Source organism: Mesoplodon bidens (assembly GCF_964165515.1).
Source record: "Mesoplodon bidens genome assembly, chromosome: 10".
NCBI classification, from domain to species: Eukaryota; Metazoa; Chordata; class Mammalia; order Artiodactyla; family Ziphiidae; genus Mesoplodon; species Mesoplodon bidens.
This window is the reverse complement of record NC_138172.1, coordinates 47,961,364-48,033,236: the sequence shown is the minus strand read 5'-3', so window position 1 is coordinate 48,033,236 and position 71,873 is coordinate 47,961,364. Positions and strand designations below refer to the sequence as shown.

Below are 71,873 nucleotides of genomic sequence, written 5' to 3'. Positions count from 1 at the left end.
TGGACCTCTAGGGAATTCCTCATAGTTACTTTTTTTTTTTTAATGGAAGAAAGAAAAGCTAAGCAGAGAAGAAAGGCTAGAATAAATATACTAAAGTAAGTACTTTAGTATATGTGCTTGGTGAAAGTATGTAATTTTAATTTTTTCCACTCTTATTTTATAAATGTATTTCAATGAGCACACATTAAGTTGACAAAAATACCTCCCCCCCGTTTTTCACAATTTTGGCATCTCACACAATGGAAAGGTTCAGTGATGGAAAATTACCTGTGAGTTTGGTACTATAAAACTAGGATCTAGACTGAGATTCAACTCTGACATTAGCTGTTTGACTTTGGGAAGTCAAGTTCCTCTTTCTTTATCCCTGACTCTGGAAATGCGGAAAATATCTCCTACTTTTCTTACAAGGGTACCTTTTAGTGTTAGATGTGCTTGTTTACCTTAAGTACCTTATTAGCATTGCATGAAGCACCATTAAAAGTATCCTTTGAGTGATTCCCTGGTGGTGCAGTGGTTAAAAATCCACCTACCAGTGCAGGGGACACAGGTTCAAGCCCTGGTCCGGGAAGATCCCACATACCGCGGAGCAACTAACTAAGCCAGTGCACCACAACTACTGAGCCTGCGCTCTAGAGCCCATGAGCCACAACTACTGACCCTGCGTGCTGCAACTACTGAAGCTCGAGCGCCTAGAGCCCATGCTCCACAATAGTTGAAGCCACCGCAATGAGAAGTCCGCAAACTGCAATGAAGAGCAGCCCCTACTCTCCGCAACTAGAGAAAGCTCGCGTGCAGCAACAAAGACCCAATGCAGCCAAAAAAAAAAAAAAATAGAATCCACCTGCCAATGCAGGGGACACGGGTTTGAGCCCTGGTCTGGGAAGATCCCACATGCTGCGGAGCAACTAAGCCCGTGAGCCACAACTACTAAGCCCATGTGCCACAACTACTGAAGCCCACAAGCCTAGAGCCCGTGCTCTGCCACAAAAGAAGCCACCGCAATGAGAAGCCCATGCACTGCCACAAGCACCCAACACAGCCAAAAATAAATAAATTGTTTTTTTAAAGTATCCTTTGATTTCTTTGCTTCTTTTGAGCTCTAAGAAGCCATTCTTTGTTGTAAGTGAGGCACCCCCACCCACTTATCCCCAAGATGCTATTCTCATGTTGGCCCCACCTGCTGGCGCCTAAGAACCCAACGTCTCCTATCCTCCTTTTCCCTTAAGAGGCTCCCCTTTAGTGTTGTGCTCCTAGATTTCAAAACAAGTAAAGACACGTCCTCATCAACAGGCTTATATTCTCTATCTTATGCCCCCTCTCTATTCTCCTGTGTCTTTTCCTCATCCCACTCCACCTCAAAACACACACAAAAGTCCTGAACACGAGTTTTTACTCAGTTAGTGTTAGTGAGGCTTCCCTTTTCATGGAAACGAGAAGTCCAGAGCTTGAAGTGAAATTAGATCCAACAATGGAAGGTATCAAAATCTACATAAAGCTTTTCAGAGTACCCAAAATGTCCACTCAAATCCCAATCATTTCTTTTTTCTCTGATTAAATCTGAAATTTTTCAAGGAGAAACTGGTCTTAAATGTGTTCTCCTATTTAAATCTATATGTTATAGTTTAAATAGCCTTCTGTAGATTAAGTATGAAATCACAGCCCAATTAGAAAAATATTCTTAAGAAAAAATATATTATGAGAAACAAAAAGTTGACCTTTGTTTTCAATAACCAGATTTATAAACTTTTGCAACATCTATCACTCAAAACCAATTACTGGCAGTTAGTTATTATATACCACTCATTTTATTCTCAAGACAACCCTAGTAAGTATCCTCATTATTCTTTGGGGAGGATGGGAAAAACTGAGGCTCAGAGCGGTAAGGTCAGACACCCCTTAAGTGGCAGAGAGGCCATCAAACTTAAGACTATCTAGTTCTGAGTCTATTTTCTTAATTTTTAGGACACATTGCCTTGTGCTCAACATACAAAACATTCATCCCAGAGGAAGATTTGAGTCCTAATCTCCTAAGAATTTAGAAAAAAAAAGAAGTGTTTTCATATTGATACAAGTCTTTCCACCCTAGTTATATCCCGAGTTTTATTCCCCAGCATGAAGCCTCTGATGTCGAGCAAGTGCTGAGCTGTGCCTGAAGGATTTCCCACAGTTAGCACATTCATAAGCTTTCTCTCCAGTGTGAATTCTGTAATGTTCACTAAGGTGTGCTTGCTTGCGGAAGGTTTTTTCACACTCACTACACTTAAAAAGTTTCTCTCCAGTGTGAGTTCTCTCATGTTCAACAAGGGAAGAGTTCTGAGTGAAGGCTTTACCACATTTGGTACATGTGTAGGGCTTCTCTCCTGAGTGGATTCTCTGATGCTGCCTGAGGCACGCACTCTGATTAAAGGCTTTCCCACAGTCGTTACACTTATAAGGTCTATCTCCAGAATGACTTCTCTGATGACGAGTAAGGCATATGCTCTGACTGAAGGCTTTGCCACACTCGCTGCATTTATAGGGCTTCTCTCCAGTATGAATTCTCAGGTGTTTAACAAGGGATGGACTCTGACAAAACGCTTTGCCACATTCATCGCATTTATAGGGTTTCTCCCCAGTATGAATTCTCAGATGCTGGACAAGGACTGCTTTTGTTTGAAAGGCCTTCTCACATTCATTACATTTATAAGGTTTCTCTCCCGTATGAATCCTCAGATGTTGAGTAAGATTTGACTGTTTACGGAAACAAGTTCCACATTCAGTACATACATAGGGTTTCTCTCCTGTGTGAATCTTCTGATGCTGGGTAAGAGATGATCTCTGAGTAAAAAACTTTCCACATTCACTACACTTGGAAGGTTTCTTCTGTCTTTTAAGTCTCTGATGTTTCACTTGCAGTGAAATCTGGCTGGAACTCATGCTTTTTGTAACACGATGAAGGGGCATCTAATAGGTTCCAGTTTAAAAGAAACTGTCTCTCAAATTCAGAATACTTACAAGGTACTTTCTCAAAGATGATTATCCTTAGAGTAACACTGTTCTCCTTTGAAAGGTCTGTGTGCGTATGGTGTCCTCCCAGTCATTCCTGCAGGATTTCCCCTTCTAGTCCTTATTCAGCATGCATCTTCAACTTCTCCTCATGTGAACCCCTGATGACCAGGATCTCTGACCCTCCATGTCTTTTCAAGTCATTTAACACTGTGCCATCAGGCTTAGTTTTCTTGCCTGAAAAAAAAATTCACAAAGGAAAATGTCCTCCGTGCAGAAGAGAGGACCTGCATTGTGAAGTCCTGATTTTTATCCTCCTCTCAATAATAGAGAAAGAAGATCACAATGACCTGGGGAAAAGATTAGAATAGGTGATTGGGAGAAAGAGATTAAGTAGTGACAGGTTTTGGTAAATCTACAAACTTCCCTACTGTGATCAATTCTGAAATGCTCAAATACTAAAAACTGACCCAGGTAATTTAGGATCATCCAAAGTGATAAATGGTAGAAGAATGTGAAAGGGATAAGTACATTAGTCTTGGGTAAGTTAAGTGTTGGGGAAAATTACCGCTCACCTACAGTTTCTAGTCCTCAAAAATGGGTGAAAAGTAATTATATTTCCTTAGGTTGCCTATAATCAGTACCTTGGCAGAGCAGTGATAATTGAAGAGTTCCTCTTTCAAGATTTCAAAGGTGATCCAGGCTGTAACTTTTGCTAGGTCCATCTCACCTATCCTTCCCTATTCACTCACCTTGATAGGTGTCTCTTTGGACCTCTCTTTCTCTCCAAAACATTCAGCCCCTAGGTACAACTGGGAAGGATCTAGGTTTGAAAAGTAGAGTTCTGCTTAATGAAAGAAAATAAGATATCACTGTTTTGTTTACATAAAAATAAGACAGAGGTGGTCCTTAGGGAAGAAGCCCCCATTGGACAGTAACTTCACTATAGCATCATGATCCAGGATCTGGCCCTCACCCTTGAAGCCAAAAAATGCTTCAAAATCTGATGTGTACTAATCAAATTTACAAGGAGAATGATGTAGAAAACAGAAAGTCACTTCACTAGTTTACAATGAAAATTTTGTATGCTTAATGTCCAGCTGGTTAATATATTCTCTCCAGTATAGAAAAACTGTATGGGAACCAAACTGTTGTCATCAGGACACTCCTTAGGAAGCACAGAACTGGAGAAAGAGTGGACTACTTAGACAATCTTAACGGCCTCAAACTTTGAACCTGATGCCCTCAATAAAGGTGCACAGAATCAGAGAATGGATATTCAGGAACCGCATATCAGAGCAACCTCTTCTCTGGATGGTCTGGAGACACAAACACATTCTTATTCCCTGAGGCCTCCTTCTATTTTAGTTTTCTAATTATACAAGTTACACATGGATATATCCTCACCTTAAAATATTTAGATAATATGAAAGTATACAGGATAAGACAGTAATTTTTATAACCATCACCACCCCACTCTACCCAAATGAAACCACCCCCTTCCCAGAGATAATTTGGAGTATATTCTTTCAGTCTTTTTTCTCCATATTTTTAACACACATATAGCATTTGATTCTTTTTACATAAATAAAATCGTTGTAGAGATGCTGCTACGCAATTTAATTTTTTTTCACCAAGGAATGTGTCTCTGAGATAATTTCACGTTGGTACATACAGATCTACTGGGGCTGAGAGTCAACTGGTACACACTGGAGTATCTGCACAAATGGCTTACAGTTGGAATCTCCAAAATATACAAACAGCTCATGCAGTTCTATGTCAAAAGAAACAACCCAATCAAAAAACGGGCAGACATTTCTTCAAAGAAGGAATACAGATGGTCAAAAAGGACATGAAAAGATGCTCAACATCACTAATTATCGGAGAAATGCAAATCAAAACTACAATGAGGGGCTTCCCTGGTGGCGCAGTAATTGAGAATCTGCCTGCCAATGCAGGGGACACGGGTTCAAGCCCTCGTCTGGGAAGATCCCACATGCCGCAGGGCAACTGGGCCCGTGAGCCACAACTACTGAGCCTGCGCGTCTGGAGCTTGTGCTCCGCAACAAGAGAGGCCGCGACAGTGAGAGGCCCGCGCACCGCGATGAGGAGTGGCCCCCGCTTGCCGCTACTAGAGAAAGCCCTCAAACAGAAACGAAGACCCAACACAGCCAAAAATAAATAAATAAATAAATATTAAAAGAAAAAAAACTGTAATGAGATATAACGTCACACAGGTCAGAATGGTCATCATCAAAAAGTCTTCAAACAATAAATGCTGGAGAGGGTGTGGAGAAAAGGGAACCCTCTTGCGCTGTTGGTGAGAATGTAAATTGAGACAGCCACTATGGAGAACAGTATGGAGGTTCCTTAAAAAACTAAAAATAGAACTACTATATGATCCAGTAATCCCACTCCTGAATATATATCCGGAGAAAACAATAATTTGAAGAGATACATGCACCCCAGTGTTCACTGTAGCACTATTTACAATAGCTAAGAAGCAACCTAACTGTCCATCAACAGAGGAATGGATAAAGAAGATATGGTACATATACACAATGGAATATTACTCAGCCATAAAAGAGGACAAAATAATGTCATTTGCAGCAACATGAATGGACCTAGAGATGATCATACTAAGTGAAGTCAGACAAAGAAAGACAAATATCTTATAATATCACTCATATGTGGATATAATTTTTTAAAATGATACAAATGAACTTATTTAAAAAACAGAAACAGACTTACAGATATCGAAAACAAACTTATGGTTACTGAAGGGGTAACATGGGGAGGAGGGATAAATCAGGATATTGGGATTTACATACACACACTACTATATATATGTAAGATAGATAACCAACAAGGACCAACTGTATAGCACAGGGAACTCTACTCAATATTCTGTGATAACCTGTATGAGAAAAGAATCTGAAAAAGAATGAATACATATATATGTATAATTGAATCACTTTGCTGTACACCTGAAACTAACACAACATTGTAAATCAACTATAATCCAATAAAAAAATTTTTTAATGGTTTACAGTCAAGAGCCTGATTTGATTGGGCAGTCTTGTACCACACTGGTTGTTAATATATTGACTATTTTGTGTAAATCTATCTTTATCTGCTGTATAAATGTCCAGTATGGACATATATATACAAAAATAAACTCTAAGTGGTTTAAATAGCTAAACATAAAACCAAAACTCTAACCACACCTTTATTTCCTTTATTTTTGTCCAAAATAAAAAAGGTTTCCTTTTCTTAATCATACAAGGAAAAAAAAAAAGCTCATTCTGTAAAATAGTCAGTTAGTCCAAAAATGAAATTACTTGAAATCCTACCACCCAAAAGAAACAGTTGGTATTTTGATGAATTTTCTTCTAGGATCTCTCAATGCACATATGGGCACATATGTGTACATGTATTATGTGTACATATTAGGCTAGACTGAATTCTGCAGGACATAAATAGTCTATTATATCTATTCAAAAAGTTCCCATTACCTAAAAATCCAGTTCACCCAGTACTAGTCTTACTTAGTTTAACAGATACCCAGGCTCCACACTGCCATCTGATGGCCAATAACAATGGCAGTTGTGATTACTTAAGCTCTTGTTCCAAACGAGGCCAGAAGCCCATTGCATACCCTCTGAGGAAACAATCACCTTTGCAATGGGTCTTCCAATAATTTACTATCAGTTTCTGACCGCTACACCATTAGAGCATCATACTTAGCAGTTCAGCAAGTGGTTTCAGCGTGTTCCGCCAGATGACTGCAGTTTAAGTTCATGTGATAAGAAATTACTGAGACTTCCCTGGTGCGCAGTGGTTACGAATCCGCCTGCCAATGCAGGGGACACGGAGTCGAGCCCTGGTCCAGGAAGATCCCACATGCTGCAACTAAGCCCGTGTGCCACAACTACTGAAGCCCACATGCCTAGAGGTGGTGCTCTGCAACAAGAGAAGTCACTGCGACTAGAAGCCCGCGTGCAGCAACAAAGACCCAACGCAGCCATAAATAAATAAATAAATAAATTTATATTTAAAAAATTACTGCACACTCTGATCTATGCTATAACCAGTTACTACATAGCGTTCTTTCACAATAAGCCACTCTAAATCTGATTTGAGTAAGATGGTCCCATCTCTGGGTGGTTCTGTGTTTTCAGTCTGCACGGTCTAGGTATAGTGGTCACTGCTGGGTCCCACCTTAGGTGTGCCTACTGAGCAGCCCCATCCTGGGCTCTCTAGTTAGATTTCACTTACCCAGAGACAAGCTGTTAGGAATACAAGTGACTATGGTTTGTCTCTTGGGGACTCTTCTCATGAGGAAGAGCAGGAATTTGAGGCACAGAGGGAAGAGAAAGAGCACCCATAAATTGTCAGCCTACTTCCTTCATACTCTGGATTCAAGGGAATCCGGGAATAGCCCATCCCTAACCAAATGACTATTTTAGTTCTGAATGAATGTCCTTGTTCTCATAGGCATGTATCACCAATGACAAAAAGTCAGTGAGGGCTTCCCCGGTGGCGCAGTGGTTGAGAGTCCGCCTGCCGATGAAGGGGACATGGGTTTGGGCCCCGGTCTGGGAAGATCCCACATGACGCGGAGCGGCTGGGCCCGTGAGCCATGGCCGCTGAGCCTGCGCGTCCGGAGCCCGTGCTCCGCAACGGGAGAGGCCACAACAGTGAGAGGCCCGTGTACCTCAAAAAAAAAAAAAAAAAAAAAAGGTCAGTGAGATGTGACAATGCACAAAGAAAGAGGGCAGGTGCTCTTAAGGACCAGGCATCCTGGGGTAAAAATTCCTCCACCAGAGATAAGACTGGAGCCCAAAGGCACCCCCCCCCAAACCTAATGGAGAAGTCACTGACTTCAGAAATCAAAGACTATGGGGCTACAGAAGGCAGTGAGACAAGCAGTGGACTCAGTCAAGAGGTCTGGGTTCTAGTCTCTGCTCTGCCCCTAACTTGCTTAATGACCTGAAGCAAGTCACTGAATTTCAACTGTGACTTTTTAAATCTGTGAAATGAAAAACTAGTTATCTAAAGCTTCCTCTAGTACCAACATTTTGTGATTCTTTGACTCAAAACAGATAGAAAAGAGCAAGAACCTCAAATCAAGCCCTTCCAGTCCCTCTTTGATTGAAGCTGGTTATTAATTTCTGTGAAAAGTACTAACTGAGCAGCTACTATGTGTCCAGCAGTGAGATGCCCTCTTGTTAAGAATAGGCTGAGTCAATAGCAGGGCAACACCCCAGCACTTAGTCTCCCACAATCAGAGGCCTATCTATGAATTTCAGGAAAATAAGACTGCCTCGGTGTGAAGCAAAATCTCCAACAAAAGACAGGAGGTGTCTGTTGGAAGATGTTAAGAACCCCTCCTTAAAGGAAAGGTTTTAAGAACCCCTCTGAATAGAAAGACCACCATATCAAACGGCGGTGACCTGGTTTCCAGTCTAATCCATCCCAATCCACTAGCACCTCTTGACACTAAACAACTAATTATCTTCAAACTTCTAATTAGATTAAGTTACTCTTCTAAACAATTTTAATATTCAGGTCAAGTATGAACCACCACATTTCTTCCTTGAGGAAAAGTTTTCTTCACGCTTCCAAGGCACTTCCTCAACATTCTGGAAAAATTTCACAGGTCTACTATAGCTTCTTCCACTCTTGTGTTTAATACTCTGATTACATCCCATTCTCCTCTACCAAACTTGAAAACAAATATAGCATGGGCTCGGGGCTAGTGGTCTCTGGGTTTGAATCCCTGTGCCACCCTTTATTAACTAAGTGATATTGGGTAAGTTACTCTATCTTTCTGTACTCCATTTTTAACAAATGTTAAATGGAGCTGATAATAACTACTTCATAGGGTGATGATGTACAAATGAGTTAACACATGGAACGTATTTAGAAGAAAACTGACTGATAAGCATTCAATAAATAGTACTTGCTGTTAAATTATTGATGTCTTCGTACAGCACCTATCCTGTTGCTATTAGAGAGGAATATAAACTTAATGAAAAGAAAGAGATAACTTGCACATATACTTATTCAACCCGTACAACTCTGTGAAGTGGCAAAGCGAGGAATAGTATTCGCTTCTGGAACACAGAAAACGGAACTTAGGGGTTCGCTGGCTCAAGCACATGCAAATGCAACCCCGGCCTCCCGACTCCCAGACCAGGGCTCTGGAACAGCCTTCGCCCCTCCCTCTTCAGGGGAGCCGGCCCCGGTCCCCGGGCCTCCGGTCCAAAGGGCCCTGCTCGGCCGGAAGGAAGAGGCGCTGCGGCCGGCGGGGTTTCTCCTGGAACCAGCCGCAGCCGGGTACGGCCGACTCCGCTCACCACGCGCTCCCCACGACGCCGCCGGCCACACCTCTCCACCCTCTGTCGACTGCGCGCTCCTGGGCCCCCCGCGCAGCTCTTCCTGGGCGCTCTGGGCCGCCACGACGTCACCAGTCCGCGCCACGCCAGCAACTGCAGCTGTCTCCTCCCTAGGAGGGCAGGGGGCTTCCTCCCCGGCTCAGAAACAGTGGCAAATCCATCAGTACACCTCTTCCCAGAATAAGGAGGCTGACCGCAAGTGAGACTGGGGGACCCGCCACAGGGAGTTCTTACTCCAGGTTAAGTCACCCAGCAATTCGACCACATTGATCTTCCTAAAAACTCTTTTGCAGGTCACGGTCCTTTGGAGGTCTTCTAAAGGTTTTCCCAAAGTTTATAGAACACTCTTATACACATTCTCACCTGCCGGATAATTGGCTTCCTCAGAGGAACCGCAAACACCCTTCCGGATCTTTGTTCAACAATCAGCCAAAAGACAAGAGCTCAGATTCTCAGTGTGTGAACTTGGGCGTTACTTTACCCCTCTGTGCGCACTCCTTAATGATACCAAATTTCATAGGGTTGTGAGGATTAAATGAGGCTAATTCGTGTAAATTACCAAGAATTTCTGGTACTTGAAAAATGCTCAATAAATGTACGTCCTATCATGTTCCCCAAATCCCAGCTCCAGTCCCTCATTGACTGAATTGGCTTCCAGGACGTTTCAAGCCTTCCAGGTAGCACCCCTGCCCTCTTTTTGGGAAACTTTAGATCCTGCTTATCCTCATTAAGGAATATTTGCGCATAAGGTCTCATCCTGACAAATGTATCCCAGGGATGAAGGCATGGGCAATATGGCACCTGACCTACTTCCAGGCATTCCCACTGATCTGCAAGCTCAGGAAAATAGGGCTCTCTGCTTACCATCATATCCCTAGTGTGAGTAGGCTCTCAGTAAACAATTAAAAAATGAATGAGATGCAGCAAAGAAGTTACCTGCTCAAATTTCCAGATGGACTGTTTTCCCAAAATGGAATCCATTTAGGATGCTGAAAACAGGAGTGGAGATGCCAGACTGAAACCATCACTAACTATCTTCAGCTAAAAGGGGACCCTTTGTAGAACTGTTAGCTGACATGCCAGGGAACAATGTTGGACTTGCCTTTCCTTTTACCCAATGTCACAGTCTCAGCACTTCTTTTGAATCAGATAGCAGGTTCTTCCTCCATAGCCCTAACATCCCACATTCCACAGAGCCTAGGCCTACTCATTTCCCCCCTAACTTTTAGGCTTCAAAGAATCTCTAAATCAGCAGGCTCTGCTGGGTGGAAACTAACCCTGGAGTGGGGTACCCTAGGCAGAGCAGGTTAGAAACAGGAATCTGGGGCTTAACTGCAATTTGGGTTGAGATTTTTCAATGAGAGGTGGAAAATGGATTGGAGGAATGGACACCAAAAATATTCCACAGGGCTTCCCTGGTGGCACAGTGGTTGAGAGTCCGCCTGCCGATGCAGGGGACAGGGGACCAGGTGCCCTGGTCTGGGAAGATCCCACATGCCGTGGAGTGGCTGGGCCCATGAGCCATGGCCACTGAGCCTGTGCGTCCGGAAGCCTGTGCTCCGCAACGGGAGAGGCCACAACAGTGAGAGGCCCGCGTACCGCAAAAAAATAAAAATAAAAATAAAAATAAATTCCACAAAGCTAAAATGATCCTAGCCCTGCTCTAGACAGCAGCTGCAAGAGAGTGAAAGTAGAGCTACCCCGGGTCAAGACTAGACTTCTGCATTATGTTGAAAGATGGGGTCAAAATGTAAAATCAACTTATTTCTCACCCTCACTTACATGCAGTAAGGTCTTATTCTGCAGGCCAAAAAGCTTCTTGATCTAAAGTGAGCTTCTCCCATTCTCAGGAGTAGGGCCTAACAGACACAAGTAAAGAGGCGTCATGGAGCAGTTACAACCAGTAAAGAGAAATCTGAGGGGAAAGCAAGGACACTGGAGTTTCAGTTTTACCTGAGACTAGGTGTGTGACCTTGGGCAAGTCCAACCATCTTTCTGTTTTTCCTTATGTCGTTTTGAGGATCTCATGTGGCCTCATCCCATGTCCTTCTGAAGTCACAAATTACATTTCGGCACACTGAACAAAAGCAACACATTCTAATTTTTTATCATTCCAGAGCCCAAGGAAAGCCATAAGCTTCCATGTTGGGGTTACCAGCTCAACTGCTCTCCTGCCAGGCCAGCATCACTGCTCAGCTCCTGTCTGTCTTATTTCATGGATATTCCAGTTGACATAGCTGTGCTTCTACAGCTGCATGGATTTTCCTCTTCCTGTTGACCCTGACATCAGTATATCTAAAGCACTTTGTTAAACTACGATGGGACATTTAAATGCCTAATTTGTAACAAAGCCAAAAAAATTCTTTGCTACATATTACTTTTTCTTATGAGATCCTCTCTGTAGGATCTCATAAGAAAAAGTATCAGAGTGGGCCACACACTCTTTACCTTGGAGGAAGGTGCAGAATTCTTGCTTCTGGCAAATGCTTCATGACACATTCATGTATTCACATTTCTGCTCAGGTATACTCATGTATACCTCCTTTCTGCTGCTAACTGTGGACCTAAGTCACGACCTGCAGGTGGGCATGGAGAAATGTCTGACTTGATTTTAGTTGAGCTCAACAAATATTGAGTACCTACGAAATGCCAGAGACTGAGGATACAAAGAGGAATACATTTCACATGGCTCCTGCCCTGATGGAGCTGCCAGTTCAGTGGAAAGAGATTTGTAAACTAGCCGTTACAACCTGATACATGAAACGATGAAGTTACAAAACACAGAAATAATACAAAAATGTGAGGTCAGAAACAGCTTTGAAGAGACGTTGCCCGAGCACATTCATAAGTGACAAATGGGAGCCTCCCAGGCAAGCAGAAGCAAGGAAGGCAAATAGGTCATAGAAACAGTATGTGCAAAGGTGCCAGAGTCCAGAGATGAGGAGGAGTCACAGGAACTTGCACTATGGAACAGAACATGCAAGGAATGTCCTCTGAGAATGGCAAAGGAGGCCTGGGCCAGATGAGGAGCCTCAGATGCCCGTTGAGGCTAGCACTTTATTCAGAGAGAGAACAATAGAGCTGCCACAGTTGTGTCTTGCAAAGACCACCCAGAAGAAATGTGAAAGATGGCCTAGTGGGGCAAGAAACTGCAAGACTGGTTGGGAAAACATAAAAATCGCCTAGGAAATAAACCAGGGAGCTGGAATAAAGCAGCAGCAGTAGAGATGGCTTCCAGACTTAGGAGGTAATGTCAACAGGATATAGTGGTTGATTGGATATGACGAGGGAAGGCTGAGGAAGAGGACAATTCCTAGACTTGGGGCCAAGCTGGAGTGGCTAGGTATATGGTGGGCCAGCAACTGAGAGAAAATCAGGAGCAAATATTGGAAGGGTGAGAATATAGGATGAGAGTAAAGATGATACGTTCCTTTCCTTCCTGCTTCCCCAGGAAGTAAAAATGGTACCGGACACTCTTAACCTGAGGATTAAAAACTCCATTTAATCCATTTTCCCCATTCCATTTTAGAAAATCTTTCTAACAGCAACTTAGGCATCTTTCACCCCTAAGGTTTTCCCATTTCCTCCTCAAGAAAATTCTCCCTTTCCTCTCTAATCTCCACTCAAGACTCCAAAGATGGTAGCATATAAATATTACTCTAAGTATCAGGAAGTTCCTGAAGTTTTTGGTGGGCAAAGTTTGACTAAAATATATTAATTCAACAAATAAATATTTATTGAACATTTACTACATGCTAGCAATGAGTTTAGTGGGTTTTTTTCATTTAGAAAAAAAAATACATTGACATTTGCTCTCAATAGACTATATTTTTTTCCATGAGCATAAAATGTAAAGTTTTCATAGGGTTACTTTTGCCCATATTAATTTACTCAATTATGAATTGTCCTATGGCAGGTTTGAGAACATAATCTTTATAGCTGGAGAGGGAAAAGTATGTTATTTCTGCCACATTCCCATTATTGGTAATTAATTGCTCAAACCAATGCTTGTAAGACACTTGCTCTGGAAAAAAAAAATCGATGCTGAGTTCCAAATAACCATTCCAGAATTAACTTGCTTTAGTTTTTTAATAGTCATATTTTTAAAACTATATAAGCTTCAGAGCATAGAAACGATTTCAAATACTAGTCAAAGGCTATCCTCACTTAATCTTCCAGAGCTGAATCTCTGGGTAGCAGTTAAGAACATGAAAGAGAATGGGGAAATAAAGGTGAAACATGCTCTTCCTTTCTCTCAAAAGAATAAAATACCATCACAGTCACGGCAAACCATGTTACCTCAATTTTCAGGGATTTGAAAAAGAGGTAATTCTCTCTAGAATTCTTTCCAAATTCATCCCACGAGAGGTGTTTCCCTAGATACTCCTAATCCACAGGGAATGATAAATATCCTGGAAAAAGAGGGCCAATAAAAACAAATATCTGAGATCTAACGAATCCATGGTTAGAGCTACCAATGCCATGATTACACAAAACCTAGCCATCCCCACTACGGTGACCACTTCATCACTAATGCTTTCTCCTCTCTAAAGGCTAACAAACCAAGTCCCACTTTGTTAATCCCAGTGGGCCCCTCTCGCCTGGTCCCTGTGCACTAGTGCCCCAGCCAAACTTACAAGAGACAGGTGTACGCCCTAGTCTAGGACAGGGATATGTGGGTAGCTTGCTCAGTCACAGGCAGGCTTCCTGCTCTGAGGCTTCTTAGCACTAGCAGCCTAGCACAAACCATTTTCTCTCTGGGTAAGAGAATATTCCTCTGGGAAAGAGGTTAGGTCTTCCTCTCTGTGATCCTCTGAGCAGATCTGACTTCCTTCCCACAAACTGACATCATTCAAGAGAAGTCTCTCTTGGCATGGACATATATACACTACCAAACGTAAGGTAGATAGCTAGTGGGAAGCAGCCGCATAGCACAGGGAGATCAGCTCGGTGCTTTGTGACCGCCTGGAGGGGTGGGATGGGGAGGGTGGGAGGGAGGGAGATGCATGAGGGAAGGGATGTGGGAACAGATGTATATGTATGACTGATTCACTTTGTTATAAAGCAGAAACTAATAAAAAATAATAATATTTACGAAAAAAAAAAAGAGAAGTCTCTCTTGATCTCTTATTTCCTTCTTAGCCCCAAGTCACCCTCCAGCTTGAAAGGATCAGGAAGCTCTCCCTCACCCTGATAAAAGCCTTCTTCACCAACTTTTCTGTAGCAATCAGCCCAGCTCTTGCCACATATCCCCTTATTTGCTGAATAGATGAATGACTAAGGATTCTATTTTCACTTGTTTCTATCTCCCCTTCACGGGAACACTTCCACAGATGGGCAGCCTCCCCACGGTGGCATGGCCAGAGCGGCCTCAGGCATCTGCAGGCTACTCAGCACTACCTCAGAGTTGCTGCCACTTTCACACCAACAATCAATTTGGAAAAGCACCTCAGCCTATGACCAGTGAACACAGGTGACAAGTTGGGAAAGTGAAGCAGGGGTGTAATAAGGGAAACACAGTGCTAACTTAAATGGCACCTCCAGGTATGAGAATGCCATGGAGACAAAGGAATGGCAAAGGGCAAGGATTTCTCTGAAAAGTAGGAACTTCTTTCCTACCCTGTATTCCCAGATGCCCACCTGGAGTAGGCTCTGCATTCTCCAAGCTCCCACCTCCATTTCTCAAAACACCCTCCTGAGTGCAGTATCCAAGGCTCCTTTATCCTTTCCTCTAGGAACTCTTCCTGTCCCTCTTCCCCAGCCAGATTCCTAGTCACTGTCTCTAGAGAAACTGTCATAACCTGAATGCCAGGTTTATTCACCACTGTGAAGTTTCTGATGTCTGAAAAGGACCGAACTATGTCTGAAGAATTTTCCACATTCAAAGCACTCATAAGGCTTCTCACCAGTGTGAATCCTGTAATGTTCACTAAGGTGTGCATACTTGCGGAAGGTTTTCTCACACTCACTACACTTATAGAGCTTCTCACCAGTGTGAGTTCTATGATGTTCAGTAAGAGACGTGTTGTGAGCAAAGGCTTTCCCACATTCTTGACATTTATAGGGCTTCTCTCCAGTATGAATTCTCATATGCTGAGTGAGGCAGGTATTCTGGTTAAAGCCCTTCCCACATTCATTGCATTTATAGGGTTTTTCTCCGGTGTGGCTTCTCTGATGCCGAATAAGGCAAATGCTCTGAATGAAAGCTTTACCACACTCACTGCATTTGTAGGGTCTTTCCCCTGTATGAATTCTCTGATGCTTAGTGAGTGGGGTGCTCTGAGCAAAAGCTTTGCCACATTCCTTACACTTATAGGGTTTCTCTCCAGTATGAATTCGCTGGTGTTTAATAAGGGATGGGCTCTGACAAAACGCTTTCCCACATTCCTTACATTTATAGGGTTTCTCTCCAGTATGAATTCTCTGATGCTGAGAGAGGTTTGCCTTTGTATGGAAAGTCTTCCCACATTCATCACATTTATAGGGTTTTTCCCCAGTGTGAATTCTCTGATGCTGTGTAAGATTTGAGTGTTTGCGAAAAGAAGAGCCACATTCATTGCATAAATAAGGTTTCTCACCAGTGTGAATTCTCTGATGATGAATGAGGTGTGTGTTCTGACTGAATGCCTTCCCACATCTACTACATTTATAAGGTTTCTCTCCAGTGTGAATTCTCTGGTGTTCGGTGAGATGTGAATGATTGCGGAAGGAATTCCCACAGTCATTACATTTATACGGTTTCTCTCCAGTGTGGATTCTCTGATGCTGAGTAAGAAATGATCGACATCGAAACGTTTTCCCACATTGCTCACATCCATATGGTTTCACTCCGGTGTGAATTCTTTGATGTCGAACAAGGAATGAGCTACGACTAAAAGTTTTCCCACATTCCTCACATGTGTAGGGTCTCGTATGAGTTCTCTGATGCTGGGTAAAGGATGAACTCTGATTAAAAGTTTTTCCACATTCACTACATTTCCAAGATTTTTTCTGTGTAGAGAAGATCGGACATTTACTTTGGTCTGAAATCTCATTGGTGTATATGTTACTTGTCTCCCACTGATGTAGGCTCTCTTCTGTAGAAACCCTGAGATGTGTAACAAGGCTTGAGGTCAAAAGCAGGCTTCTCTCAAAATTATATTCTTGTCTAATCATTTCTGGAGGTGCTTCCTTGTGGATGAAAGCTATTCCCCCAAAACCTTCTTGGAAAAGGCATGGTCCAGGAACCTCTCTGGGAGGGTTTTCCTTCATGCTCTCACATACATATTTTTCTTCAAATGCAGAATCCTGGTATTCATACTCTTGGGATCTCTTTGTTGCTATCCCTGGCAAATCAATTTCAGAGCCATCCTGCTCTGGAGCAGGCTTGTTCACCCAACCTGAAAAAAACCACCACAGTGAGTATCCCTTGTGCAAGGCAGAGTGCAAGCCCCTGAACTTATAGGGACCTAACTTTGACAGGTCTCAGTAATGGCCTATGAGTAATGGCCAATAAGAGCCAGTGGGGGTAGGACTTCCCCGGTGGCACAGTGGTTAAGAATCTGCCTGCCAATGCAGGGGACACGAGTTCAAGCCCTGGTCTGGGAAGATCCCACATGCCGCATAGCAACTAAGCCCGTGTGCCACAACTACTGAGCCTGCAAGCCACAACTACTGAAGCCCGCACGCTTAGAGTCCATGCACTGCAACGAAGAGTAGCCCCTGCCTGCTGCAACTAGAAAAAGCCCGCGTGCAGCAACAAAGACCCAATGCAGCCAAAAAAAAAAGAGCAAGTGGGGCAAGTAATTCAGAGTTACAACTGGTGAAAGAGATCTGCATCAGGGTAAGGTGATCACCATTAATGAAAAATGAGTAGCTGCAGACACCAAGGAAGTGACAGAATCAGAGACCAGGGAGATAAAGGGAAAAAACCAAACAATAACAGACTAAGATTAGGGCAAGACAAGAAACATGGATGGTTTGTATTCAAAGAGTGGAGAGTGGAAGAATGTAAAAGTGCAAAATAGTGGAAATGAGATCAAGTGAGTACCAGGGAAAAGCTGGCCTCAAGAGATGCTCACTCAATAGATGTTCACTCACATTCACCCCAGCATTCTTAAAAGAGAGGGTAATTTGCTCTCCTGAGCTTCATTCAGTTTCTCTTGTAAAATTTCCAAAGCCCTCCTGTTTCTTCCACTGGTGATCCCTTGCTTACTCACCTGGACAAATCTCTCTTTCAATCTCTCTCTCTTCAGCTCCTTGCATATTCAACATCCACAAATCTTCTCTTTGCTTTGATTGTAAAAGACTTCAAGGTTGAAAAACTGGGAGCCCTGCTCATAGAGGAAAAAAAGGTGGGGGAGGGGATATCACTGTCCCAGTAAACAGAAAAATGAGATAGAGCTGTTGCCTAAGGATACTATCTGGTAACTCACACAAAAACTGTCAGGACAGCAATGTGCCTGCATCACCAAGAGTCAGGGGTGGCTTCCAGCTTTCTAGGTTAACAAACTCCATTTGTCAGCTGTCCAAGAAGTGGCAGCCAGACAGACTGACATATTAGCAAACACTCAAGTACTTGAGAAATAAATCAGAATGTTATTTATAAAGATAAAAATAACTATGAAGTGAATAGGAATATCCATGTCAATTAGTGCACTCTTTCCACTATACAATAATCTATATGAAAAGTCAATTAATATGGTCAAACGTTGTGTTGGGAAACGGCTTCATAGCAAGGCTAATGCATTAAGTCTGATCCACCCACCTCCCCTATATGTCAAGGAGCTGGATAGTAATTAGGGATTTCTATTTGATACAACCTAGAGATATGCTGATTGTCCTTTCTTCAAGATGTCTTATCAATTCAAAATCTTTTCTTCAGGCATAGCTCAGTATAAGAGTGTAGGCTGCAGTTGAAAAAACAAAAACACTTTGTGAAATAATTTTTGACTTACAAAGAGTTGCAAAAATAGTAGAGAGAGTTTCTGGTTTTTGGAAGGTCAAAATCATAACTATTCATCCAAAAATGTCTCTCCGTATAACCCTGAAGTGAGGAGTAGAATTGGAAGCATTATTTCAAGAAAAACAGAAGGCAGAGAGATGGTTTACCATAATCAAGAGCTCAGAAGGCATGGAAGAATAGGATGTCTGGTGAAGTATAGAATAAGGCTGGCCCTGGGGACTTCTCATCAAGGTCTGTGCCTCGGTGTTGAGTTTTAGCGGTTTAAGAGGATCCTATCTGGGATTTCCTGATCCTCTTCCATAGCAGGGACATAAAGTGGACCCACTGCAGAATCCTACGGAGACTCATGAAGTAGTGTGGGGTTTGGCTATAATTAGAGCTAGACAGTGGAGAAAAAGTCAGAAATGCCCCTGCCTACCCAGAGCTTACGTCACAGCTCAACAAAGACATTAACACCAGTAGTTACAAATAAGGGAATTATAAAAGGAGAAATATTGGGTCCTGTAGAATGCAGAGCAGAGGGGACCTAATCTAATCTGGGAAAGAAAGCCTCCCTGAAGAAGAGATAAATAAGAATTAGACAGGTGAAGAGGGAAAAGAAGATACCAGAGAGATGAAACAGAATATACAAAAGAAATCAAGCCCCATACTTCAGAAGAATGAAAGAGATCTAATAAGGCCAAAGTATTAGGCACTAGAAATAAGACATGAAGCCCGAGGCAAGCAAATACAACCCTGCAAACCACTTTAAGGAATTTACCCTTAAGTGAGCAAAAAGCCATAAAAAGTATTGGAAAAGGTTTGAAAAATATGTGACATGATTAGATCTTATATTAAACACACACACACAAACACAACTTATCCTTTTGCCCACAGAGCAAAGTGTGTACAAGGGGTGGAAGGTAGGAGGCAAGGTGAAGGCTGGAGGACCCCTTGGGAGGTTGTTTCAGCAGTCCAATAAGGGGACTTGGATGACTAAGAGACAAAAGCAACAGGACAGGATGACTACTGGAGCGAGATGTGAGGGAGAAGGAGAAGTTAATGACAATTTGCTGGTTTGGGGCTTGAGAGATGACAGTGACCTTTAGTGAGAGTGGTAACACTGGTTTGAGGAGGAAAAAGATACATTCAGTTTGAAATATCAGGCATACATATACGGAACAGAGGACAGAGGTGTGGGCTGAAAACGTGTATTTAGAGTTTTTGCCATAAAGAAGGTAATTGAAATTCTGGGGGTAACAGATAAAATCATCAAAAGAGTGTAGCTAGGAAACCTCAACAGGGAGTTTACACATTTATAAGGAGGTTTAACTCTGGCTTTTGATTTTAGAGATTCCTAATCCCTGAGAGAAATAAGTAAACTAATTTAATATATGATAAAAATTGGCATTTCTAATCATAAAAAAATTGATTACTCAAAATTTATGTTGGGATTGTTGCTTAAGTATCTGGAAAAAACACTTAGTGAGATTCCTACCTCACACCACATACCAAAATAAACCAAAACCCAGTAAAGGGTTAAAAAATGTATTTTTGATTTATACATCAAGGAGTAGATAGACCTGATAGATAAAAGACTTCCTATTAACGAGTAAAGAAAAAAGATGAACTGATAGAAAAATGCAAAGTACAACAAATACACCAAGAATTACAAAAGGCCAATAGACATACCAAAACAGAGAGTTTCACCTCACTGGTAATCAAAGAAATGGGAATTGAAAGAATGAAAAATCAATTTTTATATCAAGTTGGAAACTCTCTCTTTAATGCTAAAACTCAAAACTGGCAAAGGTGCAGGGAAAGAGAGCTTCTCACACACCACTGGTGGGAATGTAAACTGGTACCATCTTTCTAGAGCTAACTGGCAATATACTGGGATGGCCAAAAAGTTCGTTCGTAAGATGGTACGGAAAAACGCGAATGAACTTTTTGGCCAACCCAATATATTAGGTCTTAAAGTTGTAGGCTGAGTGGCAGTTGGGAGAGCACGATCACCATTTTGTAGGTACAGAAAGTCAGAACAAAATTCTCAATCTGTACTACATACAACACCTGCAATGGATCTCAGAAGATCCTCAGTCATCAGTATGTAATAAAAATGCCTATATTATTTAACCTAGTAATGCTACTGTTAGAACTTTTTCATAGAGAAGGAACCTCCCAGAGTGAGTGAAAAAAACCAAACTGAATTCTTTTGTTACCTGTAAAAAAAAAAAAAATCCCCTGAAATGTTGTTGGAAAACACACTTTTTCTGTTGATGGACACTGAGGCTTAGCAATTTAGCAAAATATGGTACTTCCACTTGGTGGAAATTATACAGACATCAGATAATTGAAAATGAAAATATGTGACAATGTGGAAAAATACTTACAGGCAAATGTGAAAAAAAAAACACAAGATATTAAAATTTCAAATACAATCTAACATCATATATGTATGTTAAAATATACATATGAATAAGATCAAGAAGGAAAAGTAATTACCACCATGGTGATATAAATTATGAATGATTTTCTCTTCTATTTTCCAAATTTCCTCAATTATCTATATTTTGCCTTTTTTTAAAAAAAACTTAAATCTCTCAGAATATCTATCAATTTGTTAGCCATGATCATCTTGAGGAATAAGATTATGGTAAATTTTTATTTTAAGGCCTTTCTTTTTGCAATGTTTGAAAGTTTTCCTGTAGAAATAAGTAAATAACTCTGTAATCAGAGAAAACAAGTGAAAAAAATATAATCAGAGATAAGCACAGAGATTTATGTACAAAGATCCCATTGTTACTATAACTGTAAAAAATATAGGCAAGTAAACATTGATGGCATATCAATCTGATAGATTATGAAACTATTAAGAGTTATGTTTTCAAAGAATATTCATGAGAAAATACAGTATGTTAAAACAGGAGACTACAAAACACTAAAACAAAACATATGCCCATATATACCAGTACTAAAGTAAGCATTCAATAAACAGAAACTATTATTACTACACAGATATATACAAAACACACACATAAAAAAGGACAGAGGAGGGCTTCCCTGGTGGTGCAGTGGTTGAGAGTCTTTCTGCCGATGCAAGGGACACAGGTTCGGGCCCTGGTCCGGGAAGATCCCACATGCCGCGGAGCGGCTGGGCCCGTGAGCCATGGCCACTGAGCCTGCGTGTCCGGAGCCTGTGCTCCGCAACGGGAGAGGCCACAACAGTGAAAGGCCCGCATACCGCAAAAAAAAAAAAAAGAAAAAGGACAGAGGAAAACCCACTAAAATGTCAACAACTGATCTCTAGGTCATTTAATGGGTTACTTTATTTTGTCTTTTATATCCTTTTACATATTTCATTTTTCCTGCAATAAACATGAATTACTTTTATTTTATTTATTTATTTATTTATTTATTTATTTTTTTTTGCGGTATGCGGGCCTCTCACTGTTGTGGCCTCTCCCGCTGCGGAGCACAGGCTCCGGATTTGCAGGCTCAGTGGCCATGGCTTACGGGCCTAGCCGCTCCGGCTTGTGGGATCTTCCCGGACCAGGGCACGAACCCATGTCCCCTGCATCGGCAGGTGGACTCTCAACCACTGCACCACCAGGGAAGCCCGAATTACTTTTTTTTTTTTTTTTTTTTTTTTTGTGGTATGCGGGCCTCTCACTGTTATGGCCTCTCCCGTTGCGGAGCACAGGCTCCGGACGCGCAGGCCCAGCGGCCACGGCTCACGGGCCCAGCCGCTCCGCGGCATATGGGATCCTCCCAGACCGGGGCACGAACCCGTATCCCCTGCATCGGCAGGCGGACTCTCAACCACTGCGCCACCAGGGAGGCCCCCGAATTACTTTTATAGTCAGTAAAACATTTAAAAATGAGAGATCTCACTCAGGGGTTTAAGCACCCTCCCCCCCAAAAAACTTTCTTTTTAATGCCACACCTAATGGATATGGTATTGATTTCCCTTTCAAAATAAGATCAAAGTGGCAAAGTGGACTGGGCTGGGACTCAGGAAACTTTGCTCTGCCATAGCCCACATGAGCAGGCTATTTATCTGAAAAAGGTGACAAATTAGATAATATCCACGAGTCCTTCCAGCTCCAACGTTCTGTGAAACCCCTGACTAAATAATTTTTTTTTTTTTGGCTGTGCCGCACAGCTTGTGAGATCTTAGTTCCCCGACCCCAGAGATTGAACCCAGGCCCTCAGCAGTGAAAGCTCGGAGTCCTAACCACTGGACCACCAGAGAATTCCCTAAATGAGTTAATTAATTCACGTAAAGCATTTATAAAGATATCTGCCACGTATCAGGCACTCAACAGGGGTTAGGCATTATTATGTTTGAGAAGGACAGGTTGGTGACAACCACTGTCCTCCAGTCGTGGATCATCTGAGCTGTTTGTCTACGCCAAAAGTTAGCAAACCTTGCCTTTGTAGTTTGAAAACAGAACTAGACAATATGTAAACAAGTGATCTTGGTTGTGTTTCAATAAGTTTTTTTTAACAAAAACAGGTGGTAGACCAAAATTTAGCCCATGAGCCACAGTCTGCTGTCCCCCTGGCCTCTAAGTTGCCCAGAATAGGATGTATAGGTGCTTCCACAAATACATAATGTGGAATAATCTGTTGGTGATTTTAAGATCTGAAAGGATCTATCTGAATCCAGATTTGGGGGAAACGGGTATTATGGTGAACAGACATATATATCTCCATCCTCATCTTGCTAAACTAAGAGGGATCTGGCTTCCTCCTCATGCCTTGTAAGCTTTCTCCCTGCTGCCACTTCCCTATCCCTCTAGAAGGATTCTGGGGAAGCCAGGTGGGGTTTTCCAAGAATTTGAAACTACAATTCCTTCAATAAGACCACACTTAAATGTACTCTTCTCTGAAGCCCTTCTTGATTTGCCTGTTGGCTCCAAGTAACGTATTCTTCTAGGCCTGCAGCAGCACACTGGATCTATCTCTTCTGCAGCCTTGGGTCATTCAGTAGCAATGTGTCCTTGGATAAGTTACCTATTCTCTCGTACCTCAATTTCCTCACTAAAAACTAGATAATACGTTGCTGTGAAGGCTAAATAAATTAGCACAACTGCTTAAAACAGTGCCTGGTACACGTTAAGTGCCAAATAAATGTGTTTTAAAACATTACCACAGAAATCTGCTCACATATATATCTTCCAGCACTACAGTGGCAGCGTCTTCCCATTTGGCGGGCTCTGAGGTCACTCACGCTGCAGCCCCGCCTCTAAACCCTGTGTAATATTTGGCAAGTAATGGATAGTATATTTTTGTTGTTAGACGTTAACATTTCCATACGTGCTATCACGTACATGCTATCAACTGAGCTTTAGAGAGAAAAGAAGGCAGCGACAGTCCAACTTTATAAAGATCAATAAATCGGCTCTATCATGGGTAATTATAACCCAGGTCTTGAGACTCCCTAGCTGGTGCGCTTTACACTATTTGCCTTCTGCTGTTAAGTCGGTCCCTTAAAAAATTTGAGCTGCAGGACTGGTTGGGGGAAGTAGCTGGTATCCAGACCGAGAACTCTGGCCCCAGGATTTCATTTACGAACACGGGTCCTAGGTCTTGATCATTTATCCATCACTCAATCATCATTCATTCATTCATTTATTCACTCCACCATCTTCTTAGGCGCGTCCTCTGTGCCAGGCCCTGGTGAGTGCAGTGTTGAAGCTGCAAGCCGGGCCGGGCCGCCGGGAGTTCGGAGCCGCCGTGCAGGCAGCAATCCGTGGAGAACGAGGCCCGGGAGGGCTTGCTACATAAACCTGGGCCGCCGCCACAGCCGAGACGCACCCGGAGCCGCTGCCTTCCCCTCCCTTGGGCCCCGCCCGCTCACCGTGATGCCCGGCGGCTCCCAGCGGGGTGGCGACCACGGTCCCGGAGGTACACGGAAACCCAGGGCGCAGGCTCACCCGCCCGGACCGGAAGAACAGCAGCGCGGCCGGTAGTGCGTCATCAGCGACCCCGAAGCGCAGCCCTCGCTTGCCTCTCTAGGAATTGGAAGGAGCCTCTCGATAGGGGCCTCAGAAGGCGGTCGCGGCCTGCTTTCCCTCCAAGCCCAGTGGCGTGCCTGATGTCCCATGAAAGACTGCCTTCATCCGGAACACAGTGACCACCTGATGCCTGGGGAAAACTGTAGATGGGGGCGTTAGGGTTGGAAAGAGTGCTAAGTGGGAGTCAGAATGGGCCATCTCAGGCTTCCGTGGTGGCGCAGTGGTTAAGAATCGGCCTGCCAATGCAGGGGATGTGGGTTCAAGCCCTGGTCGGGGAAGATACCACATGCCAGGGAGCAACTAAGCCCGTGCGCTAAAACTACTGAGCCTGTGCTCTAGAGCCCGCGAGCCCACAACTCCTGAGACCACGTGCCACAACTACTGAAGCCCACTTGCCTAGAGCTGGTGCTCTGCAACGAGAAGCCACCCAATGAGAAGCCCGTGCACCGCAACGAAGAGTAGCCCCCGCTCGCCGCAACGAGAGAAAAGCCCGTGCGTAGCAACAAAGACCCGAGGCAGCCAATAAAATAAATAAATTTTTTTATTAAAAAAAAAAAAAAGAATGGGCCATCTCAGCAAAGGAGTAGTACATTCCATCTGCTAAAAATAGCTCCTGATTATGAACCTTGACCTCAACACTGGGCTCTGACCAGGGAGGCCGGCCTGGTGTTTCTTCTGGGCGTGAGTAGTCTGGTGGCAGACGAGATGGGAGCTCTGGCCGAAGGCCTTCCTGCACTGGGTGCGGCAATAGGTCTTCTTGCCCGTGTGGCTCTGCGGGTGCACCAGGAGGCAAGGGCTTCAGCTGAAGGCCTTGCGGCACTCAGGGCACACGCAGGGCTTCACCCCAGTGTGCACCCTCTGGTTCAGGCTCAGGTGGGAGCTGCGCGTGAAGGCCTTCCCACACTCCCCGCACCCACATGACTTCTCCCGTGTGCATTCTCTGGTGGACCATGAGAGTGGAGCTCTGGCTGAAGGGTTTGCCACACTCAGGACACGTGGAGAGATTTTTGCTGGGGGCAAGAAGTGTTTTGTTTTTTTTTTTAACTTTCATATACCCCCTGATAAAAAAGGAACAAGATTGGAAATGCACCATGCAAGGAAGTAGAATAACACTCCCTCTGGGATAAAGATATATCAATAACTGGCCTTTCATGGGCCTTCTACTTTTTCAGAATAAAACGAAAACACACACTCATTCACAAGAGAGGTACTTGAAAAGAGGTGAAAAGAACAGAGTAAAGGCACCCATCTAACCACAAGTCTATCTGTAGCATCAGTCATATAAAGATTCTACATACATTAAATCAATATATTCCTGAATTGAATTCCCTTTGAATTAAAAATTGCCATTGAAAAAAGTTCATTAACAAGTCTCTCCTCACTTACTTGTCTGCAGGCTGTTCAGAATGCCCTGCTGTCCTGCTCCCCTCTTCTCTGGCTTCCCCAATGCACAAACCTCTGGAATCTCGCTCTGGAGTCTTAACAAAGAATTCTCCTTTCAGTTTGCTCTAGAGTCAAATCCTCCTTTTCAACTTTAGTCTCACTATCTGAGCAAGGCATAGAAGATAAAAACAAATAATATATAGCAAAAAGAAAAAGAGAATCAGCTTTATATTCTAGACAGGTAAAAGAGACTATATTGGGATTTGAGGAAACCCAATAAATGACTTCTCTCTTTAAAGTAACATGGGGGAATTCCTTGGTGGTCCAGTGGTTAGGAGTCCGTGCTTTCATTGTTGAGGGCCTGGATTTGGGGAACTAAGATCCTGCAAGCCATGGGGCATGGCCTAAATAAATAAATAAATAAAAGTAAAGAATCAATGTAGCACTGGGGCCAAGTGTGGTCTCTGGGGCCAGACTGCTGAGGTGAAATCCTGCCTCTGTCACAAGCAGTTACTTGACCTCTCTGTGCCTCAGTTTTCCTATCTGTAGAATAGGTTAATGCTAGTACCTATTTCATGATGTTTTTAGAATTAAAAAATTTAATGTCCATAAAGTGTTAGCTAGGTAAGTGTTAGCTATTAGTAAAATTCTCTGCTCAACTGACAAATAAGATATGCAAAGACCAATATATTATCTTTATTACTGAAAAGCTGATATTGTTGAATGTGGCTTATAGTTGCTGGCAAGTGAGGTTACTAACACCGAATCCCAGGATTAGACAGCATTAAGCACCCAGGGACACAGTGCTGGGCTACCATGGGTTTGCCCCTGTAACACCTGCAGCAAAGAGGGACAGGGCAGACACATGGTCTCTGTGGAAAAACTGGACCCTAAGGGTGAGGAAGGAGGAGGGCTGGCTTTCACACAGTCCACTTCTTTTCCAAAGTCATCAATCAAATCCAATCCCTTTTTGTCCTAGGGCAAGAGTGAGTGTGGGGTCAGAGAGAGGATACAAGTGTTACACCAGTGAGCTTCCTGAAACATCAGGAGTGAGGGAGTACAGTATTTAAATTCATAATTTTTCTATACACGCACCATGGTTTCAGAGTATGGGCAGAGGAAGAAAAAAAAAAAAAGGGCAGTAAAGGAAAGCTTGCATTCTGGGGAAGAGGCAGAGATGGCTCTGTCACCAGAAATGTTGTGCCCAGGGCGGGCCATGCCTGCAGATGTAAAGACTGCCAGGGCTTCCCTGGTGGCGCAGTGGTTGAGAGTCTGCCTGCCAATGCAGGGGACGCGGGTTCGTGCCCCGGTCCGGGAAGATCCCACATGCCGCGGAGCACCTGGGTCCGTAAGCCATGGCCGCTGAGCCTGCGCTCCGCAACGGGGGAGGCCACAGCAGTGAGAGGCCCGCGTACCGCAAAAAAAATAAAAATAAAAATAAAGACTGCCAAAACAGGAGGGGACACACGGGATGTCTTGGGAACTGGCCAAAGCAGCAAGTGAAGGTCAGAGAAGGGCTTGGATGTAGACTGTGGGGTCCTAGGAGTCAAGGAGCTTGAGCACATCCCCCTTGCCAGCAAGAGAGAGGCAGGACGAAAACTCCTGAGAGGGAACTGAGGGGTCCATGCAATCAAGTAGGGCAGGGGAGCAGGGAGCTACGAGGTAGGCAGGGTCAAGGGCCTGCTGTGGGCAAAGCCAGGCACTGGGATTGGCAGTGGGGCAGGGAGGTGGTGCACAGAGGTGTGGATCCCCAGCCTCACAGCCTACAAGCTTAGTCTAGGTGGGAAGAGAGAACAGAGTGGCCGACCCTCCAAATCGGTGGGGATGGACACACTCTGCCCCTTTTCGCCCCACATCTACAGGAAATAGAAAAGGAAAGAAGACCCACTGAAGGAGGTCCAGGAGAGGGAACTCAGCCTTTGCTTCCAGGAGGGCTGCAGAAGCAGGGGAGCGTCAAAACGCCAAGGAAGGGCTTCCTTGTTGGCGCAGCGGTTAAGAATCCACCTTCCAATGCAGGGGACATGGGTTTGAGCCCTGGTCCGGGAAGATTCCACATGCCGCGGAGCAACTAAGCCCGTGCACCACAACTACTGAAGCCTGCGCGCCTAGATCCCGTGCTCCACAACAAGAGAAGCCACCGCAATGAGAAGCCCGTGCACCACAATGAAGAGTAGCCCCCGCTCACCACAACTAGAGAAAGCCCCTGCGCAGCAACGGAGACCCAGTGCAACCAAAAATAAATAAATAAAATAAATTTATTTTTTAAAAAACAAACAAAAAATAACGCCAAGGAAGCTCCTTAGTGGAGCAGTCCAGTTTCCTCCCTTTGGGACTGGGAGAGCCAGGGAGGGAAGACTCAAGCCCAACACCAGGAAAGAGTGATACCTGGTCAAACTGTTTTTGAACACATTCTCGAAGAGCAAAGAACAGTTTGGAGGGTAGAGGTGGCCAGGGTCTACCTCAATCCAGCCTGAGCCCTCACTGTGGTCTTATCTCCCATTCCCTAACCCCCTTCTCGGCTTCCCTAAACTTTCTGGTCATATTCATGCTCCCTAAAAAAGATTTCTTGCCTGTTTCTTTTCTCTCGTCTTCCTCATGGCCTGGAGCACTCAGTACTTGTCCTTCTACTCACCACAACTGCCCATCCACCCAGCCACCCAGCCATCCATCATCTGGGACTGGCTCAGGTCGCACCTGCCTCAGGGAGTCTTGGTCTGCCCCTCCCCAAGCTCCCAGTGACTGCCCCCCTCCTGTCTCCTCAACCACCTCGGCTATCCATCCCCACTACTTTGACAAATGACTTCACATTTTTTTGTGAATTAGCTTTCTCTTTCCCATCTGTCCATTTTATGTTCCCAACGAGGCTATGAGTTTTTGCAGGGCCACAGCTGAATCCTACGATGCCTACAGCCTTCCTAACCTGGTGCATTGGTGCAGGTCTCCGTGAGGACACAGTGCTGGCTAGGCATAATCCCTGCCCTCAAATCTGCCAAAAGGAGGGACTTCCCTGGTGGCGCAGTGGTTAAGAATCCACCTGCCAATGCAGGGGACACAGGTTTGAGCCCTGGTCCAGGAAGATCCCACATGCCGCAGAGCAACTAAGCCCGTGTGCCACAACTACTGCTACTGAGCCTGCGCTCTAGAGCCCGCGAGCCACAACTACTGAGCCTAAGTTCCACAACTACTGAAGCCCGTGCGCCTAGAACCCGTGCTCCGCAACAAGAGAAGCCACTGCAATGAGAAGCTCGCTCACCGTAACGAAGAGTAGACCCCACTTGCCGCAACTAGAGAAAGCCCGCACGCAGCAATGAAGACCCAGCACAGCCAAAAAAACAAACAAAAAAAAGAGGCATATGCTGAAGAGTCATCTCCAGGAGGGGATGTGGGCCCCATACAGTCACAAAAGCATCCCTCCCAAAGAGTACACCTTCTCTTCTTGGACAGGGAGCTCAGCCTGACTAATGATCACAGCAATGTGACATGTCTGACAGTTCACAGCCTCATCCTGGCCCCGTCTCCTTGAAGCTCACCACCCTGTGACGCTGGCTGGGCAGGTGAGGAAATTGACTGGGAAGCTGGCTGGGCTGGTGAGGAGTCTGTGGCTTCCCAGAGATGACCCAACAAGTCAGAGGCAGAGCAGGTCCTCAAAGGACCCTCAGGGCTGCCTGGCACTCAGCACTCCGTACGAGCTGGCCACTTTGACACTGGGTTAATAAGAAAGAAATGAGCCCAGTGCATCTGGGCTAATACAGCTAAAGGTCCAGGACCCACGGGGGAACCAAGAATGGCTTATGAGAAGGCCAGAAGGTGAGTCCCACCCCTGCCCCAGCAACCCCTGGTCCTTTTCTCACCCTCTTCTAGGGCCAGCCTGTCTCCCCACCTCTCACGGCCAGCGATGGTCCACCAGGCTCCAAATGGGAGCTCTGCTCAGCCCTGCCGGTGGTGTTCCCAAGGCCAGAGCCACTGCCGGGGCTTCTCCTCTGTCAGGCTCACGGGGCTTGTCCTCACTCGCATGCATCGCATTCTCACTCAACTCTCTGATGACAAAGAAGAAACCCTGATGTGTTCCTGACTGTGACTTCCTCGGGCTGAGGGAGTGTCACCTGAAGGGGAAGTAAACACTGTTCAACACAGAGCTGGCCCATCCGGGGAGGGTCACTGGCTCTTGGAGGAGGCAGGGCCAGCTTTGGGACCAGGTCTCCTGTGAACACAGCTCACGACAGTGGGCACCCGTTGTTCCAAAGGCCCAGTGGTGCCCAGCAGGCTGGAAGGACAGGTGCTCCAGACCACCCCGGGCACTGGAAGCCACTCCAGCACCCATAGCTCTCTGGGACCAGGGCTCATCCATCCTGCTCTTGCCTCAGTCCAGACCCTGCCAGAGACTTTTACTTCCTGAGACATACCCTCATGGCTTCTTCTGACCTCAGGGGTCATAGAAGCACCTGGCTCCTTCCTCAGCACAGTGGTTCCTTGGACTCTCGTCTAAACAGATTCTACCTTTTGGGACCTGAGTTATGACTTTACATCTCCCCTCCCTGACCTGTTTCCTGTCCTCTCAACAGCCAAGGCCTCTGCAAGGCCTCTGTTTCTTAGTCTCAAGCTTCAGGTAGATTTGGTGTAACTTCCAGCAGCAGTGATGGGGGAATCCAGCCCAGTTCCAGGGGCAGGACTGAGCTTGGCTAAGGCCTTTGCGGTCCGAGTCCCTGCCCAGATGAGGGCCCACCACCACCAGGGGACAAAAAGGAACAGCTGCTCGGCGGCTCCTGCTACTGATGTCTATGGGTGAGGCAGTCAGCAGGAACTGCACCCCATGTTGAACTGCGAAAGTAAAAATGTTTTCCCAGTCAGGTAAAGCCTGGCTTCCTTTATCCATGCCTACCCTGTCCTCCAGCAGGAATATGGCAGCAACCAGGCAGCTTTTTAACGGTTACAGAGCCATTTCAAACTCCTCATTTCATCCCAGCCTCCTACCTGGAGTGGAAGAGAGGACTTACGTTCGGAGAGGTTAGGGATTTGTCCTGGGTTGGAGGTAAGTGAGGGGCAGGACCAGTCTAGAACGCTCTCTTCCCCAACAAGAGGTTTGGGAAAATAATCCCGTCCGCAGCGGCACGTCTCCTTCGTGTCCACCGGCCCGAGGCCAAGCGAAATGAACTCAGCAGGACCGGGATCCCAGGGTCTTGGAGGAAGCCGCCCTTGAGCTGGTATGAGCCCCTCCTCTTCCAACGCCCTGCCCCTCGCCCTCCCACCCTGTCCGACCCCTTTCCCCGCCCCCTTTCCCCGCCCCGGCACTCTCTCCTCCACGTCTCTGCTCTTGCCCATCCCCACCGCATATTCTCCCCGCGGGCCCGGCCCCATGCCCACTACCCCCACTCCCCACCCCCGTGGCAGCCTTCCTCCTCCCCTTAAGCTGACCTCAGGCTGCAGCCCCTCCTCCTCCACTTTCACAATACACCCCCCCACCCACCACCCGCAGCGCCAGACTGCAGCCGCGTCCTCTCTCTCCCTCGCCCGGGACTGCGGAACCCGCCCTCTCCTCCATCCCCAGCAAGCCTGGCCCACCCCGCCCCTTCCGGCTATCCCCTCTTTCTCCGGCAGCTGCCCCTCCCCTGGGCCTCCACCCCCGGCTGAGCCGGGCACGAGCCTGTCTCTCCCAGACCGCGGACCCTCGGCGACCTGAGAGCGGCTCAGTGAAACGGCCGGGGTGGGAGCACTCGGCTGCCGGCTGCTGCCCCACAGCTCCAGGAAGCAGGGAGGTGCCTCCATCTTCGTGGTGCTCCCACTCAGTTCCCCCTGCTGGACTCCGAGGAAAAGGGGAAGGCTGCGGAGCCAGGACCCAACTCGGTCCTTACTACAAAATGGATTTCAAACGGACCTATCTCAAAGACTAGGCGACATCATGGGAGAATGTATAATCTTGAAGAGGGCAAGTCTTTGATTTGACATTAAATCCTAAATATCCGAACAGCAAAAACTAAAGTAAAAGGACTAACTGTAAACTGGGGAAAATGTTTGCACCACATCTGGCAGATGAGAAGAGTAACTTCTTTACTACAGAATTGGTAGAAATAAATTGCTAGGAGGATCAACCACCCAACAGAAAAACTTGTTAAGAACATGAGCAAGCAATTCACACAAAAAAGAAATACACCTGGCTTTTAAACACAAGACACGATATTCCGTTTCACTCATAATTGAGTGCAAATGAAAACATGAGAGCATTCTTCATCTATCAGATCAGAAAAGACAAACAATAGTTCTATAGAGGATTCAGGGAAGTGGGCATTTTCATACACGTACTGTACTGGGAACTGCATTTGAAATTTCTATCAAAATATCAAAAGTACCTACCCTTTATCAATATATCCTGCAGACAAAGTCGTGCGCATACCAAGGGCAGTGTGCCGGAATATTCAGCATGGCATTGTTTGCAAAAGCAAAAGATAGAAAAGACCCTACATGGCCACCAACAGGACCCTTGCTCATGAATCATGGTACATCCATACAACAAACTGTCACACGGCAGGGAAAAGAAGAATGAGGTAGATCTTACAAGGTAACACTGAACCATCTCCAAGACACACTAAGCTTAGTGAATCCTAAGCTCGTGTGTGTGTGTGTGTGTGTGTGCGCGCGTGCGCGTTTAAGGGAGAATACAAAAGACTAAATGCATGTCTGGAAGGATCCCCCAAGGAAATTGACAACGGTTATCTCTGGGGTGCTCCTACATAGGGTACTCTGGACTGGGAGGGAGATGACTTTTTCATTGTCTGCTCTTGTACCACTGAACTTTTCACCCCAGGCAAGCCCTGTTCTTCCAATTTAACAAAGCACTTTTAGATGAGGAAAGGGGTTCATGGAGGCACACTGAGAAAGGAGCTTGGGAAAAGGGAGAACGGGCTTTGGCCTCAGTTATTCTAATCCTCTGACTACTTACTTTGAAAATGGAGGTAAGAGAACTTCCCTCCTCAGGTGAGGTCAGAATGAGGTAGGAAACATTTGGCATTTAGCACAGTGCCTAGCACACAGGAACCCCTCAACTAACAGAGCAGTTACAACCTTGCTATTGGCCCAGCAGGGGGACCTGGGTAGCCAAGTAGCCTGCTAGGACTTGGGTTTCCTCCTTCTACACGTGGCGACACAGGGCAGCCCCACAAAGAAACCAGGACCTCTCGGGCCTGGGTCAGGCCCCATCTGTCACAGGTCACGTCTTACAGGGTGTGGAGGGCTGGATTTCTGGCTTGGGAATTGGCTGCTTGATCTTCCAAGCCCCAAAGGTGGCCTGCTCATCCCCTCTGTCCCTTCTCCTCTGGCCCCTGCCGCTGCTTGGGTCAGAATCCCAGGGTCTCTCTCGGACTCTGACAAAAGCTGTCTATATGGTCTCCCGGATCCTTTCTCCCCTCACCAGCCCAGCCTCCACACTCCAGCCACAACTGCATGTCACAAACATTGGGGTTACATATATGCCCCAGCTGAATCCCTTCGCCTGGCATTAGGTCCTTGGTAACTGGCCATCTTATTTCCCCAGACCCTTATTCTGCTGTTCCCCACTACCCATTCCATACCCCACAAGGATGCCTTACCACTCCAAACAAGCCATGGTCTTTTTATTAATTTTTCCCTTCTGATCATAAAAGTAATTCAGGCTCATTGTAGAAAATGTGGACAATGCAGGAAAATTCAACCGCTGTTAATACCTGATGCACTTATTTCCTCCCAATCTTTTCTATACATGTACATTTAAGGAAACTGGGCTGTCTGTACACACCACTGAATTTTATACTTTGCCTTTTTTATTTAATATTATTGTGAACGTTTTATTGTATCACTAAATACTGTTTAAATTATGATTTTTGGTGGTTGCATAATATTCCATCACACTGTAATTTAATCATTCCACTGTTGTTAGTCATTTGGGTTGTTTCCATTTTTGTAAAATATGGACATTGATAAGTATATATACCATTGTCAAAATATTCATTTTTAGGATAGCTTTCTAAAAGTGGTACTACTGTATCAAAGGATATAACATTCTTTTTTAAATCGTTCAGCTTCCCCTAAAACAATAATGTATTAAAATGGTTTAAAATATATAAATAACAATGATGGGACAAGGGGAACAAATTTCTAGAAAATGGAAAATGGATGAAATGGTAACTGAGAAAGTTGGGTGGAGGGAGTGACGGCTTGAAACACTTGTTGAGGGCAAGATAGTGGAAGGATGCAGCTGAAGTACCTGCCGAACCCCAGCTGACTTGGGACTTGGAAACCCAAGGTGCAACGAAGGGTGAGAGGGAGAAGTGGGGCTAAAAATAAGGGCATTAACTGAAGGTATGTAATAACATTTGATACCCTTCTCTCCCACTCTAGAGAAGCACTTACATCATCCAAACCCCAGACAAAAACATCAGAGGATTTTTTGCTAAGAAAATGTAAGCACCCCAACCAAAGATCTCTGCATTCTGGCATTTAGAGGTCGCCAGGGAAACAGCTTGCTCATTACCAACCACTCTAGAGGGAAGCCTTTCACTGAGCCAATCCCACTACCCACCTTCCCACCACACAGATATATGCATGTATTTGTGTGTGTGTGTATCACTAAGAATCACAATATATTTGAGGAAAGTCTCCAAAGACAGTCAACAAAATAAAGAGAAAAAAGGACCCAGAGCAGGCGAACGAAGATGGTGAGACAATTCATGTGACAGAAGAAACTTTTCGGAAAATCCTTCTAATTACAATACTCAGATTTGACAGGTATCTCTAAAATGAGAAAAGTATGCTACAAAAAAGGAACAAACTGAAAACAAGAAAAGGCTCTTAGAAATTAACTACTGCCAAAAATAAAAAAATTCACTAGAAAGGTTGAAAAATAATCAAGGTACTCTCCCAGAAAATGGCACAAGGAAATGGAAATACTAGAGAAAGTAGTTGACGATCAATCCACAAGGTCCAACATTTGACTGACAGGAATTCCAGAAAGAGTGAGAATAGAAAAAAAAAAAATGGAAACGGAGAACTGTCACATAAATAACATGAGAAAATTTCCAAGAGCAGAAGTACCTGAGTCGCTAGATTGAAAAATCTCAGAGTACATTAGGGAATTGAGTACATCAAGGATAAACAGGAGACTTTAAAAGCTTGAAAGGGGTGGGGAAACAGATCACAAAAATGTAAATTCTATTTATTGTCAAAGAAATAAGAATCAGACTGGAATCAGGCATCTCATTAGCAACATTGGATGTTATAAGTCAGGGAAGCAATGCCTACAAACTTTGGGGGAAATTTTTCAATCTAGAATTCCAGAGCCAAACTACCAATCAACTGTGAGGGCAGAGACAGTTGTTTTAGATATATAAGCACCCAACAATTTTGCCTTCCACATACTCTTTCTTGGCAAGTGACTTGACGTGCTGCAGTGAAATGAGTGTGTAAACGAAGAAAGGAAGAAATGTGGATTTTAGGATGCAATGGAGCCCAGTGTAACAACTGGACAGTACGCAGACAGGACATGAAGGACAGGGACTTTCCCGTTGGTCCAGTGGTTAAGACTCTGTGCTTCCACGGCAGGGGGTGTGGGTTCGATCCCTGGTTGGGGAACTAAGATTCCACATCCCACATGCTGCAGGGCATGGCCAAAAAAAAAACAAAAGTTAAAAAAAAAAAAAAAAACATCAAGGACAGACTAGAGCAGAAGGCTGGAGGTCTCTGGGAGGGATATATACAGGAGAAAGGGGGACTCAGAAGAGTGTCTAATTGGACGGAGAATTTGAAAACAACTGAGGATATGTTAAAAGCAACCAGTACAAGGGAAAAAGAAAGACAACCAGAAACTTCGGTAAAAATTAAATGCTGCTCCAAAAAGGAAATATAATCACAATAAACTACTTAGGTCTGCAGTGAACAACATTAACACAGTCATAATAACATTCATGCTGTTTATTTCAACTTTCAGAACAAATCAATAAACAAAGCATAAAGACTATGGTTTCAGAACAGAATTCAAGAATTATCAGACTTGACATTGTCAGAGGCAGAGAGGTGGACAAGGGGAGGAGACAGAAGCAGGGTGCATCCCCCATTCTACAAAATGGAGAATTGAGATACTGTTTACAGTTAATACAATAAAACTAAATTTGTAGCTACAATAAATAATTTATTTTTCCTGATTATAAAATTTTTGTTCCTTATAAAAAATATGGAAATTACTTAAAAAAAAAACCTTTTAATCACCCATAATTCCATTATCCCTAGGACCTGGGGGTTTGAGCCCAGGCTCTGCAATTTACCATTTGTATGGCTCTGAACAAGTCAACCATTTATAACATTTTCTTATATTTCCTTCATGTTTATCTATATACTTTCTCATAGTATATAGTGTACATAACAACATTATGTGAGAACTGTACTATATACACAATTTTGAATCCAGACTTTTTTCACTTTTAAGCATAAAGTAAAACTCTGGATACAAATATCATGCTCTTCGATACTTCTAAATATACTTCTTGGCCATAGGGCAGTCAGAGGTTTCCCAGAGATGGGCCTGAGCCAAATCTTAAAAGAAACCAAATGTTAGGCAAAGCAGACAGGGGCTGTGGGGCGTGGTGGTGAGGTATCACAGGCACCGAGGACAGTGTGAGCAAAGGCACGAGAAGAGCAAGCACGTGCCTCCAGGCTGCAGTAAAGGTGCGTGTGAAGTGAAGTGATGAGGCTGGGAAGAGCTCAGTAAATCATGTTGAGGGATCCAGACATCTTTCCCATGAGAGACATGAAAAGGGGGTATGGTAGACCTTGTTTGCTCTGGCAACCCAGGACCTAGCACCATGTTTGCCACAAAGAGAGTGCATAATAAATATTTTTGTAATCAACGCATGATACATCGGAAGCCAGAAATGCCTCCTGGGTTTCCAGTCTGGGTGCTGCATAATGCCACCATTTGCTGAAGGAGGGAAGCCAGGAGAAGCAAGACTGAAAAGGTTATGGATCTGGGCAACATCCTCAGAGATTCTGTAGTCTGACCTCATTTTTTAAAAAGCCACCATTTTGTAGCATGTGAGGGCAATTATGTAGTGCATCCCCAGGTGTGCCTTGAGGCCCTGGAGGCTCCACGGATTGGCCTCAGCGAATTTATATGCCTCCACAAATAAGCACAGAACTGAGAGTGCAATCCGAGTTTCTCCTGAAGAGGGTCCACAACCTCCATCAGATTCTCAAAGGGGCTGTGACCCCAGAAAGGTTAGGCACACAACGGGAGAAGTGACAGAAGTGGGAGAGGGATGACCACCTACGGGAGGGAGGGGATCTAGAGCATAGAAAAAGGACTAGCTTCCTGAGCCTGGAGGAATTCACAGCCAATTGTGTTTGAGAGGGGTGTGTGTGTATGCGTGCTGATGAAGAATCTCTCCCCACAGAGCCTCCAAAGCACTTACACATGATTTCACTTCCTCATCCCTGTGCTCCACGTAACACACATCTGTTGGTCTCATTTGAGGGTAGAAACAGGCTTCTTGGCTCTACCCTTAATACCCATCACTAGGTCTGACTCTTTGTCTGAGATCTATAAGACTGATAGCTCTTGGCAACTTAAGAAAATGGGGCTTCAGAGTTCCCATCTACTTCTGGCAAGACCAGCCCAGAAAGAAGAGAGATGACCCCAAGGAAAAGGAAAACCTAAGCCAAGTCTGACAACAAAGGGTAGTCACTCCTCTCCTATCAGAAACCCTGTAGAAAAAAGTGGGAGGTAATTTATTTTGAGGGCTGGAATTTAATTGGGAGGGAAAGTTGTTATGAGTTGGGGAAGGAACTGATCTGTCTAGTAACCTACTAGGCTCACAGAATTTGTGTAGGATCGGGGGTCCTGAATCTGGGTGTCGATTTGTGGAAACCCAGACCTGGAGATGAAATATAAGCAAAAATGTAAAAAGTCATTTTGTTGAATGAGGAACAGAAAAGCATGTTACGTAGAACTTGGTTTGCTCATATAAATAAAATGTTTGGTATATTCACTTAAAATACAAATACAGGAAGTTAGGTCACAGAGTCCCAGCAGCCAAGGGTTGTTAGAGGCACAGAAGGCAATGTAGTTACTGTCCTGTTTTGCTGAAACAGAACAATGCACATCCAGATCCTTATACTGGAGTTCCCCTCCACCTTTGATGACACACATTTGTGGCCTGCAGGTTTTACTTGTCTGTAGTGGCTCATTCCCCTCCTAAGTTTTAAAAAATACTGAGGCCTAAAATGGAAAATTTTTCACGTGTCCTAGATGATTCTAACATGCAGCCAAGGTTAAAAACCACTGCTGTAAAACGGTGGGTCAGTGATTCCCAAACTTGGCTTTATATCACAATCACCTGGATAGCTCTTCTGAGCTCCTTATGAATAGAAATCTCTAGCCAGGAGATCACAATCAGTCATGACTGAGTATTCAATTACGAGGATAAATATACAACGTGTGGCTCAGTTTAACCATCTTAATGGTCACAAATCCCAGCTGATACCTTTCAGGAAAGTACACTTTTGGTCTCTTGGTGGGTCAGGGTCACGGATCTATCCCAAATCTTCAGACCTGCTTGCCCTCTCTAAGCCTCCTGATCATGCAGGGGGAAAAACCTAACTTGTTCCTAATCTCAGCGGAGACATGCGGTGTTATCTTTGGGTCTTTCCACTCCCAGACAGGGGACAGAAAGAGTCACTACCAGGGTCTGTGAGGGCATGGGCATTTTTGATTCTTACTTTTGAACTGTATTGATGTTTTTGTATTTGTGTCTATATGATTTAGAGTGAAACTGGGAGAAGTTGTCACACATGCTTTGATGAAAGACTGTGGTTAAGGGAGGAAAAGAAGAAGTTAAGAAGCTTTCTTGTGTATGCCTTCTGTATGTGACAGTGCTCTGTAAACTACAAAAAGCGATGCTAATACTTAGTCTTGTAGAAATGACACAATAAATGCGTGGACTTATGCACGAGAGGTGCCCCCAACTGCTTTCACCAGGTATAGCATTTATGATAAACACTCCTGCTTGCTGAGAGCGGGAGTGGAGACAGACCCAGAAATTAGGAGACTCAAACCCCAGCCTTAGGCTTAGATTTGCTGCTTGCTGGTCACACTGCCTAAGGCAAACCCCCAAATCTGTCACCCAGTTTCCTCACCTATATATATATATATATATATACCTTTTCTATATACCCTTTTCTCAGGCTTTCCCACAGATCTGGGTGGGGTTACAGGTGGTGAGACATGGGATAAACATAGAAGAACAGAGGGAACCTGGATTTAGGACCTGGGTCTAAATACAGGCTGTCACTTGTTACTTGGTCTTGTGTTAAATGACCTCTCTCAGGTAGAGGGGGCAAACACCTCTTTCAGTGTTACAAGGATTAAGGTAATGATCTATCTGAAAGTATGAGGTAAGTGCCGGGTATCATGACTCTACGCATGAAGGTACACAAAGAATCAAGTTCTATATAAGTACAAGGCAATATTATTACATAACTCTACCTATTGCATAGTTGTAGAATTTGTTTTTCCGGGAGTAAAGGCTCAATGGTAACAAAGGTATCTTACCTTAGCCAGTTTCTTCATCCTTCTAAGTTTGCATATTCCAATACCTTTGAACTTCTAAAAAAAACAAATGAAGACCTTAGGAATCCCACTCTGCTTCCTCCCTCTCTTTTCATTTCCCTCTTGGCTCCTCTCAGAATTAGAAGGGCTCCATTATTTCTTCTAAAGACCATCCAGAAAGTGACAGCTGAGCCCAGCTGAGCCCCTGGGCATACCTCCAGGGAAGCTTTATTCTCTGATGCCTCTACCTGGGAAGGGGGCTGCTAGCAGCGTCTCACTCAAACGGAATTGCAATGGCAGCTGGGGTTAAGTTATGGGAAGAGCTGTTGACCTCAGCAAGGGGACACAGCCCAGCTGCGTCTGTGGCTGTCTCCATCAGTCCTCAAGTGCTTGGCCATGCAGGCTGGGAAATGGTCAGAAGAGACTCTCGTCAGAGGTCCCCAGAGCTTTACCACAACAACGTTCATGAGGGAAACGAATGTTTCCTACTTCCATCCATGTTAGGAGCAGTAGATGGTTAGTAGGGTTGTTTTTTTTTTTTAATTACCTAGGGAATGGAAAACCTATAAACGTTTATAGGTGAGTTGTTGGTGAACCGCTACCCCAAGTGGTTTCCTTAATGAGTCGCTGCTTAACCCAAAATATTAGAATACAAGGTTCAAAGCTCCGGAATTCCATCAGGCAGACCTCCACCAGTAACCTGCCCATTGCCCAAGAAATTACCAGAGTTTTCAAAAACAAAGTTAAGTGAAAAATGCCTTTCCCCCAAAGGGATCTTTATCACTGAGCTCTGTATGATCCATTTCTAAGAAAGCCACATTCCACTTCAGACACCATGACCACTTGGGGCACCAAGTGAAAAACAAAATCCTTGCCTTGAGGCCTTCGTTTTTATTTTCTTTAAATTAGCCTCTGAAATGCCCCTCTTGTGTTTTGCACTGCACTCCTGAAAACTATTACTTTTAAGGACAGAGCAGGCCTCGTTTTCACCGAGGAGGAGAAAGCAGCCAAGAGGTGTCTGACTTGGAGGGGCGGGGGCAGGGGCGGGAGGTTCTCACTGGCGCCTGGAGGTCTCCCTCGTCCTCTATGTGCTCTCAACGAGATGGGTTCTGTGGTGGCGCATGAGGTGTGAGTTGGAGATGAAAGCCGCGCCGCACTTGGCGCACTCGTAGGGCTTCTCCCCGGTGTGGGTTCTCTGGTGCACGGTGAGGCTCGACCTCTGCCGGAAGGCCTTGCCACACTCGCTGCACGTGTACGGCTTCTCCCCATTATGGATCCTCTGATGAATCAGCAGGTACGAGCTGCAGGTGAAGGCCTTCCCGCACTCATTACACACATACGGAAGGTCCCCGCTGTGAATCCTCTGGTGCACGATAAGGCAAGAGAGCTGACTGAAGGCCTTCCCGCACTCGCTGCAGTCGTAAGGTTTCTCCGCGGTGTGGATTCGCTGGTGCACAATAAGGTGTGAAAAACAACTAAAGGCTTTTCCGCACTCTTTGCACTCGTATGGCTTCTCACCAGTATGGCTTCGCTGATGCACGATAAGATTTGCGCTCTGGGTGAAGGCTTTGCCACAGTCATTACAGGCGAAGGGCTTCTCCCCGGTGTGGATCCTCTGGTGGACAATGAGGTTTGAGCTCCGAGTAAATGTTTTCCCACACTCGTTACATTCATAGCATTTTTCTGTAATGTGGACTTTCTGGTGCCGGGCAAGTTGTGAGCTGTAACTGAAGGCTTTCTCGCATTCACTGCACTTAAAGGTTTTCTCTAAGGAGTGGATTTTTTGATGTACAGTCAGATTTGAACTCTGAGTGAAGGCTTTCCCACACTTTGAACAAACATACGGTTTCTGTCCAGTGTGGATTCGCTGATGCACAACAAGGTTTGCACTCTGAATGAAGGCCTTCCCACACTCATGACATTCGAAGGGTTTCTCTCCAGTGTGGATTCGCTGATGCACTACAAGGTTTGCACTCTGACTAAAACCTTTCCCACACACACTACATGTAAAAGGTTTCTGCCCAGGCTGGCTTTTCTGATTTTTAACAGAGCCAGAACCAAGGCTATATCTCTCCTCAGATTTGTGACGCTTCTGGTCTTCCTCTTCTTTGAAGTTTTCAGGTATGTGACAGTCCTTCACTGCCACTTGTCTGAAATCTTTCTTTTCCCTCTTTATTCTCTGCCTTTTTAACATGTTCCCTTTTTCACAGCCTTCTCCTAACTCAGGTCCTGGAGGGTCAACTTTCTGGATTCTTCCTGATATTATGAAAGGTTTTTCTGCTTCATCACATATCTCAGTTTTTGGAACCAATAACTGTGGGTTCTTGGTTTCAGCACCTGAAACAGCAAACAGAAAAAATATATGTCAGATTTTTTTGGCCTAGAAAAAGAATAGGATAGTCAAGTCATAACGGTCAGGAAGCGTGTGACTTCAGCTGTGAGCTGCAGGTCATGCAGTAACTGCACAGGGGAATCTAATGTCCAAAGACATCCTACTGGCACAGGCCAGGGCAACTCTCCAGCCAGTAAGATGAGTGGGTGGGACAGGGATGTTGTGAGGCACAAACCAATACTGGGCAAGGAGGACAGCCCAGTTTGGTTGCCAGGCTAAGGCCATCACAGTCATTCAGAAAGAAGGGCAATGTCAGAGAAAGGGAATGCCTGAGCGCTGGATACAGCAAAGCCCTGAATGCGACAACAACAAAAAAAACCCTGAAAGGCTAATCTTTTTCTGGTTATTTCTATTACTACTGCTCTGATTTCTCAATCTACTCCACTTCTCTCCCTGCAGTTTAAAACTGTTATTACATCTCCTTTTCTTCCTTCTTATCTTACTTTCTCCCTGTTACCTCTTTCCCCTACTGCCTCTCCACCCTTCCTTTCCTGGTTTTTATGTAAAAACATTTTTTGTTTGTGAAATATTCTGAATTTTTCTAGATGTATAAAGGACATAAAAATAAGTTATGCTTAAAAGCTTAAAAACTTGGCTTTAAATGTATAAACTTTAATAAATTCAATATTAATGAATACATACCAAACTGTAGATAAAACTCACAAACATTAACATCAAAATTTCCAAAGTACTTTCATGTATATTATACAATTTTATCATCAAGATGAAACTGTTCTCCTTCACTTGTATGGAAGCTAAAAAAGAGCAAGGCTGTTCTTACTCACTGCTATATCCCTAGCACCTATCACACTGCCAGCTCCCAGGAAGCAGGCCCCCAACGAATCTTGTATTTACTGAATGAATGCACCCCAGTTTACAGAATAGGAAATGGACGTCCAGAAGAGAAAGGATTTGCTCAAGGTCAAAGAGTTATCAGAGGTAGGGCAACAACTACACTCGTGACTCCCTCTCAATTCCTAGAGCTCAGTGATCTCGCTATTACTTTTTTTTTTTAATATTTATTTATTTGGCTGCACCGGGTCTTAGTTGTGGCATGTGGGATCTTCGCTGCAGCGTGCAGGGTCTTGAGCTGCGGTATGCAGGTGCTTAGTTGTGGCCTGTGGGATCTCGTTCCCTGACCAGGGTTTGAACCCGGGTCCCCGGCATTGGAGCTCAGAGTCTTAACCGCTGGACCACCAGGGAAGTCCCTTGCCATTACCTATTACAACAGAAATGGCTGGCAGAAAGGTGAGTCCTGGCTAGGAATAGCAGAGAAAGAAAACAGTGGTCATTCCTGGTGGATGGGGGCAGCTGCTGGAGTTAAGACTATAAATGACTGACTGATAAAGCAAGGAAACAGAAAAGAAGTGATACACAGGGGAATGCTCCAGAGACAATGGAGCAGAAAGCAGAAAGCGGGAAACAGAAGCTGCTGAGAGTTTGGGGAATTAAAGAAGAGACAAGAAAATGAAAGGTGGCAATCCTAGCCTTCCCTACAACACTGGTTTAAGAAAATGACTTGGCTTGCAAATGCCTGAGTAATTGGCTAGGGAGGAGAACAGGTTCAGGATATTCAGGCACAGCCCTATACTCATAGCATATGAGTACCAGAGGGGTCTTGGCAGTTATCCAGGGATTGCTTCCACAACACAGGACTCATGGCTACCACACTGTTGACCCACAGTTACATGTCACTCCTTCACAGGCAAGCTTCCGCCACTGCTAGCCAGACACATCCTGAGTCCCAGATTAGAGAACCAGGTGATAAGCCAGCCATCAGTAGCCTCCGTGAAGACCTAGCTTTAAACCTCATCATGGCTGACGCAAGTGCTCAAAATCCTCTAGAATCTGCACAAAGATCTTTGGAAACAGAACACCTCCAGGGCATTTCCTCAAAATATCACCACAAAAGGTGACCCTTCCTACCTTAGCCAGCTTCTCTTGCAGGCTCACCAAGCTACAGTAAACACGGAGCATATGAAGAGGACATGTGTCTACACGGGTGAATAAATATGAAACGTGCTGAACAATAAATGTGATTAAAAGGTAAATTTGGAGTTCACCTGTGTTTGTCTGGTGTCTTGAGACTGTGCAAAATAAGCCACTTCCTGTGACAAATGCATAGGCATCTTTCAGTATTCCTCTGTCCAGCTCTCCCTGACACTTTCAACACCTCAATACTCTGTTGCTGAGGTTAGGAGACGAGACCACCAGTCTCTGAAAAGATTTTGAGAAACCTCAATGGTCAGATTCTGAATTGGGGTTGAACCTCACCTAGACAGGTCATGTTCCCATGAGTCTCCAGTAGCTCCCTCTTGGCCAGAGTCTCTGGTAATGAGGAGCTGCCTGGGGTTGAAGCAGCAGACGCCTCCAGTGTTGGTTTCAGGACAACAGCCATGTCCCAGAACATGTTCTGACCCTAGAAACAAGCAGGCACAGGTGGGTTTATGAGGAGACTGTCACTGGGAGATGGTACAATTATAGCTTTGAGGTTGAGAATATAAGCACCTGTTCTTGGAGACCGTAAAATAAAAAATTTAAAAAAAGAAAGAAAAGTACCAAACATTTAAAGATAAAGAAAGGAAAAGGAAGCCAGAGTCTTCCCTAATTCCCAAGATGGGGTGGGCAGAGAAGCAAGCCTGCTACCTTCCTCCTGATCACTTTGATTTCATCTCATTGTCCACTTCAGCACCCAAACCTAACTTGCCAGTAAGAGCACAACACAAGAGAGCATATGGGGAGATTTTCCAGAGTAGACTTTCCCAAGGTCTAAAGATCAAAGAAGCAAGGTTCTAATCATATTATTACAGAGAGGCTTTGGGGAACCTCAGGCCTCATTTGGCTAGTGATGGAAAGGTGTGTGTTTGAAAACATACAGCCTCACAAACTCAAATCGTGGTCTGCAGATCAGCAGAATCACCATCACCTGGGAGCTTGTGAGACCTGCAGAATCTCAGACCACACCCCAGACCTCCTGAATCAGAATCTGAATTTTAACAAGATCCCCTCCCCCACATCCTGGTGATGCCTATGCATATTAAAGTTTGAGAAGTACAGGTTACAGTTATCAAATCCTACCTAGAATCACCTGAAGAGTTTTTTTTTTTAAATACAGAGTTCTGGGTCCCATCCCCCAGAGATACTGGTTTAATTGACATGAGGTACGGCGTGGGTATCATGATTTTATAAGAAGCTCCCCAGGTAATTGCAAACTGTAGCACAGTTTGAGAAGCACTGGGTTATAGAAAGTACCGAGTGTCACATCAATAAAATAATATAATGTTTCAATTATATTGCAAAAGACTAGAGGCCAGAGCCCTCACCAGACAACAAGACTACAGATGTGGGAGCAGAGGGATAGGGTCCCCTCTGAAATCACTTGAGATCTTTAGCTGTCTGCTGTCTCCTTCCTCCTTCCTCCTTCCTCCCAGACCATTGTTTACCTTTTCCTCCTGTTCTGATACATCGAGGCCTGTCTGAGGACACTCCCCAGGAGCCCAGACTTTGATGTTTTCAGAGTGCACTTGTTGGCTGGATGCCTGACCCACGAAGGTTTCCTCCTCTTCCTCCTCCTTTTTCACTGTCACTGGGCCCCAAGGGGCCAGGGTCATGGCCTCTCTCAATTCTGTAGTCATCCTCTCTGCTCAGCAGGGGAACTCCTATAGCTGGGGGCTGCCCAGCAGAAGTCAAGCCCCATGTAATCTTTAAGTCTCAAAAGCTTCTTCTTGAGTTTCTTCCCGGGGCCTGGATGAGTAATGTCTACTGAGAAATCAGAAAACACTGTTAGCAGTAGAGGAGAGGTCTGCCTGGATGCCACCAAGCCCACAAGCCAATGTCACCAGTGTCGAGGCAGCAGCCACGAGAGCTACAGGGTCTGCTCTACTCCTCAAGAGGATGGAAGGAGTTGTACTGTGTACAAGCGATTTATCCCCATAATAATCACATTACAAACACCTTTATATAATATTTACTGATTTCCCCCGATTATAAAGTTAATACGTTTTAATGGTAAAAACTTAAAAAATACAGAAAATGATTAAGAAAAATTACCCCTGGTTCATCTCCAAAGAGATAATCGCTGTTTATTAAAGAATTTAAGATATTTCCTTTAAGGAAAAAACCTCCAACCATACGGACAATTATGAGTTACATTTCTTAACTATGGTTTCTTTTTAAGAAAGGACATTACAATGCAAAGTTTTTCGTTTGCTTGGTTGGTTTTTTTAAATCACCAAGGACAACAGCATGAACAAAAGACTGCAACCTGAACTGTTTGCTTTTTGAACTCAATTTCTATGTTTCACAATAGTCTTAGGTAGATGTTTCAATATAAGTACATATAGCACCACCTCCTTCTACCACGGTACTCTAAGTTACAGCTACATTATAATTTACTTAAACAGCCCCTATTTATTTATTTTAAAGTGTATATTTATTTGGTTGTGCCAGGTCTTAGTTGCGGCTCGCTGATTCCTTAGTTGTGTCATGAAAACTCTTAGTTGCAGCATGCATGTGGAATCTAGTTCCCCGACCAGGGATCGAACCCGGGCCCCCTAACCACTGCGCCACCAGGGAAGTCCCCAGCCCCTATTTATTAGCCACTGCTTTAGTAAAAGGACTTTTGTTTCCAGTTTATTTTCTTAATAATTGTTAAGATTCTTTTCATGCAAATAGTTTTTTTCTGCTGCTGAGTTATTCCTTTACAATAGTGGGATTACTGATTGAAGGATTTTATGAGTGACATGTATTGCCAAATTGCTTTCTTATTTTTTTTCTATTTTATTTTTTAAAATATTTATTTATTTGGCTGCGCCGGGTCTTCATCGCAACATGCAGGATCTTTTAGTTGCAGCATGCAGGATCTAGTTCCCTGACCAGGGATCAACCCGGGCCCCCTGCATTGGGAGCGAGGAATTTTAACCACTGGACCACCAGGGAAGTTCCCCAAATTGCTTTCTAAAAGGACTGCACCAAATCATACCACCACCAACTTAACAGTACCCCTGTATCATAGCCAAGCCAACAGATTTTTTTTTTAATTTGTGAGTAAAATAACCTTACCATTTTAGTTGATTATGAAGAAACTGAAATTTTCCTATTCCCCTTTAGATGTCTTATTAGGAAAAAAAGTGCTACATTTCATTAAGTCCCTTTTTGCTGTTACTGAAGTGATCACATACTTTATCCTACATTAACGTACTGGCAAGTTAATGTATACACTGCATCTCTTCAATAATGCAATATTTTCAGTCCTGCAACATATCTTTAATTCTGGAGAATTATTCTTTCCATGACTATCTGAATTCTACCAGGGAAGAAGGCCCTTAACACTCGTTTCACCTATCTATACGCAAGATTGCCTACTTTGAGTATTGTCATCAGATTGCTGATCAAACTCTAATCGGCCTCCAGCCCTAGACAGCAGTCTCCTAACAAGGGTTTCCTTTCAATGTCCTTTCCCTAGTTCCAAACGTGGCAACGCATCTCCTCCTTCTCCAGGCCCCACGCAGCCCTGTTGCGGGGTCGACCCTGGCCCCTGGGGCGGTCCGTGTCCAACCTCCCGAGGGCTAGGCACCCCCATAAGTAGGCGAGAGCCGAGTTTCCGAGGTGGCGGGGCGCGGAGCCGCCTCCGGACAGACAGGGCTGGGATCCCCGAGGGGAGGACGGGGCTACCGGCCCCTGGGATGGCCGCTCCCTCACCACCGACGTTCGCGCCCAAGCCACGCCAACCCCGCTCACCGTGCGCGGAGAAGAAGCCCGGCCGGAGCTCGCGGGCCCTGGAGCAAAAGGCGAGCGGCCGCGACCCCTGCGCCTACCGGCGCGAGAACAATGACCGGACAGGAAGTGCCTGGGGATGGGCTTCCGGCTCCCCAAGTCGCCAGGCCAGCCTCTCTAGGAATCTCGGAGGTGCTGTCTTCTCGTTGGGTGTCCAATATCGCTACCGACCAGTGATGGGGGCAAAAGCGCTTAGAGGAAGAGTGCAGGTGGATTGGGGAACTGAGCCTCGGAGCGCGGGGCATCCCTAGGCCGGGTAAGGCCACTTAACCGAGGCGCGCACCCGACAGCCTGAAGCTACAAAGCATCCATCTGTGGAAGGCCCTGATAATTTTGCCCTAAATGTTCTGGAAATAACAAACAGTACAGAGAATGGTACAACGAATGCCTGTATCCTCCTTCTGTACTCAACAATTAACACTTTGCTATGTTTGCCTTACCTCTCTATATACTGAAGACATTTTTTTAAGTTGTAATCATCAAAACACTTCATTCCAAATACTTCAATATGCATCCTTCAGTAATAAGAATAATCTCCAAACTAACAATACCATCATTACAGGTAGGAAAATTAACAATAATTCCGTGAAACCATCTAATAACCATTTTCAAATTTCCAACTGTCCTAAAATATATATTTCATAACTTTGTTTTTCCAAATCAGTTTCACACACTGCATTTGGTACGGCTCTTCAGTTTTGCTTTTTATTTTGAATTTACAGATTCACAGAAAGTTGCAAAGATAATACCCTTCAACTAGTTTCCCCCAATGGGTACATCTTACATAGTTTAATATTAAAAAATCAGGAAATTGATATTGGTACAATGTGTGTACATTTTGTCATTTTATCATGTGTAGATTTGTGTAACCACCATCACAATCAAGATACACAACTGTTCCAACACCACCAAGGCCTCCCTAAGTGCTACCCCTCCCTCTTCCCCTGCTCCCTCCCACTATCCCCAACCTCTGGCAACCACTTATCTGTATACTTTCATCTGTATACTTTTGTCAATTTAGAATATTATATAAATCTGGCCATACATTTCAGATTGGATTTTTTTCACTCAGCGTAATTCTCTTGGAATACACTTGAGTCACTGCAGGTATCAATAGGTCATTCCATTTTATTGCAGAGTAGTAGTACACGGTATAGATATACTGCAGTTTGTTTTAACCACCAGTCACATCTTGACTATTACAAATAAAACTGATTTTAACAGTCACGTACAGGTTTTTTTGTGAACACGAGTTTTCATTTATCTGGGATAAATGCTCAGGAGTGCAAATACTGGGTATATGGCAAGTGCATGTTTGGTTTTATAGGAAACTGCCAAATTATTCCCCAGAGTGGCTGTAACATTTCTCATTCCTGGCAATGTAAAAGATTCAGTTCCTTTGCATCCTTGCCAGCATTTGGTGTTAAAACTTTTTTTAAAAAGCTGATAGCTGTGCAGATTTTTTTTTTTTTTTTGCGGTACGCGGACCTCTCACTGCCGTGGTCTCTCCCGCCGCGGAGCACAGGCTCCAGACGCGCAGGCCCAGCGGCCATGGCTCACAGGCCCAGCCGCTCCGCGGCACGTGGGGGCACGAACCCGTGTCTCCTGCATCGGCAGGCGGACTCCCAACCACTGCGCCACCAGGGAAGCCCTGTGCAGATTTTTAACTTGCATTTCCCTAATGGCTAATGATGTTGAACGTCTTTTCATTTGCCATAAATATCTGTTCATGTCTTTTGCCCGTTTTCTAATTGGATCTACTTATTACTGCTGAGTTTTGAGAATTCTTTAGTCTAGATACAAATCCTGTGTTGCATATATGATTTGCAAATATTTTCTCCCAGTCTGTAATGCTTTTTCATCCTCTTTAAAGAGTCTTTTGGAGAGAAAATTATTTTAATTTTGACGAGGTTCAACTTATTTTTTTCCTTTTATGGAGCATGCTTTTGATATGTCCAAGAATTCTTTGCTTAGTCTTAGTTCCTGCTGTGATTTTTATTTTTTGCCTAAGGCTATCCAATTGCTGCAGCATTTGTTGAAAGGCTATCTCTCCTCTACTGAATTGCTTTTGCACCTGTCAAAAATCCATTGGGCATCTGTGAGTCTATTCCTGGCTCAGTTATCTTATGGCTCTTTAGTATCTTTTAAAAACAACCCTCTCCTCCACTTTTTATACCTTTCATTATGGAAAATTTCATACATATACAAAAGCAGTACAATGAACTCTCAATATTCACCCAGCATTAACAATTATCACCCCTCCCTTTTTCATCGTATCTTTTTGAAGAATCCAGTTTTCTTTTTTGGCTGTGCCGCTTGGCTTGTGGGATCTTAGTTCCCCGACCAGAGATCAAACCTGCGCCCTCAGCAGTGAAAGCAAGGAGTCCTAATGACTGGACCGCCAGGGGATTCTCCCAATTTTCTTACACAATATCCCATGTTTTAAACTTGTTTCTCATGGTGTCTTTTATCTTGCTCCTCTGCCTCCTGTACTTCCTGTAAACTGGCAATCAGGTCTAAGAAGCTTGATAAATTCAGGTTATACTTTTGGCTTTATTGCATTACATGTGGAGAGGCACATTATGTGAGTTGTCCCAGTCTTCGCAATGTTACATTTTGTTAAACTGATTAAGAGGTAAATGCCAACTCTCTTCATTGTTAAAGTACATCTTTCCCTGTGTAATTATTACATAATCCGGGGTGATTCTTCTGTATGGACATAAAGCATCTTCATATTCATTACCTCATAACAATTTGGTGAGGTAGATATTCTTCCTTCTGTTTAACAGATAAGGAAATCGAGGCTCCAAGAAATGAAGGCATTTGTCCAAGGAAGAGTGGCAGAATCTGACTCATAGGGTCTTCAGACTTTTAACCTGGACCCCTTCCAGTTTTCACTCTTGGTCCTTTCAGTCTGAGGAACCAGCCCTCAAGGAACTTTGGGGTTGAATTAATAACACTTATTATAATCAACACACCACTTCAATGCTGCTAGTATTAGAAAACACAATCCTAATATTAAGGTATTTATACTCCAGTGACAGGACTGGAGTTCTGAGAATTACAACATAAGATTATCAAATAAAGAATATAGGAAGAAATAAATTTACAAATGTACAAAAGGGTACAGACTGAATGAATGATTGGTTCACTGGGAGTAAATGGGCCTGACCACTCAGAGGTGGATTCTGAATTGGTTTAATCAGAGCTTTGAAGGGCTTGGCTCTGTGTAAAAAAAACTTATGTAGTAAGTTGAGCGCTGGGACAGAATGTTGTTTCTTAAGTCACAAGCTATTTGTATGTCAGTAATGATGAAATGCTGATTAGAATTCAGAATGACAGGAGCAGGGATAATCAGCTCAAGGGGTGGGGTTAAGGATTTTTTCCTGTTGACAAGGAAAGCAACGTAGGACTGTCCTTCCATTTTGACACTCTACGTCCACTAGTTTTAAAATCCAAAGGTTGAAAAATAAATTGTTTTTCTTGGCATCATACTAATAGCTGGACATACTATTTAATAAGCCAATATTTTTTCCATTAAAACAAACTAATATATTATCTCCCTTAGACATTTAAAAAGCTGTTTTAAAAAGGTCTTTTTAAAGTACAAAATTCCGAAGTTAGCTATCCACCATACTTCCTCTTACTATAAAAATGAATCTTTTGAGGTGCATTAAGTCCTAATATTAATTTAATGAACAAACGTTACATTATACCATGTTCTAGATTTTGTTCTAGATCATGTTCTTTTATCCAACTTTATTGACAACTAAATTGTTTCATAAAGTACTTTCACATGATCCTTTTACTGAATGCTCACAACAATGCTATGAAGTAGGCATTATACCAATATTTGACTGACAGAGAAACTGAGACTTAGAGGATGACTTAATAACATCACAGAGCTAGTAAGAGAAAGAGCCAGGACCCAAACCTAGGTTTTCTGATTCCAAATCCAGTGTACTTAAGTTGTCCTCAAACAGCAGACTCTTGCCCACCCAACTCCATGTTTGATATGTCTTAATCCTACTGTCTGTAGAGACTTTCTCTAGCAGTAATACTATCTTTAAAATGTACAATGTATATATACCTTTTCAAAAATGTACACTTTTTAATACCAAGATATTTTTGCTATCATTTACAATGACACCATTACATCTTATAAAACATAACCCAATTTCTTCAGAATCTTTGATCGCTCCAAGGTCCTTTTCTAGGTTCATAACAAATGGTTTGGGACAGAGTATTTAACTAGAATTTGGCTTACGTTTTTGTAGTCTTGAAAGTCTAGATTAGCTTTCTTCTTCATGCAACATACTTGTCTATAAAGGGGTGATCATGATTTTTTTTCCTTATAAAAACCATATGCTGCCATTTATCCAACAGTTACTTAAGTAGGCGGGGATTCTATTCCAGTTGACACATGATACTAGATTTTCTGAATCTGTGCCTTGGACTCATTGGCATTTTGGAGCCAAGAGAATTCCTCCACAGAATGGATTTTTTGTTGAAGATGAAGGCTTGAAGTCTGAGAGAATTCTTTTTCAGACTCATCACATTCACAGTTTTTTTCATCTGTATGAATTTTCTGATGTACAGTAAGGTTTTTTCTTTGCCTAAAAACTTTACTACAATCATTACACCCATATGGTTTCTCCCCTGTGTGGATTCTCTGGTGGCCAACTAAATTCCTCTTAGAAGTAAAAGATTTTCTACACTTCTCACACTCATATGGTTTTTCCCCAGTGTGCATTCTCTGATGTACAACAAGGTTTTTATTCTGACTGAAATCTTTTCCACACTCATTACATTTATAAGGTTTCTCTCCAGTATGGATTCTTTGATGTACCATAAGATTTCTACTAGAGGTAAGGACTTTTCTACATATATGACATTCATAGGTTTTTTCCCCACTGTGAATTCTTTGATGTTCAATAAGATTTCTGTTGTAAGTAAAGCCCTTCCCACACTCACTACATGCATAGGGCTTCTCACCAGTGTGGATTCTCTGATGGGCTATAAGGTTTGAGCGGTAACTGAAGACTTTCCCACAGTCATTACATTTATAAGACTTTTCCCTTGTGTGAATCCTCTGATGGCCAATGAGGCTTTTCTTCAGAATGAAGCATTTGCCACACTCATTACACTCATAGGGTTTCTCACCACTGTGGATTCTCTTATGTTCAATGAGGTTTCTGTTAGAGCTGAAAGCTCTACCACACTCACTGCATTCAAAGGGCTTTTCCCCAGTGTGGATTCTCCGATGTACGAGCAGGCTTGAATTGTAACTGAAAGCCTTCCCACAATCCTCACATTTGTAGGCTTTCTCCTGTGTATGGAGCTTCTGATGGACCATGAAACTCTTGCTCATAATGAAGGTTTTTCCACATTCTCGACATTCATAGGGCTTTTCCCCATTGTGGAGTCTCTCATGGTCAATGAGGTTTCTGTTAGAACCAAAGACCTTGCCACAGTCTTTACATTCATAGAGATTCTCTCCTGTGTGGAACCTTTGATGTAAAATGAGGCTCTTTTTCAGAATGAAAACTTTCCCACATTCATTACATTCGTAGGGCTTCTCCCCATTGTGGAGTCTCTGATGGTCAAAAAGGTAAGCACTCTGAGTAAAGGCTTTCCCACATTCAGTACATTTATAAGGCTTCTCTCTGCTATGCATCCTCTTATGGTCAATGAGGCTTGACTTAGAAGTGAAAATCTTCCCACATTTTTTACAACCAAAGGTCTTCTTTTCTGTGTGAACTCTCTGGTGTAAGAGGAGGCTTTTGCTTCGAATGAAAACTTTTCCACATTCTTTGCATTTATATGGGTTCTCTGTGCTGTGGAGCCGCTGATGGTCAACAAGGTAAGTGGTCTGGGCAAAGGTTTTTCCACATTCGTCACATTTATAGGGTTTTTCCCCAGAGTGGATTCTCTGGTGCAGAATGAGGCTCTTCTTCAGAATGAAAGCTTTCTGACACTTGTTACATTTATAAGGTTCTTCTCCTTTGTGGAGCCTCTGGTGATCAATGAGGTAAGCATTTTGAGAGAAAACTTTGCCACACTCATTACATTTATAAGGTCTCTCCCCAGAATGGCGCCTTAGATGTATAATAAGGCCTGAGTGCCTGTAGAAGCCCTTTCCACACTCCTTACATTTATACGGTTTCTCCCCAGTGTGGATTCTCTGATGGTTTAGAAGGTAAGCACTTTGAGAGAAGGCTTTCCCACATTCATTACATTTATAAGGTTTCTCCCCAGAATGGTTCCGTAAATGCATTAGAAGGCTTGAGCGCTGAATAAAGCCTTTTCCACACTCCTTACATTTATGAGGTTTCTCCCCAGTATGGATCCTCCGATGGTTTATAAGATGAGAGATTTTATTGAAATGTTTACAACATATATCACATTTATAGAGCTTCTTTCCTTCAGTGCCTATTAAACTTTCAGAAAAAGCTGAATCTGAAGTTAAGCTTTCTCCAAATTCCTTCCACTTTTGGCCTCGTTTTTCTGGTGGAGTCCTTTTCTTCTTTTCTCGTTCACACAGGGAAACTTTCTTCAGTGTATCTCTTTCCCTTGTTTCATTTCCCCACTGACTTGCTAAAACTTGCCATTCATACTCTTCCTCAAAGTCAAGAACCTGGGAAACACTTCCTTGAAGTCTTTTTGATGTTCCTTTCTGAGAATCTGCTCTTTGAGATAGGCTTGACTTTGATGTCACCTCCTCATTCTCAGTCATAGTCTCCCACTCTGGTAAAAGGAATTAAAAATGCAAATATTATCATATCCCTGTGTTAGTGAGAACAAGATCTTCAAATGACTTTGAAACAAGCCAGAAGGAAACTTTTATATGCATACAAAAAGGAAAAGATTTTTGTTAAATGAGGGTACAAAGCAGAATGCTACTGACAGAATGTTGTAAATGGATTAACATAAAATTCATTCTGAGATACTTCTAAGCTCTTTGCCTTCAGGGAGCAGATGGAAACATAGAAAGGATTCTGAAAAAACAGATGTAAGGAAGAACCAGAGAAAGAACATGGGATCTTTCGTAGGTGGTTCACACCTGAGGCTCAAGAATTTGGACGGGACAAAAAGAACCATTTGGCTTATAAAGAGCTGTCTTTTTATTTTCTTCTTGCTAGGAAGATGGGAACTCTAAAAGAAAGAAAATATACCTAAAAACTTGGAAGGCAATCTTTAATTTTTGAAGTCAAGCGTATAAACACTTTTTAATTACTTGAAAGCAATTAACCTACAGGGAAAAAAATCCATGAAAAAGCAACTTAATGCTTAGAATTCTCCTTCCAAAATTGAGTAACAGAATTTTAAAATTCATTTCACAAAAATATCAGGTCTAGGTTAGACTCCCTCACTTAATTAAATATAAAAGAGAAGAAATACAGAACAAAATGAAAAAATAGAGACATTAAAAACCATGAAAACATCTTTAAAATAATGAGGCTAAACTAGTTAACCTCTTTTCTACTCTAACATTCTTAAATATTCTAAAATGTGAAATTATATATATTTTAAATGTTTTGGAAACTTATTTTCACCATCCAAATGTGAGAAAAATTATGAACTAGTTCCCCAAATTATCTAATAAGTAAAATTATGTAAATAATAGTAACATTATCTTCTATTTGAGTATAAAAACACTATTCTTCTACCTAAATAGAGAGAAAAGACATGGGAAAGGAGTGTAACTATTTTACTCTATTATGAACTTCTTTAAGTTTATGAGAGTGTGAAAATAGAAAACATCCAATAAATGTTAAAGTGAACTACATTCTTAGATCAGGCCCTCATATCTCATCTCAACTGTCCCTCTCTCTGGATTTTGGGCAGGACTGCCCATCACACTACACTGCTTCACTTGGCAGTAGGGATGGGCATGTGTCCTAGGCCTATCCAATACCAGTACTCCAGTTTCCTTGTCCACAGTGATTGTATCAAGACTGGTTTCACAATTTAAGCAGGATGCTGGTGGAAAGGAAGGTTCTCTTTCTTTAAGGAAGTAGAAGTGTTTTAAGGAATAGAAGTGTTGCAAGTGGTTAAACTGAGATGGAAAATGGTTAAGAAATGAGCAACTTTTATATATACAGTAGCTAATTAGCTGGTTAAATGATCTGAAATTTTAGTATAGAAATCAGACTATGTATGGGCCTATTGAGCTTTAAGGGATTTGGGAGAAAAATATCAGAATGAGAGAGGAAGCTGGTTACTTTCTGCAATCTTTGGTGAAGGCTGCAAGAAAAAGACAGCGTTCCCTACCTCCAATACTGCCCACTCCTCTAATCCATGTCCACTCCATTGCTAATTATCTTTCCAATAAGTATATTTGATCATGTCACTCACCTGCTCAAAACAAATAACTCTTCACTGCTTATAGGATAAAGCACAAATGACTAGAACAGCCCGAGAGCTGCCTTCACCCTATATCTGCCTATTTTTCTGGCTTCACTTCTTGTTAGTACCCTTTATGCCCAGAGACTCTAGGCATGGAAAACTACATAGAGATGCCCAAACATGTCATGTTTTTGCTTGCTTCTCTATCACTGCCCTTGCCCCTTTCTCTTCCCGAATTGCTCTTCCTCGTCCCAATTTGCTACCTGCCCAAACCTACAGCCTTAAAAACTAAGCACAAAAGTCACCCCCTGCCCCTGGAATTACCACTGATCTTACATAAATAAAAAAAGGATTATAAAGGAACACCATGAATGATTCTGTGCCAATAAATTGAACAACTTAAGATGAAATGGCTAAAATCGTAGAAAGACACAATCTACTAAAATTGACTCAAGAAGACATAGAAAATCTGAATAGTTCTATAATAAGTAAAGAAATTAAATCAGTAACCAAAAAACTACCCACAAAGAAAAGCCCAGGCCCAGACTGTATGACTGCTGAATTCTACCAAACATTAAAAGAATACCAATTCTTCACAAACTCTTCCAATAAATAGGAAAGGTGGGAACACTTCCCAACTCATTCTATTCAAAAAAACAAAAACAAAAACAAGCAAACATACAAACTGGATTCCTATGTCATTCTGCATAACAAGATAAACTTTATGTATGTATGTATGTATGTATGTATGTATGTATGTATTTATTTATTTGCGGTACACGGGCCTCTTACTGTTGTGGCCTCTCCCGTTGCGGAGCACAGGCTCCGAACGCGCAGGCTCAGCGGCCATGGCTCACGGGCCCAGCCGCTCCGCGGCATGTGGGATCTTCCCGGACGGGGGCACAAACCCGCGTCCCCTGCATCGGCAGGCGGACTCTCAACCACTGCGCCACCAGGGAAGCCCCAAGATAAACTTTAGATGGACTAAAGCTTAAATGTAAAAACGAAACAATGAAAATGTCTGAAGAAAATACAGGTGATTTAAAAACTAATAATTTTATGGAGAAGGAGACCACAAAGGAAAATATTGTTGTTTGACTACATGAAAGATTTTCTAAGACTTAAAAAATAATGATAATAATAATACCACTGAAAGGCAAACAAATGGGAAAATGTGCAACATGTGACAAAGGGTTAGCAGTTCTAATAAATAAAATATGTAGAAAAGATATGAATAAGCAGAAAATGACCAATAAACATGATAACACTAATAATCAAAGAAATGAAAGAAAAATAAACAAAAGATAGTATTCTTCATCTAACTAGCAAAGTTTTAAAACAGCGACCAGGGCTTCCCTGGTGGCGCAGTGGTTAAGAGTCCGCCTGCCAATACAGGGCACATGGGTTCGAGCCCTGGTCTTGGAAGATCTGGAAGATCCCACAAGCTGCGGAGCAACTGGGCCCTGGGCCCATGCGCTATAACTGGGCCTGCGCTCTGGAGCCCGTGAGCCATAGCTAATGAAGCCCGTGTGCCTAGAGCCCATGCTCTGCAACGGGAGAGGCCACCGCAATGAGAGGCCTGCGCACCTCAATGAAGAGCAGCCTCCGCTCGCCACAACTAGAGAAAGCCCGTGTGCAGCAACAAAGACCCAACGCAGCCAAAACAAAATAAAAAAATTTTAAAAACCCCAAAAAACAGTGACCAAATCATAAACACATACAGGGGAAATGGGCCCTCTTGTACTCTTTTTGTATAAGTGTAAATTGGTACATCACTGATAGAAAGCAGTTTGGGAATATGTATCAAAATATAAAATCTACAAAATGTTTTAGCACCACACCATAGCTGAGACACTAAAAGACATATTCTCATATATGTAAAAATATATAGTATAAATTACTATGAACAATAAAAAATTTACTAAGGTTGCTGGGTACAAAATTAATATACAAAAATTAAATATTTTTATGTATGCAAACAATGATCAATTAGAAAACATCAGAAAAGTTTCCTATTTCAAAGAATCAATGTAACCAGAATATGTAAGATCTACCTGAATGCAATTTTAAAACAGGCCTGAAACAGAAAAAGGCAGTATGAACAAATGGAACAATATGTAACGTTCTTGAATAGAAATTCAGTATCATAAAGCTGTCAATGTAAAGCATGATACTCAGACAACGAAATACAAAGCTACTTCCTTCATGGCCTTTCCTAATCCCCAGGAACGGTACTGGTTGCTTTGTCTTCTTCATTTCCATCTCAAGAGGCTTACGTCACTCTATTACCAATTATTTTACTCTGCCTTGTTTATTCTTTTTATGTTCATCTCCCAAATCATGCTACTTAAGGGCAGAATCACGTCATTTCCATAGTTGCCATTACATGGTAGGTGTTTAATGTTTGTTGGAAACATAGATGGCTAGCAGTTTTTAAAAAAATACTCTGTTATTAATCAAAGAAATCCACTTGAGAATAGATATTATAACTTAAAAAATTATATTAACAATAATTTAAAAGAATGGGACTACTCAGCAGCAATGAAGGCAGAGCCAAAGGAGTGGTTCTTACGTACAGCTGGTAAGAGCAGAGAGGACTGAGATCACTATGGAAAGCAGTTTGGCAGTATGAAGCAAGAGCCTTAAAACAATTCAAACACTTAGGCCTAGTAACTCTACTTCTAAAAAAAAATGAGAAATAAAAAAAACAAAAACAGGGGCTTCCCTGGTGGCGCAGTGGTTGAGAGTCCGCCTGCTGATGCAGGGGATATGGGTTCATGCCCCGGTCCGGAAGGATCCCACATGCCGCAGAGCGGCTGGGGCCGTGAGCCATGGCCGCTGAGCCTGCACGTCTGGAGCCTGGGCTCCGCAACGGGAGAGGCCACAACAGTGAGAGGCCCGCGTACCACACACACACACAAAAAAACCTTAGGCATAGAGATAGGTTATTATTATGGCAATTATTTAAAATAAAGAAATGGCTAACTAAATTATGACACAAATTACGCAGCCAATACAGATAATTGTTGCAAAGAATTTGTGATAATACGAGAGTGAGGTGACTGCAAAGAACACAAGCTATAAAACTGTATATATTCATAAATAAACACTCTCAAAACAATGTAAAAAACCTCAAACACACAAAAAAAGCCAGAAAGGTAATATATCAAAATTCTGATAGTAGCTGTTTGCAAATAGTGGGTTAAAAAAATTTTTTTTCTCCTAATATTCTGTGTTTTCCAAAATAAGTATGCTACACTATGTTCATAATCAGAAAAACAAAAGCTGGGACTTTCCTGGTGGTCCAGTGGTTAAGAACCTGCACTTCCACTGTAGGGGGAAGAAAAAAAGAAAAGAAAAACAAACAAAAGCTGATGAAGTTGGGGGGGAGGGAGACACAAGAGGGAAGAGATATGGGAACACATGTATATGTATAACTGATTCACTTTGTTATAAAGCAGAAACTAACACACCACTGTAAAGCAATTATACTCCAATAAAAACGTTAAAAAAAAAAAAGCTGATGAAGTCAAGGTAAGAATTATGGGAAGAAAGTGTCCTTACCTAAGGAAGTCACATTTCCATAATTCTCCAGCATCACATCCCAGTACAAAGCCCTCTGAATTGGGCCCAGACATGCCCATTCCTCTGAAGTGAAGCATACTGATACTTCCTCAAACATCACCAATTCCTGAAATAACAGGCATGTGTGAGATTATTCATGCCCAGGAAGCTCCCCTACTGAAAGGTCCCTTTCACTTCTGGGGAAGACATGTTGTGAGGGCATGAGGTGGGCAAGGGATATCAGGGATACATAGGAGACCCCACATGAAGTCTGCCTTCCAAGAGCATGGACCTTGATTTAGAGATGGGAGCTGACTGGACACCCAAGCCCAAGGATGAGACATACTCCAGCCACAATTAGGATACTTCAGCCACAATGAAATAGTGAAGATAGGATCTTAGGAAGAAAAGAGGATGCAAATCTTACCTGGGGCTGGGCTGTCAGGAGCATGAGAGCCATTAATTGATTCCTTGGGTTCTCTTCCTGGGAAAGGGCAGAAGCTTCAGGGGCAGGAGAATCTGAAGGAGAAAAAGCTGCATATGAGGTAACTGTTGTTCCTGCCCACTACTCCAAGTCCAATATCTTTATCTTCTATAAACAAAGAATTCAGAAAGACACAGAGCTCCCAGAACTAGGCAACGATGGCTATAAAGTGACCTACAAATCTTTTCTGATCCCCACGTGCAGGGCTGGAATAGCACAAAGAACAGCAATAGAATGGATAAAGGGGGACTTCCCTGGTGGCGCAGTGGATAAGACTCCATGCTCCCAATGCAGGGGGCCCGGGTTCAATCCCTGGTCAGGGAACTAGATCCCACATGCATGCTGCAATTAAGAGTTCACATGCCACAACTAAGGAGCTGGGGAGTCTCAACTAAGGAGCCCCACGAGCCACAACCAAGGAACCCGCGAGCCACAAATAAGACCCAGCGTAACCAAACTAAAAAAAATTTTTTTAATTAAAAAAAAAAGGGGGCTTCCCTGGTGCTGCAGTGGTTAAGAATCTGCCTGCCAATGCAGGGGACATGGGTTCAAGCCCTGGTCCCGGAAGATCACACATGCCATGGAGCAACTAAGCTCATGTGCCACTACTACTGAGCCTGCGCTCTAGAGTCTGTGAGCCACAACTACTGAGCCCGCATGCTGCTACTACTGAAGCCCACGTGCCTAGAGCCCATGCTCTGCAACAAGAGAAGCCACCACAATGAAAAGGCCATGCACTGTAACAAAGAATAGTCCCTGCTCGCCGCAACTAGAGAAAGCCCGCGCATAGCAACGAAGATCCAACGCAGCCAAAAATAAGTAAATAAAATAAATTAAAAAAAAAAAAAAGAATGGATAAAGGGTCAGAGGGACCCAGGAAAGGACAAGAGGGAGAACAGGAAAGAACTTGGTACCATAAGGGGTTCATATAAGGGCAGGAGAGGAAGCAACTATCTGGGAGTAGGGAGATGATCCACAGTAAGAGTCCTGAGAGAAGTCCAAAGTCATAGCCAGCAAGTTACCATGTTGAGGATCTTGGAGCAAGTTGAACACCACTGGGTCAGTAAGAGGATTTGAGCGAATTTCAGCTGATATGTGGCTGCCAGTGGGTGCATGAGGAAGTGCTATTCCTGGAGTGCTCAGACCCTCCTGGAGAGTGCCCTGATCCTGGACAAGGACTGGAACCTGGGAACAAGCAGAACAAAATAAGCTGACTCTTCTTGTACCTCCAGAAAATGGACTCACCTAACATGGACCTCTTTCTGCCCGTAATCTAGAACTGTGAGATGAGAGTGACCCACCTCAAGTATGGAGCATCAAAACAGCAGTAAAGCTTTGCCTTGAGAACAATGGAGCTGCCCTCTAGCCCCACTCATGGTACTGGTGACCTCTCCCAGAGGAGACTGAACACAACGGTGGAAACAGAAGCCAGACCTGGGTGTGGGTTAAGGAGGGAATGGGAAGTAACAAGCAATTAAGAGCTTCAGACCTCGTTTTAGATTACACCTGGGTTCAATACACTCTTCTACTTATTTACCCCTTTACTTATCCCTTCCTGCTCCAATAGAAGGAACACTACAAGTCTAGACGTTTGCTTTTGTTGCTAACTAGGTGTCTCACCTAAGACAATGTAGTGAACCTTTTCCTGCCTCCATTTTCTTATCTCTCAAATGAGAAAGATGGATTAGTGATTAGTACTGAAATATGTAGCTCTAAATTCTTCATTTTTATGATTTAAACAAATGAGCCCATCCTTGGTACCACTCCCAAGTTATATTCCAGACTTCTTATATAGAAATGTTTCTAGTGGGCTCCAGATTGACAGAAAGAGATCTGACACATACTAGAAACTATATTAAGATCCCAATTTAATAGCCAAGGATATAAAATCTTATCAGAGGCAAATATCTCAACCCAATCCCTTGGCTCACAGAATCCCCAGTAGGGGAAAACATGGGGAGGTCTTGCCAGATCTAGAAAGCTTCATTCATGCTTTCCCACTGCCTTTTATACTTCAGGCTTACAACATCACTCCAAACATACTTATACAAACAGTACATATGTTTCTGTTTAGAGGAACACTTACAAACATTACGTTCTTCAGATTCTTGAACCAAACTCAGCATTAGCAAGCATCACCCAAGGAGGCAAAGCAGAGTCAATGTCTTGTGTTGATTCTGAATTGGCCCAAAGACCCCAATCATAAATCCATTTCTCTCAAAAGACATTCTGTGGTCTGAACAGCTCATGAACCTGTTTTAATTAGCATTAGGGTTGCTACTGTGTTATTAATTGTTAATGAAAATCACAGCATCATCCTCTATCCCCTCTGTCCTGGGCCTACTCCCTCCTTCCACCTCAAACTCTTCCCCCTTCCCCTTTCTCACTTTTAGTGCTGGTCCATCGAGGTCTTTCTGCAGCTCCTCTACCAGGGCCACTGCCTCCTCACCACTCCCGGGGCGATGGATCTGCACCCAGGTCCGTATCTCTCCGGGCAGGATGCTCAGGAACTGCTCCAACACCAGCAGCTCAAGGATCTGTGCCTTGGTGCGTGCTTCTGGCCTCAGCCACCGGCGACAGAGCTCCCGGAGCCGGCTCAGTGCCTCCTGGGGTCCAGATGTCTCATGGTAACGTAACTGTCTAAAGTGCAGGTGGGAGGTCTCCCAAACAGAGGAGCTGCTCCCTTGGAAGCTGGTTCCCCACTTCCAGGTATCATCCTTCCCTTTAACAAGGCCCTCTTGTCTCAGAGCACTGTGGGCCCAATTTTCTCTTGTCATTGTTGTTATTTAAGAAAGGCTCCTCTCTAGGGCCCCTCAATCCTTGCTTGCCTTCTTCCTTAGAGCTTGGAGAACATCATCTATAAGACCTCAAGAAATCATTGTTAACGTTAACCCAGAGAAACAATCAGGTTTTCCAGACCCCAGTTAGCTCTCACTAATGAAGAAACCTCCCTGAATGCAAAGTTCTAGATTCTGGGCCATGCCTCCTCTAACAGAAGCCCAGGCCCAAGGCTCTAGGGACACTAATACGCATGTTACCCAGACCACTGCTCATATCAAAAACATGAAATTCCTTTGGTCTTTTTTTTTTTGGCCACATGGCATGTGGGATCTTAGTTCCCCGATCAGGGATCCAAGCCGTGCTCCGTGCATTAGAAGCATGGAGTCTTAACCACTGGACGGCCAGCGAAGTCCCTCCTTTGGTCTTTATTCACAGTTTCTCCTCCACCTAATTACAATAAATCCTTTATCCACCATTCTAACAATGGGCATCCTGGCTACTCCTGTGTGACCTTGAACAAGTTACCTCACTTCTAAGTCTCAGTTTGTTAACCTGTAAAATAGGGGCAACAACAATTCCTATCTTATGGGCTTGTAAGAATTTGATGTGAAATACATTTCAGGCTTTTGAATAGTGCCTGGTATATGGATTCAAATGTTAATCATTATCTTTCTGCAACTACCACCTTTTCCTATGTTCTTAGGCTTCTGCTTTCTAGAAATAGGGCGTTCTTTAGAAATAATATGTATCTTTATTACAAAATGGAAAATCTGTAAAACCAGAAAACACATACAAAACCAAAGAACAATCACTGCTATTGTTCTGGACTACATTCTTCCAGTCCTTTCTCTAATGGGCAATTTGGATCACAAAACTGGATCCAACTGTACTGCTCCATAATTTCACACACATTGTGTTGTGAACACAATATCAAATATTCTTCATCATTATTTTCAAGAGTACATCAGCCCATGGGACTTTCCTGGTGGTGCAGTGGTTAAGAATCCGCCTGCCAATGCAGGGGACATGGGTTTGAGCCCTGGTCCGGGAAGATCCCACATGCCGTGGAGCAGCTAAGCCCGTGCGCCACAACTACTGAGCCTGCGCTCCAGAGGCTGGGAGCCGTAACTACTGAGCCCGTGTGCCACAACCACTGAAGCCCGCGTGCCTAGAGCCCGTGCTCCACAACAAAGGGAGGCCACCACAGTGAGAGGCCTGAGCACTGCGGGGAGTAGTGGCCCCCACTCGCTGCAGCTAGAGAAAGCCCGCGTGCAGCAACAAGGACCCAACGCAGCCAAAAATAAATAAATTTTTTTAAAAAAAAGAGTATATCAGCCCATTCATACTTTAGTCCCCTGTTGTTAAACGTTTAGATTATTTATAATTTTCTCCTATGACAAATTCAGCTGCAATGACCATCTTTGCTAATGAATTTCTGGTTACATTTCTGCTTATTTCTTCAGGAAAAATTCCCAGAAAAGAAATTGTTTGGCTGAAAGGTACAAATAGTTTAAACTTTTAAGGTTGTAATAGTTACAGTATTATCAGTAACATATAAGAGTGCCTCATTGATTTTATTTAACACATGGACCCTTAAAATTCATGCTTATAATGGAGCAGAGGAGGCCAAAATATAAACATAATTTCAATATAATGTGTGAGTACAATTAACAGGAGGACATATAAGCACAGTGAGAATTCATGAAGGTAATTTTGGGTTGGGCTGTAAAGAAAAAAAGACCACTGGAGTGTTAGGAAAGCCATTCCAGGAATAAAGAAACTGCAATTTCAAAAGCAAGGGAGAGACAGCACATATAGCTCTGTTAAAAAGGTTCTTTGCAAATCAGAGAAGGAAGTAAACTTTGAGGTAATTTTGTAGAATTAGAGTGAAGAGGTAAACAGAAGCCAATTCTACAGGCTACTGAGAGGCAGCCAGAGGCATCCCAAGTAGCCAGAGTGGCACTGCCAACCAAGCTCCTTCCACAGGAATTACACTCAGCATCTCAGCATCAAGCCACTGTAGATTTAACCTGTGTCTGTGAGCATCTCTGCTTTGTCTAGTTTTACTTTGTGCATCTGTTAGCAAGACGCGTCCTAAGGGAACTGCTTCTTTGCTTTACATCATTTCAGCTTATGAAAGGTTTCATAAGAATACTCTACTTTCAGGGATTTCCCTGGTGGTGCAGTGGATAAGACTCCATGCTCCCAATGCAGGGGGCACAGGTTCGATCCCTGGTCAGGGAACTAGATCCCACATGCGTGCTGCAACTAAGAGTTCGCATGCCACAACTAACGAACCTGTTTGCCGCAACTAAGGAGCCCACAGGCCGCAACTAAGGAGCCCGCCTGCCGCAACTAAGACCTGGCGCAACCTAAATTTAAAAAAAAACAAAAACAAAAACAACCCTACTTTCAGACATTAGGGGAAACCTGTAGTCTAAACAAATAATTAAAGTTCTAAATTAAGTAGTAGTAGGGATAGAACAATTGAGAAAAACTGAGCAGTTCTTTGGTAACTGATCTAGGGGGTGATGGAAAGGAATTTTAAAAAAGGATTTCTATCCCATGTTCACAGATAGGAAGACTCAATATTGTCAATGTTTCAGTGCTTCTCAACTTTACCTATAGATTCAATGCAACTCCAATCAAAATCTCAGCAAGCTATTTTATGGATATTGACAAACTGATTCTAAAGTTCACATGGAGAGGCAAAAGACCCAGAATAACTAAAACAATATTTAAGAAGAAGAACAAAGTTGAGGGACTGACACTACCCACATCAAAACTTTCTAAAAAGCCACAGTGATGAAGACAGCATGGTACTGGCAAAACTGTAGACAAATCAATGGGACAGAATAGAGAGTCCAGAAATAGACCCACACGAATAGTCAACTGATCTCTGAGAGAGTCAAGGTAATACAATGGAGCAAATATAGTCTTTTTGGCAAATGGTGCTGGTACAACCGGACATTCACATGCAAAAAATGAATCTAGACACAGATTTTACATCTTTCACAAAAATTAACTCAAAATGGATCACAGACCTAAATGTAATATGCAAAACTATAAAATTCCTGGAAGATAACCTAGGAGAAAACCTAGATGATCTTGGGTATGGTGATAGCTTTTTAGATACACACAAAAGGCACGATCCTTGAATGAAATAATTAATAAACTAGACTTCATCAAAACTAAAAAATTCTGCTCTGCAAAAGGCAATGTCAAGAATGAGAAGACAACCCGGAAGACTGAGAGAAAATACTTGCAAAAGACACACACTATTATCCTTCCTTTGTATATTTTATACAAAGAACTCTTAAAACTTAACAATAAGAAGACAAACAACTCAATTAAAATACGGCCCAAGGGGGAATTCCCTGGTGATCCAGTGGTTAGGACTCAGAGCTTGCACTGCCAGGGGCCTGGGTTCAATCCCTGGTCAGGGAACTAAGATATTACAAGCTGTGTGACGAGGGGAAAAAAAAAAAAAAAAGATAAAATGACTCAAAGACCTAAACAAATACCTCACCAAAGAAGATATACATATTTCAAACAACTGCACGAAAATATGCTCCACATCATATGTCATCATGGAAAGGAAAGTTAAAACAATGAGATACCTTACGTACCTATTATAATGGCCAAAATCCAGAACACTGGCAACACCAAATGCTGGTGAAGATGTGGAGCAACAGGAACTCTCATTCATTGCTGGTGGGAATGCAAAATGGTACAGCCACTATAGAAGACAGTTTGGCAGTATCTTACAAAACTAAACATAATCCTACCATAAATTCTAGCAATTGTGTTCCTTGGTATTCATCCAAAGAAACTGAAGACATACATCCACACGAAAACCTGCACATGGATGTTTACAGCAGCTTCATTCGTAATTGTCAACACCTAGAATCAACCAAGATGTCCTTCAATAGGTGACTGAATAAACTGTGGTACATCAGACAATGGAATATTACTCAGTGCTAAAAAGAAACAAGCTATTAAGCCATGAAAAGATACAAAGGAAGCTTAAATATGGACTACCCAGTGAAAGAAGCTAATCTGAAAATCTAATATACTGTACAATTCCAACTATATGACACTCTGGAAAAGGCAAAACTATGGAGACCGTAAAATGATCAGTGGTTGCCCAGGTTGGAGAAGGAAGGGATGAGCAGGCAGAACACAGAGGACTTCTTAGGGCAGTGAAACCATGCTGTATACTAAAATGGTGGATACATTATACAAATCATTATAATCTGTTCAAACCCATAGAATATATAAACACAGAGAGTGAACCTTTATGTAACCTATGGACTTTGGGTGATTAAAATGTGTCTGATACAGGTTCACCAACTGCAACAAAAGGTACCACTCTGGTGGGGGATTTTTTTTTTTTTTTTTGGATTGAAGTGTAGTTACTACACAATGTTGTATTAATTTGTGCTGTACAGCAAAGTGATTCAGTTATACATAAATATACACTCTTTTTATATTCTTTTCCATTATGGTTTAGCACATGATACTGAATATAGTTCCCTGTGCTATACAGGAGGACCTTGCTGTTTATCCATTCTATAAATAGTAGCTTGCATCTGCTAACTCCAAACTCCCACTCCATCCCTCCGGTGGTGGGGGATGTTGATATGGGGGGACGCTATGCAAGAGCGGGGGCAGGGAGTATATGGGAAATTTCTGTATTTTCTGCTTAATTTTCCTGTGAACGTAAAACTGCTCTAAAAAATAAAGTCTGTAAGTAAATAAAACCCGGGGCGCGGGGGGAGAAGGATTTCTAAATAATTTTCTACAGTAAATTATCAGAATTCTATTTACTCTTACTTTGCAGATAGATACAAATAATAAATCCTTAAACATACATTTTGTTTGCTTCTCACAAAAGGTTTGTGAGCCACAAGTTAAAAAGAACAAAAGAAGCCTCAAAGGAACTAAGCGATTCACTCAAGGCCACTCAGTTATGGGAGCAAATTCTGAACTCAGGGATTCTAACTCCAAAAGTCCAAAATAACTACATCTAAGAAAAGACTTCTGAAACCCAAACAACTCTTCTAAAGCAATGGTTTAGGATAATAATGACAACAATTCATTATAAAGCTTTAATCTGGCAAGCTGTAAAACGAAAATAAACAACCATACGTAGTCACTCACAGGTTGGCAATGACCTTTCTTGCAAAAGCCGGCGTTTACGCTGAGTTTACCATCTTAGTACTTAATGTGAAAATACATTCTCTGAAGCAATGGTGGTACGGCTTGTCTAAGTTTGCTTCTTAAATACCATTATATTACAAAATTAAAAGATGAGAACCGGTCCATACCTCAAGGGAAAAAAAAAAAAAGCCCCCAGAAGTCTGGGAGTCCCTGCTCCAGGGAAGTCTCAAGCTGTTTCTCAGCATCAGTCTCAGAGAAGATGGGAAAAGAGCAGAAAAGCCTGAGCTGGGGAACCTGACTACTGAGGGCGGTGTTCTCAAAGGGGCAGCACATTCTACTAACTCGAGGGCCGGTCCACAGACACACGGACTCAGGGGCGCTGTCTTCAATACCTTCCCCAAGCTGCAGCCAAGGCGTCCACCTCAACACGGAGCGGAGGGACCGCGCTGGGGATAAGGGCCGGAGAGGGGTCGGAGAAGGCTGCGCTGCCCTGGCGAGCTCAAGCCGCACCCCGGGCCGCCCTCCCCGCGTGCCAACCTGACCCGAGCCCAGCCCGCTCACCGGGGGCTCCCGCAGCGGCTCCGGCCTTGAGGACCGCCGCCTCGGCGCCGGGACGCCGGGAGATGACACGGGAACTGGAGCCCACGGCACCTGAGGCCCAAAATAATGGCTGACCCGCGGATACCGCGACTTCCGGTCGCTCACCCCACCTCCCAGTCCCGGCTCTCTAGGAAGCCATAGCTCTATGGTTCCTAGTTTTTCCCGGTGAAGGCGAAGAAAAGCAGAGCTCCTGGACCCTTGGGTCTTCATTCCTCCCAACCAAAGAGTAGGCGTAGCTGTATTCCGGAACACAAGGATCAGCGGTGAATCACACGGTTCAGGCCCTCAGGACGCTTGTTGCCTCCTGAAGGAACTGAACCTTTTAATTTGCAGTTCAACTGAGGTTGATGGGGAGTAATTCTTCATATGTCTGAGTGACTTCGTGGGTGACTTTTCCAATCTATTCTTGAACCTAGAGCAGTTCTCACTGTAAATAACATGGCTTATAAATGACTCCCTTGTGAACTGGCTTACTGTCGAGTATCTCTTGCCCAAATGATGAGATAATGGAGCTCTGGTGTTAAATATTAATCAACCTGAAACTGCGATAGAGAGACACTGCCTCTCTGGAATGAGAAAGTTGTTGCAGTTGTCCATCACCCTGGGTAAAGTTAGGTCTGTGTAAAGGAAACGGAACTCTGATTCTCTCTTTGATACTTAGATATTTTAAGTTTGGACTCCTGGAGTCGTCAACCCCTATATGAGACAGACCAGAAAGAGGCTCCAAGAGTGTGTTGCAGGAGAGGGAAATGTCATGTCCTGGGACCCACAGGAGCCATTAGGACGGACCACGGCCAAGTGAGGGTCCTTGGCGTTGTGCAGGAAAAAATTCAAGAGCTCACCAAAGAAAAGTGAAAGCAAGTTTATTTAGAGCGATACACACTCCACAGGCCAAATGTGGACTGTCTCAGAAAGTGAGAGCGGGCCCAGGGCGTGGGGTTGTAGTTTTTATGGGCTAAGTAATTTAATACGCCAACGAATGGGAGGAATATTGCTGTTACCAGAAGGAATATTGCTATTTCTGGGAAGGGTGGGGATTTCCCAGGAATTGGGCCACTGCCCACTTTTTGGCCTTTTCTGGTCTGTCTGGGAACTGCCATGGCTGAGGGGGCTTGATCTTTAGTATTACAATGAAGGTATAATGAGCTAAAGGTCAATGACCAGACTTTTCTCAAAGCTACCTTGGTTACCAAGCAGGTTCTAGCCGGTCTTTATTGAATCCCAACAACTGCGCTTCATCTTCATTTATCTAGAGTTTGTGTCCTGCCCCTTTCCCTCCTGTATCAAGGGCCAGGGCCATGTCTGTCTGGATCCCTTGTATACTTGGCACCTAGCACAAAGCCATACTAGGTGCTAGATGAACGTTTGTTGAATGAGCAAGGTGCTATTCTGTATATATGTTCTCTCCTGGCTTTCACTGAACACTTGCCTAAACATTTCAGCCTCTACTCTTTCATTCATTCAACAAGTATTAACTAAGTACTAACCATGTGCTAGACACTATTTTAGGCACTAGGGACATAAATGAAGAGGTAAAGTCCCTAGAAGCTTACATTTCTAGTGGGGATAGTCAGGAAAACAAATACAAAATATGTCAGGGAGTGATCCATGCTAAGCAGAAAGATGGTAAAGACCCAACAAAGGAGGCTTAGAAGCAGCAGCCAACCAAGTAGAAGGAGAACCAGGAGATAGTACTTTATAGGTCTCAAAGCATGAATGGGAGATTTTGAAATAGTAATCAACATAGCCCCTGCTCCCCCTACACTAAATCATTTTGCTTGTAACCTGAGGCCCCTTCTCCTCTCCTGCCTGCCCAAGTAGACAGAGGTTATTCACTGTGAGACTAGAAACAAAGGGTACAAAGACTATACTGTCAGGTCAATAGACACTTTTGGGAGATGGAAAGACATGCTTTTGCCGAACAAGTGTTTCTGCTGGGGAAGAAGAAAGGAATGAGAGGAGCCAAAATGACTAATTGGGCTGTGGATGACTGACCAGTGAGCCTATAATCCACACCCTACCAAGCAGTGGCCTGGAAGGATGTAACCAGAGTTGTCTGCCAGTGAGGACCACTAATTGCCAATGGTCAGCCTAGAACCACAGTTTTATCATTCAGTTTGTGTCCTGAGATTCAGCCTGGTGCCCATCTGACAGTCAAGGAATTTGAAGCCTCCTCATCCTCATCCCAAGATGAAAGACTTGGTTATCTTGTGGGATGATGGTGGTAGAAAAGGGACACCCTACCTTTGAAGAAGATGGAACTATATGGAATCTGTTTAAAGTGGCCCAGAGAGCTGAGATGTTGGTGGAATACAACACATAGCCTGTGTTTTACGTACACTCACACATTCTTAGCACATAGAATTCCCACAGGTGAAATACACTGGATTTGGAATCAGAAAACCTAGGTTTGAGTCCTGGCTCTTTCTCTTACTAGCTCTGTGATGTTATTAAGTCAGCCTCTAAGTCTCAGTTTCTCTGTTGGTCAGATATTGGTATAATGCCTACTTCATAGCGTTGTTGTGAGCATTCAGTAAAAGGATTATGTGAAAATACTTTATGAAACAATTTAGTTGTCAATAAAGTTGGATAAAAGAGGTAATGGTCAAAATCTAGAACATGGCATAATGTAATATTTGTTCATTAAGTTAATATTAGGACTTCATGCACCTCAAAAGCAAACAAGAATTAAATGAGTTTGTTAGGGCTATACAGTATATTCAGTTAATTAGGGACATAGGCAAGAATGGAACCCAGATCTTTCTGCTCTTTCTTTTGCAACAGGTTACATGCACCTAAACTGTCCAGATACCATAGAAATTCACTTAAACGTAGAACATGCCAACTCTGAAACATTCTTCTGAATAAGCCCCTACTTTAATGCCAATAAATAGCTTGGAAACTTGAGTTCTATTCTTAATATTGCAATTTCCAAACATCCCTTCAACCATTCCCATAGTTTTTAAGGGCCCAGACTCTGGAGCCAAAATCTCTGGTTTTAAATCCAGGTTCATATGTGAATACAACCTCCTTTTTGTGGGAAAGAAAAGGACACTAAAAAATAAGAGGGACCTCGGACTTCCCTGGCGGTCCAGTGGTTACAACTCCCCGCTTCCAATGCAGGAGGAATGTGTTCGATCCCTGGTCGGGGAACTAAGATCCCACATGTGGTGTGGTATGGCTAAAAAATAAAAATAAAAAAAATAAGAGGGACCAGACGTACACTCAAGGCTGCCTCACCTTCTCGTGGACCACTTTGTCTCTGAGAAGCAAGATCAACACATCCTCCTATCTCTGTGGTTCTCCTGTTTAATTTCATTGTCTTGACTTAACAGGAAGGAAAATTGACCCTTCATTTTGGGGAGGGAAGAATACCAGATCCTTTGTCATAGGTCAGTCACACACCAATTTGCATTTAAAAACAAACAAACAAACAGCCCCACAACACTGGTAGAGTAGGATTTTATAGAAAGATGAGAAACACGA

General features: G+C 43.4%; 2 protein-coding genes across 5 annotated transcripts; both read right to left on the bottom strand.

Moving 5' to 3' along the window:
- Window positions 1-14,497: 14,497 nt before the first annotated feature.
- Window positions 14,498-68,558, bottom strand: LOC308624269 (uncharacterized protein). Its single transcript, XM_081247359.1, has 14 exons — window positions 68,349-68,558; window positions 66,254-66,335; window positions 62,231-62,709; window positions 60,866-61,028; window positions 59,787-59,878; window positions 59,360-59,486; window positions 51,877-54,193; window positions 30,710-31,563; window positions 30,439-30,533; window positions 26,553-26,690; window positions 24,996-25,103; window positions 23,991-24,329; window positions 17,585-17,675; window positions 14,498-16,765 (listed from the first exon to the last, which is right to left on the bottom strand). Exons 3-14 carry the CDS (start codon window positions 62,618-62,620, stop codon window positions 15,201-15,203), a joined length of 6,279 nt encoding a protein of 2,092 aa, XP_081103485.1. The 5' UTR covers window positions 62,621-62,709; window positions 66,254-66,335; window positions 68,349-68,558; the 3' UTR covers window positions 14,498-15,200.
- Window positions 35,701-47,500, bottom strand: ZNF35 (zinc finger protein 35). 4 transcript variants are annotated; one of them, XR_014016918.1, is made up of 5 exons: window positions 47,411-47,500; window positions 45,115-45,433; window positions 43,946-44,090; window positions 39,495-41,616; window positions 35,701-39,336 (listed from the first exon to the last, which is right to left on the bottom strand). XR_014016918.1 is itself a non-coding variant. In XM_081246964.1 (5 exons), the coding sequence occupies exons 2-4, from the start codon at window positions 45,304-45,306 to the stop codon at window positions 40,364-40,366; spliced, it is 1,590 nt and encodes a 529-aa protein (XP_081103090.1). In that variant the 5' UTR covers window positions 45,307-45,433; window positions 47,411-47,500; the 3' UTR covers window positions 35,701-39,336; window positions 40,338-40,363. The 4 variants fall into 4 exon arrangements, 3 of the variants coding, with proteins under 3 accessions (XP_081103090.1, XP_081103088.1, XP_081103089.1); XM_081246964.1 differs by having other exon boundaries at window positions 40,338-41,616; XM_081246962.1 differs by having other exon boundaries at window positions 35,701-41,616.
- Window positions 68,559-71,873: the final 3,315 nt, after the last annotated feature.

Bases quoted from the DNA above. Each gene is read 5' to 3' on its own strand.
- ZNF35 (XM_081246962.1), bottom strand. From the start codon at position 45,306: ATGACTACAGAATTGAGAGAGGCCATGACCCTGGCCCCTTGGGGCCCA. The intron at 44,091-45,114 runs GTAAACAATGGT...GCTTGTTTCTAG, and splicing joins TATCAGAACAGGAGGAAAAG to GGTCAGAACATGTTCTGGGA. The intron at 41,617-43,945 runs GTGAGGTTCAAC...TTGCTGTTTCAG, and splicing joins TGGGAACATGACCTGTCTAG to GTGCTGAAACCAAGAACCCA.
- LOC308624269 (XM_081247359.1), bottom strand. From the start codon at position 62,620: ATGACAAGAGAAAATTGGGCCCACAGTGCTCTGAGACAAGAGGGCCTT. The intron at 61,029-62,230 runs GTGAGAAAGGGG...GCTTGTTCCCAG, and splicing joins TCGATGGACCAGCACTAAAA to GTTCCAGTCCTTGTCCAGGA. The intron at 31,564-51,876 runs GTATCATGTGTC...TCCATTTTGTAG, and splicing joins GCACAGATTCAGAAAATCTA to TAAGGACCGAGTTGGGTCCT.